The sequence below is a fragment of the Erinaceus europaeus genome, chromosome 2 (assembly GCF_950295315.1).
Source record: "Erinaceus europaeus chromosome 2, mEriEur2.1, whole genome shotgun sequence".
NCBI lineage: Eukaryota > Metazoa > Chordata > Mammalia > Eulipotyphla > Erinaceidae > Erinaceus > Erinaceus europaeus.
The window spans coordinates 159,177,666-159,249,536 of NC_080163.1; the positions used below are offsets into that span (position 1 = coordinate 159,177,666).

A 71,871-nucleotide genomic window follows, 5' to 3' on the forward strand; every position below is an offset into this window, starting at 1 on the left:
AATATAGCCGTATTGTCACTTCAGTGAGAGCATGCATGCTGCTTTTTTTTTCCCTTCTGGGATCTTCTAAGCTATTTGCTGCTGACATACACTATTAAAAATAAGCCTACCCTGAGGAACTAGTCATTTCACACAGTATTAGGACTAATGTTATCATGTAAGTAGCTGTGGAGATTTGCCAACTTTAGAGGCCCCACATAATGATGGCAATGCGATCCTGGGAGATAATCTTTTGTTTCAGAGATGAATTTCATCAACTGTAATATGCCATTTAGATGCTTATTTAAAACTTATGCTATTGAACAAATATCAATGCCTTCAAGTGAACTGGGGGAAAAAAAAGATATTAAATGCCACAATTAGAGAGAGGATCAGATTTACTTCTGGGGCTGAGTATGGGCTGGGCATGAGTGGCATCTATGTAGTGAGCTGGAAAAGAAGGGGAGAGAAAGAGAGAGAGAAAGAGAGGAAGAAGGGGGGAGTCACTTTAATTCCCCCGCTTTCCATTTGGCAATATCCAGGCAGCAGCAGCACATATGTGTCTCAGCAATGAGTAGCACGACCTTGGAAAGAAGGAAACCCAAATGTTGCCTCATTTTAGTTTAGACAGGCTAAAACTCAGTTAAGATGGGTGAAACAGCTCACCTGGATAGTGCAACTATCTGACCATACATGATCCAGGTTTAAGCCCAGCCTTCATTGCACTAGAGGAAGCTTTGATGCTGTAGTGTCTCTCTGAAAAAGTCAGCCTGGAGCTGTGAAACCCCAACAACAACAGAACTGAAAAGATGGCATAATGGTTATGCAAAAGATTTTCTTGCCTGAGGCTCCAAGGTCTCAGTATTACCATAAACCAGAGCTGAGCAGTGCCTCCCCCCACTATATGTGTGTGTTTCTATATTTCTCTTCCATTAAAATAACATTTTTAAAAAGTTCAGCAAGATGCTTTGAGGTGAAGTTCAGACAAGGAGCCTGCTAGGATCTGGCAGAGCTTAAAGGTAAAAATAGTTCTGCTCCCCATTCCACCTCCATTCTACAAACTTTGCCCTTGACATTTGTTGAGGCACCAGGACTCAGCTTTCTCTACTACTCCTAGGGCAGAGAAGTAAGTTTATGGTGCAGTTCAGTATCTAAACCAGTAATTGTCCATTGATTCTGTCAACCAAGAATTTTTTTTAAAGCTATAATGTTGTTTGTTTTACTTTATGAGATAGGTAGGGAGAGGGAGATGGAGAGAGAAGAGAGAAAGGGGTCAAAGCAGCATTCTGGCATCCTCAGTGCTAGGGATTGAACCCAGGACCTCATTCTTGTAAATCCAGAGCTCTATCATTGCAACATTTCCTGGAGGCCAAATAAATATTTGGATTAATAATTACCTGGTAAAGCACAGAGCATAGTGGCATGAAAAGGACATAGGACCCAACCCAAATATCAAAGTCAGATATTGTTCTGTAAACATGGAGTTGGAGTTGGGTGAATTGGGATGCCCACATTGAATTCCTGCCCAGTTTAGCAAATGTCCATTGTTTGCCTCTACAGTCTTGTATCCCTTTATACACACTGACTAGGAGCAATGGCCTCTCTGTCCCCTGCCTGACCCAGAGCTTCACAAATGAGACTCTCCCCACCTCCTCTGGCTTTCCAAAGATATTCCTTCCCTCCATATATATAGCTCGCTTCTGTGGTTCCCTGTTACACAATGCCAGTACCTACCTCCACCGTCCACTATCCATGTGACCTTTCAGGAAAGGTCCAGAAAAGTAGGTTATATTAGTGCATATTACAGATAAGAAAACTGAGACTCAGAGAGGTGAGTTAGCCAGGAATGTATAGATGAAAGATAATTGAAGGAAGAAACTGAGCCTAGTTCTTGACTCTCTTCACCCTCCCATGAGCCCTTTACAAAGGGCATCATTACTGCCAGAGGAGATAGCATAGTTGTTATCCACAGGACTTTCATGCCTGAAGTTCCAAGGTCGCAGGTTCCATCCCTGGTACCATCATAAACCAGAGCTAAGCAGTGCCTGGTAGCAGCAGCATCAACAGTAGCAGTAGTAGTAGTATCATTATTATAACAATAACAGATAAATAAATTGTGTAGAACAAAGAACTCCAGTTCCTCTGTGGTTGAGGCTATTCTTTTTTTTGTTTGTTTCCAGGGTTATCACTGGAACTCAGTGCCTGCACTATGAATCCACTGCTCCTGAAAGCTGTTTTCCCTTTTGTTGCCCTTGTTGTTTATCGTTGTTGTTGTTATTATTGTTGTTGTTGTCATTGCTGTCATTGTTGTTGGATAGGACAGAGATAAATTGAGAGGAGGGAAAGACAAAGAGGGAGAGAGAAGGATAGACACCTGCAGACCTGCTTTATCACCTGTGAAGTGACCCCTCATGCAGGTGGGGAGCTGGGGACTCAAACTGGTATCCTTACACTGGACCTTGGGCTGGCCCTTGGGCTTCACACTATGTGTGCTTAACTCACTGCACCACCACCCAACCCCCCAGTTGAGGTTATTTTTATGTCCATCTTACGATGAGAAACTCAAGGCAGAGAAAGATTAGTTACTTGCCCAAGCTCACACCACCAGAAAAAGCAGAAATGCAACTTAAACCCCAAACTTTTTAACTCCTGACACCAAACTTCCAAGCCTTCCTTATGAAAGGGATCTCTCCACAGAAAGCAGCTGGGTTCTCTTCATTTTCTGGGTCCTCTTCAGTCATAACCCCATCACTCTGAAGACTGGACCTTGTTGAAGAAAAAATAATGAAGACGGACTGCCCTCTCTCCTTGTCTCTCTCTCTTGTCTCTAAGATGCTAAGATCCCAGCAGTCTCATAAGATTTGGGACTATTGAAAGAGCCACTGCAGGAAATGACAGGGAATCTATTTTCATATTAAAATAATAATCCAGGGGAGGGGGTCTAGCACAGACGAGAAGAGGAGGTAGGGGAGAGAGAGAGGGAGAGAGGGAGCTTCCAGGCTGGTTCTGAGGAAGACGTGGTAGGGCTGGTGTGGGTGACTGGCAGAGCTGCACAGCTGGGATGAGATCTGGCAAACCCCTATCCTGTCTCCTTGCTAGTCATTTTTACCTGCTGCATTTGCATATCCATATGATATCTGTTATCCTAATTATATCTATTTTCCCAGGTACAGACAGACATACCCCAGAGTTGGGGGTGCCCATTAGCAGATCACACGGGCCTCTGCAGCTGTGTTTTGATTAACAGAAAAGGTTCTTTGGCATCGGAGAACTGAAATCACCTTTTAGGGTATGACAAGCGCAGCCAAGCGTCTCAAAAGTGAAAAATCAGAGGTTTCTCGAAGGAAGGAGTGAGAACGACCACAAAGAATTAAAAGGAGAATAACCTTTAATGGTTTCAACTGTGAAAGCTCAGTCACGCTTAAGGCTTGCCATCCATCAGGCTGCCTGGCATGGAAGGAGGGCTCCCAGGGCTGGAAGCAGGGGACCCCAAGGGGAACCCCAGAGGCAGCCCAACCCACCATTTTTTCAGGCTGGGCTCCAGCAGAGAGAACTAAGAGGTGAAGAGGCCAAGCCTAGTTGGAGCAGAGAGGGCAACTGTATTCTGGGCCCTGGTGAGTTTCCATCTTGCTTCCAATGGCTTGAAAACAATATGCAAATCACCAGAAGCCCTCTTTTAGATCCAATGGCTCTGGAACTCAAGTTAGAAGGCATTTGGGAGGGCAGGAGTAGATAACATAATGGTTATGCAAAGAGACTCTCATGCCTGAGACTCCAAAGTCCCAGGTTCAATCTCCTGCATCACCATAAACCAGAGCTGAGCAGTGCCCTGGTAAGAGAAAAGAAAAAAGAAAAAAAAAAAAAAAAAGACATGAGGATTCTTTTATTTTATTATCCTTTTTTTTTTTATTTGCCACCAAGATTATCATTGGTGCTCAATATTTACATGACTCTGCTGCTTCTAGAGGCCATTTTTTCTTCCTTTTTCTTCTCGATAGAAGGTAAGTGAGAGGAGAAGAGGAGAGATACCAACACACCACTCCACTACTCCTCAATTTGCCTCCTGCAGGCTTTCCTAGGTCCTTGTGCAGGGTAATGCTTGTGTTCTTCAGGGTAATTCACCTGCCAGCCCTGGTTTTCATTTTCAGCACAGCAGTCCACAAATAACATGACAAAGTCAACACTTTGCCATCCAGCAATTTCTATGCCCGACCGTGCCTTAACGTCAAGTTCTCTGAGCACACGTTAGGTATACGTTAGGCTAGACTGTGATGTAGGTTGGGTATACTAAACACATTTTCAGCCTCAGACATTTTTGACTGAAGACAGATTTATGAGGGTGATCGAGGGAGATCTGCAGTGTGGCAGGTATTTTTCTAAGAAAGAAAAAGGTCTTGTTTGGACAGGAGCAGCCCTGTATGAATTGGAAATTGCTCAAGTGACTCTGTAGTCCCAGGTGAGTCAGGTAAAATTGTAAAGAGTCTGTAACCATGGAGACAGCACCTAAGAAGTGGGGCCTATAACTCAGCAATGAAGAGGCAAACTGAAATGAAGCCTCCTGGTTCACAGTAAGAACACCTGCCAATAAGACCCATGATGAGACACCTGAAAACTGTGTCCCACCACAAGGAGAAGTGCCTGCCTACCTTTACCTGAGCTGGCTCAGCAAATCACAAAGGACTAAAACAGACTGCACAGGTATGAACTGGCCAATCACAATGGAAAAAAAAAAAAAAAAGCATAGAGAGGTAGACAGGAAGCCCCTGACCTCAAAGTAAGAGATCCACTTTCTGCCTGCCTTCCCTTTCTCAAGGATGTACTGTACTTCTCTAATAAACGTCCTCCTTTTATATAACCTATGTTTGGTCATTCTTCCTGAGGTGTGGGTAAGAACCAAAGCAGTCCAGAGGGGTCTGACAACATCATGTTACTATTTCAAACTTTTCTTCACCTAATGTCTGTTTGTTTTGTTTGTCACCAGTGCTACTTCTGGGCCTTAGTATGTGTAGGACTCCACCAATCTAAGAGACCAATCTTTTTCTTTGGGGGTGGGGGTGGGGAGGCAGGAGATGGCGCACATGTGTTTTTTACAATGCATAAAGATCCAGTCCCTCACCCCACTGCAGGGGGAAAGCTTTGGGAGTGGTAAAACAGTATTGCAGGTGTCTCTGTCTCTCTTCCTCTCTATCTCCTTGTTCCCTCTCAATTTCTGTCTGCCTCTATTCAATAAGTATAATTTTCTAAAAAAGTAAGAGAGAGTGGTCTGGGACATGGCACTGTGACCTCAAGCATTAGGTCCTGAGTTCAATCCCTGGCAGCACATGTACCGGAGTGATATCTGGTTCTTTCTCTCCTCCTATCTTTCTCATTAATAAATAAATAAAATATTTTTTAAAAAACAATAAGAAAGAGAAAGAAAAATATTACAGCACTTTACTGCTTGTGAAGCTGCTACCCCACCCCCACCCCCAAGTTTCTCCTACATGGAAGTGTCTTCACACATCTAAGTCGTGCTTTCTATTGGCTGAGGCTACTGCCTGCCCTAAATGTTTATTTGGCTTTTTAAAGACTTTTTTTTTTCTTTTTTGATAGAGGCAGAGAGAGAGAGGGAGAGAGAGAGAGAGAGAGACCATAGCATTGAAGTTTTCTTCAATGCCATGGGTGTTGGACTTGAACCTGGGTTATACACATGGCAAAGCAGCACACTATCTTACTGAGCTATTTTGTTGGCCTTCTGATTTATTTATTTTTTTTATGAGAGAGCAGGTGAGAGAGATGCATGGGAACTGCTCAGTTCAGACTTATGGTGGTGCCAGGAATTGAACCAGGGACCTCTGGGACCCCAGGCATAGCTCTAACACACTGAGCTATTTCCCAGCCCCACATGTTCATTGAGGTCTTAGTATTTGCTAGGGATTATTCTCCACAGTTAACACTGAACTGGAGACAAGTATCACTTGTGTGGAGGGTTGTGACAAACAAAAACAGCCTGTCTGGGACAGGACAGCCTCTCTGAGGAAGGAGATCAGAGCCAAGACTACAGGGGAGCAGGAGCCAGCCCTGCAGGCTCTGGGGGAGAGTCTGCCAGCAGGGGAACAACACAGCAAAGCTGCAGGAAGTTTCAGTCTCACAGCCAGGAAGGAGGTGGATCTGTCTGAGGTAGGCTGGAGTGGACAAGCGCAAACTAACCTAAGTGGATGGACTCATTTGAAGAAGGCAGCAGGCAAGAGTCCAGGCAGGGGCTGGGGGAGGGGGGGGCAGTAGCGCACCTGATAGGGCACACAAGCTACCACACACAAGGATCCAGATTGAGTGATGAAGCAGTTCTGCAGGAGTCTCTCTTTCTCCCTCTCTATTCCCCACTTCTCTCTCAATTTCTATCTTCAATAAATACAGTATAAAAAAATAGAGTCCAAGCAAGTCCATAGAGGTTTTTCTAGAGGCAATCTTTAAGCTACCCCTATACTCCTAGCAAAAAAAAAAAAAATGTTAACCTAAATCGATTTGAGTATGCAGTCATTCTCACATGGGAGCATGCAACAAACTCGCTGGAAAATCCTGCTAGAACTCCTAGAATTTCTGGGAGCTCACATCTCAGGTAGGGCCTGATAATTTGCTTCTCTGGTAAGTTCTAGCAACTGATGTTGGTTCTGGTTCACATTCTGAGAATGACTGTATTAAGAATGACTGTACTGCTGCAGAGGGTTCAGCAGTGGTGTACCCAGTAGAGGTACTGTACTCATCACAATGCACAAAGACCTAGGTTTAAGCCTTGGCCCCCACTGCATGGGGAATGCTAGACTCAGGAGTGATGAAACAGTGTTGCAGGTGTTTTTCTCCCTCCCTATCATCCCCTTTCCTCTTTATTTCTGTGTCTACCCAATAAATAAATAAATGTTTAAAAAATGTACTGCAGGAGGAGTCGGGCTGTAGCGCAGCGGGCTAAGCGCAGGTGGCGCAAAGCACGAGGACCGGCATAAGGATCCCGGTTCGAACCCCGGCTCCCCACCTGCAGGGGAGTCCCTTCACAGGCGGTGAAGCAGGTCTGCAGGTGTCTATCTTTCTCTCCTCCTCTCTGTATCCCCCTCCCTCTCTCCATTTCTCTCTGTCCTATCCAACAACGACAACAACAATAATAACTACAACAATAAAACAACAAGGGCAACGAAAGGGAATAAATAAATAAAATAAAATAAAATAAATTTTAAAAAAATGTACTGCAGGGGGGCAGGCAGAGGCACACTCAGTTAAACACATACATTACCATGCTCAAAGACTCAGGTTCAACACCCCCCTTCGCCACCTGCAGAGAAGACACTTCATGAGTGGTGAAGCAGATCTGCAAGCCTCTATCTCCTTCTCCCCCTGTCTATCTCCTCCTCCCCTCTCAACTTCTCTCTATCCTATCAAGTTTAAAAAAAAGAAAAAAAAGAAAAAGAAAAAAGGCTGCTGGGGGTGGGGGAGGCAGGGTAGCAACCTGGTTAAGCACACATGTTACCATGCACAAGGACCTGGGTTCACGCCTCTGGTCCCCACCTGCACATGGAAAGCTTTGTGAGTGGCGAAGCAGTGCTGCAGATGTCTCTCTGTCTCTCTCCTTCTCTACTCCCCCTCGCTCCTCAATTTCTGACTGTCTGTATCCAATAAATAAATTAATATAATTTAAAATTTTTAAAGAGGCTGCGAGGGGACGTTCCAGAACAGAGCCCCAGCCACAACCCTGGGGGCAATAAAAAATAATTTTACAGAAGAATGTATTGCATCTAGAACTGAAAATTTTTGCCTTTTGAAACTTGTAACATAAGTTCATGTGTGCCAGGTCCTGATGTCTTGTTAAAGAATGGGTCATGAAGAGGCAGGTGATAGCATCACATTACCATGCATGAAGACTCAGGTTCAACTCCCTGGCTCCCACCTACAAGAGCAAAATATCAGGAGTTGTAGAGCAGTAATGTAGGTGTCATTCTTCTCTCCTCTCTCTTTCTCTGTCTCACTTGCCATCAAAACAAAACAAAACAAAAATATGACCTCTGGGAGTAGTGGAGTTATCATGTGGATGCTGAGCCCCAGTGATAACCTTGGTGGCAGAAAAAAAAAAAAAAGTGAAGGGAATGGACTGTAGTGTGAAGTGCAAGCACTGGTGCAAGGATCCCAGTTCGAGCCCCTGCTCCCCACCTGCTAAGGCGGGATCACTTCACAAGCAGTGAAGCAGGTCTTCAGGTGTCTATCTTCCTCTCCCCCTCTTCTCCTTCTCTCTGCCTATTCAACAACAACAACAACAATAACAGCAACAAGTAACAATAATGGGGGGAAAATGGCCTCCAGGAGCAGTGGATTCGTAGTGCAGGCACTAAACCCCAGTAATAACCCTGGAGGCAAAAAAAAAAAAAAAAAAAGAAAGAAAGAAAAAAAGAAGAAAAAAGTCATCACCCATTAATGCCCTCTTGGCTTCTGCCAAAAATCATTAGACTACCCTTACCCACCAAAACAAACAAACAAATCCATGAATGAAAAATAAAAATGAGAGAGTTGGGTGGTAACCCAGATGGCAGAGCCAGGTTCAAGTCCCTGGTCCCCACCTGCAGGGGGATGTTTCAGGATCAGGGCAGCAGGGCTACAGGTATCTCTCTTTCTCCCTATCCCCCCTTCCCTCTCAATTTCTCTGACTCAATCCAATAAATAAAATATTTTTTCAAAGAAAGAAATCAGATGATTTAGTTAGTTTAAGAGGACAGTGTCTCTTGTCTCATAGTTTGATTTTGGCATTGATTTATCCTACTGAACCTTCTGAGAATCGTGTTGTATTTAAATCTAAAATCTAAAGTCAAGTTCCCTGCCTCCAAAGTTTATGCTCTGAAGCCTCTGGCTATGGCCCTGCTTTCCTGCCCTGGTGCCATCTCCATGGACATGTCATAGCCCAGAAGGTCCAGCACCCTTCACTCCTAAAGGTGCAAACCCACACACTCGCCTGCATGGTGCCATGACTAGATGATTTCATACACTCCTGTTGACTGACTTCCTCTGTAGTTTAACCCCAGTTCTGGCAGCTACACTGCTTGCAGGTCCTTAGGGAAAACTGGGGCTAAGTCTGTCTTTCTCCTTGCGCAGTTCTAAGGCTGGAAGTCTGAGATCAGGGTATCAGTATTGTCCATTACGGTGAATTTTATCTTTCTGATTATGGACTGTAGACTTCTCTATAGTAGACATGATGGAAAGAGGCCAGAGAGCTCTCTAGGGTTATGTTTGCTCGGTTGTCTAATTAGGGCACTAATCCCATTCCTGAGGACACCATCTGCATGATCTAATTACTTCCCAATACCCATCTCCTAATACAATCACTTTGGGAGTTAGAATTTCAATATATGAATTGGGATGGAGGGCTCACAAACATTCGATCCAGCACTAATTCAGGAGTCAGGCAACCTTCCTTAATTCACTCAACAAGGTGTTTGTTTGTTTGTTTGTATTTGTTTTTCACCAGAGCACTGCTCTAGTTTATGGTGGTGCAGGGACTAGAACCTGGGACCTCTGTGTTACCTCAGGTATGGAAGTCAATTGTGTAAACTGCTACAGCTAGTTTCCCCAGCCATCAGCAAGTCTTTTTTGTTTTAATTTTTTTCATATTTATTTATTTATTTTTCTTTTGTTGCCCTTGTTGGTTTTTATTGTGGTTGTAGTCATTATTGTTGTTGTTATTGATGTCGTCGTTGTTCGATAGGACAGAGAGAAATGGAGAGAGGAGGGGAAGACAGGGAGGGGAAGAGAAAGATAGACACCTGCAGACCTGCTTCACCGCCTGTGAAGCAACTCCCCTGCAGGTGGGGAGCCAGGGGCTCGAACCGGGATTCTTATGCCGGTCCTTGCGCTTTGCACCACCTGCGCTTAACCCGCTGTGCTACCACCTGACTCCCTGTTTTAATTTTTTAAATTTATTATCTTTATTTATTTATTGGATAGAAACAGCCAGAAATCAAGAGGGAAGGGGGAAATAGGGAGAAAGAGCAACAGAGAGACACCTGTAGCACTGCTTCACCACTTGCAAAGCTTTCCCCCTGCAGGTAGGGACCAGAGACTGGAACCTGGGTCCTTCTGTATTGTAAGATGTGTGCTCAACCAGGTGTACCACCACCCAGCCCCAAAAAGTCATATTGCAATTTTATTTATCACTCTTTTTAAAAAAAAAAAAAAAAAAAAAAACCAGAGCATTAATCAGCTCTTGCCTAAGATGGGGTGAGGGATTGAGCCCAGGACTTCAGAGCCTCAGGCATGAAAAACTCTTTGCATAACCATTATACTATCTATCCAGCCCCTGCCATCAGCAAGTCTTTACCAAACAACTACTATAGCCATTACAGTGGTGAGCATCAGAATGGGCTCACAGTGAGTTCTTTTTGCAGCAGTTTCCCCAACCCCTTAGTGATCCCTGGGCTTTCTTAGAACTAGGCACATCCTGCTAACCATAGGCGGAAACAGGAAGTGCTTGCTTTGGGAGGAACCACAGGAAACCTAGAGAACCTCATCTCCTCTTTTCACATATGGGGAAAAGGTTCCCAGTGAAGGTGATGGCCATGACTAGGGTCACTTGGTATGTCCCTGGCAGAATAGGCTGGGAAAAGGAACCAAACTTCAGAGGCCCTGCCTCCCACCTGCTTTCCTTACACTCCTGAACATGACCCCTTCCAATGCTGTCCTGCTGTCCTGCTTCCCCTTGGTAATAACAAAATGGGTTTACTTGGACGTTACACCTCCAGCGTACGGTGGACATAACTTCTTGGGATGAGCCCCTTTTAATTACTGCTAGGCAATGCACTACTCTGAAGATTACATTGGTTCTATGAGGGACAAACACCAGAGGCAGATGCACCAAGGAGCTTCCAAAGCCCCCCATCTCTTCCCCTCCCATCTGTCAACCTCTAAATGGTGGGTACCACATCCAAGATGCTTTCCTCACTCTGATAGTCTGAAGGAAACATCTGGATTGTATTTCTCTCTTTTTAAAAATATTTTTATTTATTTGTTTACTATTGGATAGAGGTGGAGAGAACTTGAGAGAGGAGAAGAAGACAGAGAGACACCTGCAGCCCTGCTTCACCACTAGTGAAACGTTCCCACTGCAGGTGGGAACCAGGGGCTTGAACCTGGGTCCTTGTGCACTGAAATGTGTGTGCTTAACCAGGTGTGCCACCACCTGGACCCTGGCTTGTATTTCTCTTTAGCACCTCTCTCATTTTGCCTTGAACTGGCAGGAGAGTGGGAAGGTGCCACATTTATACAGCATGGGAGGCGGGGGGGAGAAGTAGTGGGGCCTTGGGCCTGGCAAAGACACTGGCAAAGCCTAGCGAAGCCCAAGCCCAGATGACTGTTATGATGATGCTCTGTGTCATCACAGTTGCGGTCCTTACGTACCCTGGTGATGGCTCCCAGTGTGTGCCCGTCTGCTCTCCCAACCATGCTGTGATCTTCTTGTGTCCTGGGACCATGCTGTATCCATTCATCTATCTCCTGAAAGGTCAAGCAGCTTTGTTAGAGAATCTTCTAGAGGAAAAAGCTGATTTCACTGAGACCACAGTCTCCCCAGCAAACTTCAGGCAGAGTCAAGTTCACAGGGTCACAAGGGAAACCCCTTTCTCTCTCCACCAAGAAAGTCCCCCCTCGAAGATGATTTTGATGAGGTGTATGGGACTGTCCTCCCCAAAATCCCTCCTAGGAACTGCCCTCTTCCTCGTCTCCCATCCTTTTATTTATTTATTTATTTATTTATTTTCCTCTTCTTCCCTGTCTCTATCTTTCAAACTCTTTATCTTTCAAAAGCTCATCAGGGCAGGGGCCGAGTGTTTGCACATTTGGTTGAGCACACATTAACAATATGCAAGGACCTGGGTTCGAGGCCCCAACCCCTATCTTCAGGGAGAAAGCTTGGCAAGTGGTGAAGCAGTGCTGCAGGAGTCTTGCTGTCTCTCTCCCTCTCTATCACCCCCTTCCCTCTCAGTTTCTGGCTGTCTCTATCCAGTAAATAAAATTTTTTTTAAGTTAAAAATAAATAAATAAAAAGTTCATCAGGGTTAGGGGACAGGTGGTGGCACACCTGGCTGAGCACACATGTTACAATACACAAGATCCTGGGTTCAAGCCCCCCACCCTCCGTCCCCATCTGCAGGGGGAAAGCTTCTCAAGTGGTGAAGAAGGGCTGCAGGTGTCTCTCTGCCTCTCTCTTTCTCTGTCTCCCCTTTCCCTTTTGATTCCTGGCTGTCTCTAACGAACAAATAAAGATAATAATAAAAAAATTAGCCAAAGCAATTCAAAAATAGTTCATCAGGGCTACTGGGATAGCTGGCTTGGATAGTCCACTGCTTTGCCATGTGTATCCCCCAGGGGAAGTGGTATCTCTATCTGTCTGAACCTTAAAGAGAAAAAATTTTACTGGGACCAGTGAAATTATACATTTACAAGGTCCTAATTCTGGGGGAAAAAAAAGTATATATATATATATATATATATATATATATATATATATATATATATATATATATACTGACCACACTGAGAAATCTCTCTACTTGAAAAATGTCATGTTTGTTGTGAAGTTTCTTCTCTGCTCTACCCTCACCAAACCAAGAGTCACCAACACATGGAGTCAGTAATTATATTATCAATAGAAGACCAAAGCGTGTGCTATGTTGAAAGATAATATTGAGGGGGAGTCGGGTGGTAGCACAACGGGTTAAGCGCATGTGGCGCAAAGCAAGGACCGACGGAAGGATCCTGGTTCAAGCCCGTGGCTCCCCACCTGCAAGGTAGTCGCTTCACAAGTGGTGAAGCAGGTCTGCAGGTGTCTATCTTTCTCTCCCCCTCTCTGTCTTCCCCTCCTCTCTCCATTTCTCTCTGTCCTATCCAACAACAATGACATCAATAATAACTACAAAAAAGGGCAACAAAAGGGAATAACTATATAATAATAATAATAATAATATTGAGGGAGACAGGCAGTAGAGCCCTTAGTTCTGCAGGGGAAGGAACACTTCATGAGTGGAGTAGCAGTGCTATCTCTCTCTCTCCTCTATCTCTTTTCTCTTATCCTCTATCAAAGGGAGACAGAGAGAAACGAAAAAAAAATGGCTATCAAAAAATGGTAAAGATTTATAGGCATTGAGCCCCAAGGATAACCCTGATTATATAAAGTAAAATGGAAATAAATGGAAAAAATATTTAAAGACAAAAGGAAAAGGGAAACTTTAATAGTAAAAACAGGTGGTTAGCAATATTCCAGAGAAGTATCTATAATAGATCTGTTTTAGTCATAGACTTGACTTGTTCAGATTCTGAATTCTAAGATGGAAAGAATGAACCAATAAACATTCTACATTTTTCTGATACCACTGCTATACAGGAAACATAACTGGTATCTAGAAAGAGATGACAAGGGGCCAGTATAGCATGGACATGGCCTGGTCTGGTTCCTTGTTATTAGTAAAAGCTGGGGCAAACGCTAGAAGAAGAAGTAAAAGGTGGGATAATTTGGACATATTTATGAATGTTGCAGTGCATTGTTATTCCCAGTACTGGACCAGATTCTTTCCCCAATATTTCTGTCACCCCTATGTCATCTTGGAAAAGGCATACAGTTGGAGGTTTGTCTCCAGCTCCAAGTCTGGGCCTGGGTTCAGTCATGTTCAACACATGTTTCACCCGAATCTGGTAAATGATACTCAAGGAAAGCTGTAACCAGAGGCTCCTGAGACTGTTCTTTCACACATTTTAGAGAAAGAGAGGGCAGAGATAGATAGCATAATGGTTATGCAAAGAGATTCTCAGACCTGAGGCTCCAAAGTCTCAGGTTCTATTCTCTGTACCACCATAAACTAGAGCTGAGCAGTGCTCTGGTTAAAAAGAGAGAGAGAATAGTCTGGGAGGTGGCACAGTGGTAAAACTTTGGACTCTCAAGCATGAGGTCCCAAGTTCAATCCCAGGCAGCACATGTGCCAGAGTGATGTCTGGTTCTTTCTCTCTCCTCCTATCTTTCTCATAAATAAATAAAATATTAAAGAGACAGAGAGAGAGAGACAATGTATTGCACCAACGTAAAAGACTCTGCGGTGGGTTGGGGGGAGAGTACAGGTCCTGGAAAAGGATGACAGAAGACCTATTGGGGGTTGTATTGTTATGTGGAAAACTGAGAAATGTTATGCATGTACTATTGTATTTACTGTCAACTGTAAAACATTAATTCCCCAATAAAGGAAAATAAATAAATAATATAAAAAATAAACTATATCCCCACTATAAAAAAGAGACAGAGAGTAGGAATGTCTACTCTCACTTTCTCTAATAGGACATAAATGTGATTAATGTGCAAGAAAGGAACCCTGATTCCAGTAGTGGTCACCCTGAATTCACAAAGAGACTCAGTCCTAGAATGAAGTTCAGGCCGCAGGTCAACCAACACTGGGCCTTGGTGTTAGCACAAGTCCTTACTGTCAATCAGTCTGAGTATCATGACCTCTTTGGCCAAGCTTATCCAGCTGGAGCTGTTGTAATTGAAGGAATACCTCCTCATGGTGAGGAGCTCAGGGTTGGGAAACTGTGAGTGCAAATCTCAGCTCTGCCACCTGATGCCTACAGAAAAGTTGGCAATTTATTCAGCCTTCCTGAGCATCAGTTTATTAGTCTGAAACATTGGGGCCATGGTAGGTAATTGACAATAAGGGTAATCTTGACTCCAGTAGATCCCCCAAATTCAGAAAGTCTTTTGAGGACCCCCCATAGCAGTGTGGTCTTAATAGTAGAGTCTGCCTTGCATTATATATTTTAAGATGTATTTATATATATGAGAGGGAGAAAGAACAACACTCTGGGACATGCAACACCTGGGATGGAACTCAAGACCTCATGCCTGACAGCCCAATACTATCCACTGTGTTGAGGAATGAACCCAGGACCTCATGTCTACAAGATGTTCTGAGCTGCCTACCCAACCCAATTTTTGTTCTCCTTCTCCTTCTCCTCCTCCTTCTTCCTTCTCCTCCTTCTGAGAGAGAGAGAGAGAGAGAGAGAGAGATCAAAGTGCAGCTCCAGCATGCATGGAGTTCTTCCAGTTTGGGTCCATGGTGCTCCCCTGTGGTGCCAGGGACTAAATCCGGTGCCCCACACATGTATGTAATTTACCTGCTGAGTGACCATCCAATGTGACACCATTGCTACTTCATAGACAAGATCCTTTGTTTTTCTTCCTTCATGCCATGGTTTAGTCAAATGGTGATATGAATGTCAGGTTGACAAATCCATATTGCTCAATAATTACAAGTTATATTGATGGGAGCAGTGGAGAGGGCACACAGAACAGCTCCCCCACCACCACCACCACCACCACAGCTCTCTAGGATTCTCTGGGTCCCTGCCCTGGTTCACAGCTGACAATTTGGGCAGCTCCCACTATCCTCCCAATAAAACTCTCTCCTCTTGGTTTAGTGTCGGTTTTGGTTGCTAGCAGCCAAGAACACTGCTGGATAAAAGGACCTTCTTTGTAAGGCTGTTCTGAAGCTGTACTGAAATCACACTTGTAAAGCATCTCATTGAATGCTTGGTCCACTACATGTCTGCTATTGAGATTATTACAGACTCAGATGGCCCCCACGAAAGGATGGTCTGAGGGAAATACAAAGTTTCACTTGACAGAAAAGGATACACAGAATCTTGGTTGTTGAATTGGCAAGTTGCCCCTCCCCACTCAGACTCTGGCTGCTGAGGTTCCCAATGTTCATATTCCCTGCAAACTGGCACCACTTGAACTCAAAATAAGGATGTCAGGTAACGATTTGGACACAACTCTTTTTTGAGGGAGGGAGAGAAGGAGGATGGTGAAATATCAGAAATAAATAGAAGGTCGTGATGCTTACATATGAAAATGCATTCTATCATAGAGCCACATCTTCAACCTGAAGCTCTTCTTAGTCATGCAATGTTAACATAATATTAAAACCACTTTACCCTTGGAGCCAACACGTGACTCACCTGGTAGGGCACATACATTACCACTCGCCCATGTACAAGGACCCAGGTTCAAGGCCAGGTTATAACATAGGAGCACCTGCAGAGGGGCTGGGGGGGTTAGAAGTGGTTGTATTGTGTGGTGATGTCTCTGCTCTCTCTTACTCTCCTTTTCTGTGTCTCTTTGACTCTCATCCTCTGTCTAGAGGGAAAAAGAAAGTGGATACTGGGAGTGGTGAAACTATGCATTAACTGAGTTCTAGTGATAACCTTAGTAGCAAAATAATGGTGATGGTGATAGTGATAGTGATGATAAATAGTTTAAATCACTTTATCATGTCAGGATACATAGCCTATGGTTAGCACCGGAAGTCAGGGGCAAGGGCTGAAGGGTAGAGGTCAAGTTCAATAAGTCCAAAGTTCAAACAAGTATCCCAGAGACACTCTACACCAAAGCAGACTTACAAATAGCTGGACCTGCATTCTTACCCCAGAGGCTACAAGCCAGAGGAATAAAGTCACAAGGCTGTACTTTGTAACTGGGTATACTTCACCCAACTAAACAATCATCTTTTCTTCCCCCTTCCTTGTAACATTTATTGAGCTACCATCAAGCTCCAGAGGCCAGCAGCATAAGCAAACCTTGGTCCATTTAATCCTTCCATCAACCTTACTTAATAATTCTCATGACTACACAGAAGCTTGGAGAACTTGGGTGACTTGCCCAAGGTCATAGAGGGAAGAAGCCACAATCCCACTCCCACCCCCAGCTCTGGCTACTCCCTTAACAGCCCTACTGCACCCCAGCAAGATGGCCCCAGAAAGCTCCTCTTCCTACACATACTCACATTCTTTTTTTTCCCTTTTGTTGCCCTTGTTGTTTTACTGTTGTAGTTATTATTGCTGTTATTACTGATGTCGCTGTTGTTGGATAGGACAGAGAGAAATGGAGAGAGGAGGGGAAGACAGAGGGGGAGAGAAAGATAGACACCTGTAGCCTGCTTCACCGTCTGTGAAGCGACTCCCCTGCAGGTGGGGAGCTGGGGGTTCGAACCGGGATCCTTATGCCTATCCTTGTGCTTGTGCCACGTGTGCTTAACCCGCTGCACTACTGCCCGACTCCCATACACTCATATTCTATCTTAACAAACCTTCCTTTAAGACCTTATCAATCACAGAATAAAACTTCTGTGACAGCACCTTTGGGTTTTTTATTGAGAAGACAAGTTTGATGCCCTGGTGGGGGCTGGTGTACCGGATTCCCTCACTGTTGCATCCCAAACTCTTATGTCCCCTCAGTGCTTATGACAATGTATTGATCATTGAATCTCGCATGCTGAGCTGGAGCAGGTCAGGCACACGCTCTTATTTGCAGGGTTGGGGCTTATAAATCTCCCCTCACACACTGAGGAGGAGGAGAAATAGGATTATTTATGAATGGGGTTTTTCTGCCTCCAGATTAATTGCTTTCAGTCCTCTTTAGCAAAAGTCATATGAGTCAATGATGCCTCCTTTTAGAGGAGGCAGGAATGGTCATTGAGCAACAGGCCTGGGCTGTGTCTGCAGAGGCAGAGCCTGGCAGTGTGGACTGGGGGCAGCTGGGAGGACTGTCGTGTCCAGTTCCAGAGAGGCGGGAGCATAGTAGATCAATACAGTGCCTATAGTCTGCGCATCTCTCAGGTCACACTTGGATGACACAGTCACTAGCCTAGAAAGACAATCAGAGCCAAGCTAGGGACTCTGCCCACTGCAGGTCTCCCTTGTCCTCTCTGGCAGGCTGGCAGCAAGGAAACCATTTCTAGATGACCAATGACTACCACTTGCATGATCACCTCCCAATCCATGTGTCCTTGTGGTTGGTTCTCTGTCTTTTTGTCACCAGAGTTATCACTGGGGCCAGCATGATGAGTCCACCACTCCAGGTGGCCATTTTTTCCCCTTTTTATTTTCTGTATTTGTTTTTGATAGAGACAGAGAAATGAGAAGGGAGGGAGAGATAGAGAGGAAGAGACACACCAGCAGCACTGCCTCACAACTCATGTAGCTTCCACCCTACAGACGGGGACCAAGGGCTTTGCACATGGTAATAGGTGTACTCTATCAGGTACATTGCTGCCTACTCCCTCCTTGTGTTATTCAGCGTGTTCCCTCCTCCTGCTCAGCAACTGGTCTGGCCATGGAAAACCCTGAGTGTTATGTTAAAAGAGAAAAGCTCAAGATAATTTTTGGAGGGGGGTGATTTCCAGGAGGGCTCCTAGTGATGGGAGAGGTCTTGCAAAGTCCTACTTATTGTGAAGAGACAGTCCAGCTAAATGATTCCAGGGAGGCTAAACGTCATTATGTCTGTGCTTCCTCCTCCTCCTGGGAGATGCAAAGACATCTTCCTGGTAAACTAATTGCTTAATATGATTGTTTTGTTCCTTCTGTCTTGGGGAAAAAAAAAAAAACTAGTTGAGATATTGCAGCCAAAATAGATCCAGGAGTTCTGCCTCCTCACCCCAGACACACAGCCCTTGTTAGGTATGGGCATAAGCAAGGCAGGCAGATGCCAAAGAGCCTGAGGGACTAGTTGTGAACTAGAGAACATGGGTGCATACATGGGGCTCTCCTCCCTTCTCTCTGCATAGTGGAAAGGAAAACCAAGGAACTAACTCAGTTACAACATCAATACTGGAAAAGGCAGAGGGAGGGGCCTGGTGGTAGTGCTCCAGGTTAAGCGCACATAATATGAAGTGCAAGGATCCATGCAAGGACTCTGGTTCTAGCCCCCCACCTACAAGAAGATCACTTCACAAGCAAGTGGTGAAACAGGTCTGCAAGTGTCTAAACTTTCTCTCCCTTTCTCTATTTTCCCCTCCTCCCTCAGTTTCTCTCTGTCCTATCCAATAAAAAAAAAAAAAAAAGGAAAAAAAAATGGCCCCCAGGAGCAATGGATTCTTAGTGCAGGCACTGAGCCTCAGTGATAACCCTGGAGGCAAAAAAAAAAAAAAAAAAAAAGGAAGAAAGAAAGAGAGAGAAGGCAGAGAACTGAGGTTTGGAGGAGATAGGGAAGTTCTCCCTACCCTAAGGGTTGATATTTTATTTATGTATTATTGGATATAGACAAAGATACTGAGAGGGAAAGAGAGAGACACCTGCAGCACTATTTTGCCACTTGTGAAGCTTCTGCCTTGCAAGTGGAAACCAGGGGTTTGAACCAGGTCCTTGCACATGTGCACTCAACAAAGTGTACCACCACCACCTGGCCCATGGCCTAACATTTGAATCTAAAGCAATGATATCCCAAGATGCTTCTTCTCCAGAGTTAGCTTAGATACCTGTCAAAAAATCATGAGTGAAATTGGGGAAAGCATTTTCTAGGGGAGGAACCATCAAAGCCAGGTCTTCCCCACTTCAACACTATGACATTTGGGGTTCCTGTAGCTAACTGTCCTGTGAGATTGTACCAGGCATTGCAGGAGAGTTAGCATTTAGGAACTGACAATAGAAAACCCTCTCCCCCCCATAACGACAGTGAAATACATCCCTGAGGACTAGAAACACAGCTCACTTGGATAGTGTACCTACTTTGCCATGTGCATAAAGAGGTTCAACTCCAGCTCCCACCTCACCTCAGTGACGTGGTACATTGCCCTACATGCCTCTGGCTATCTGTCTGAAAAATTCAGCCTAGAATGGTGAAACCCTGATGACAACAACCATTTTTCTTTTCTTTCTTTTTTTTTTTAAATGTTTTTTTTAATATTTTATTTTATTTATTTATTCCCTTGTTGCCCTTGTTGTTTTATTGTTGTAGTTATTATTGTTGTTGTCGTCGTTGTTGGATAGGACAGAGAGAAATGGAGAGAGGAGGGGAAGACAGAGAGGAGGAGAGAAAGATAGACACCTGCAGACCTGCTTCACCGCCTGTGAAGCGACTCCCCTGCAGGTGGGGAGCCGGGGTTCGAACCGGGATCCTTATGCCAGTCCTTGTGCTTTGCGCCACCTGCGCTTAACCCGCTGCGCTACAGCCCGACTCCCCATTTTTCTTTTCTTTCTTCTTTTTTTTTAATTTTTTAAAATTTATTTTATTTATTTATTCCCTTTGTTGCCCTTGTTGTTTTATTGTTGTAGTTATTATTGTTGTTGTCATTGTTGGATAGGACAGAGAGAAATGGAGAGAGGAGGGGAAGACAGAGAGGAGGAGAGAAAGATAGACACCTGCAGACCTGCATCACCACCTGTGAAGCAACTCCCCTGCAGGTGGGGAGCCGGGGCTCGAACCAGGATCCTTATGCCGGTCCTTGTGCTTTGCGCCACCTGCGCTTAACCCGCTGTGCTACAGCCCGACTCCCTTCTTTTTTTTTTTAATGTTGCAACCTGAGAAGATAAAGCTTTGGACTCACCAGCATGGAGTCCCAAGTTCAATCCCCATCGCTGCATGTGCTGAAGTGCTCGGTTCACTCTCCTTCATTAATAAATTATTAATAATTAATATCCTCAGAGGCTGCTAAATATCCCTGGGAATGGTGATGGTCTCCAGGGAGAAGCTTGGCAAAAAGTGCAGAGTTGAGAATGAGTTTGGTATAGACAAACAGCCCAGAGCCTGAACAATCAATACTCATGTAGTCAATCAGTCCTCAGGAGAACTGAAAGACTGTGAAGGAATTTCATAAAACTGTCTCCATCCTCATCACCAGCTCCCTTTTCTAGAGTGCCCATCATATGCCAAGCTGTGCCAGCTGCTCACCAGAGACTATGTCTGACAGGCACTGGGGGTGATTAGCACTCATGCCATGCACTGGTGACTCACAGCAATGGGCAGCCGGAGCCCATCATTGTCACCAAATATGGCAAATTATAGTTGATACACAGCTAAGCAGTGTCTGCTGCTGCCTGAGGGAAAAACCACAAGTGCTTTTTGTCCCTTCACAAGCCTGATGTCAGTCTGGGGACACTTCTGGACACAGGGAAGGCTGGGGAACTCAGCCATGCTCCTGCTGGAAGGCTGCCTGCTGGGTTGACCTCCCACCCCACACCAACTTACGTGACTGGTAGTTTTGCTGGTGAGTTATTTATCCCCTGCTCCAGAAAGAGTGGTTCATAAACGGTAGCAGTAGGAGGCCATTGGGAATTCAGGATCCTGGGTCCATCTCCTGACCTGCCAAGGCTGAGTCTTCATTCCAGCAAGGCCTGCCAGGTCATTCTTGAGTGTGTGGACATTTGAGAAGCCACTCTCTGACAACAGTTATAAGCTGCCAACATCTGGAATCATTTCAGAGGGTGCACACAATGATCCACAACACATTCTCTTCCCTTGCTGGGTTCATTCATGAATTGAGTGGAATGCCTGCTACGTAGCCTGTCCTCTTGGGGCTGACAGTCTGGTGACCTCTTATCACCCTCCAGACAGGTGACCAGTACACAGGAAACACAGGTGAAATCACTGGGTTTCCATAGGAGGAAACTGAAGCTCTACCAACTTAAGAAACTTCCAGGTGGGGGTAGGGAGAATTCTGTTCCAGTAACCACTGCAAGAGTTTGGTTTTTGTTTTGCCGCCAGGGTTATCACTGGGGCTCAGTGCCTATACTATGAATCCACTACTCCAAGTGACTGCTTTTTCCTTTTTTTTTTTCCTTCTTCTTTTCTTTCTTTACTAGATAGGATAGAGGGAGACAGAGAGGGGAAGAGAAAAATAGACACCTGCAGACTTGCTTTACTACATGTGAAGTGTTCCACCTGCAGGTGGGGACTGAGAGCTTGAACCCAAGTTCTTGTGCATGGTAGTTGTATACTCACTATTGTCTGACACTGCAAAGGTTTTAATTCAGACATCTTTGGTCCAGATCCCAGCTCTTTCAACCACACCCAGACTTCTCCTCAATCCCAATCACAAAGGCAGAAAGACATTTCACTACCTATATTACTAACGAATCAGATGGCTTGTGCCATTTTAGACATAAGCTCATCTAGAATCTGAAGTAGTTTAACTTGTGAATAAACTTGTGACCAACTTAAGAACTTTTAGGGTTCAAGTACTTAAATACCACAGATGTGGGCCAGCTAAAGTGACACTGAGAGTGTGCTATTTGTAATGTCAGGTTCAAGTCTGCCATGCTCCACACTGTGTGAAGTTTGGGTGCTGTGCTTTCATTTCCCTCTCTTACTATCTCCATCTTTCTATCTGATAAATAAATAAATAATAAATCAGGTAAAATTCTACTTTCCCTTTCAATTCATTACATATGACATTCACTTCATATATATATATATGTCAGACTGCACCACAGAAGAGAGATAGAGTAGATCCGGAGCAAAGAGGGAACACAAATCTTTATTCACAAGGGCACCTCAGAGTTGGGTGAGAACGCAGTGGTTCGGGCCACGTGGAGCTAGCAAAAATGGCCGCCTCATGCAGCACCCTTCCCTGCATCTAATCACTGAGGTGAAAAGTGGGCAAGAGAGAGAGAGGCGGAATTAGGAGGGCTTTATAGGGCAAAAACCAGGAGTGACAAGTTGGGACAGGATTGGTTGGGAAAGGTACTCCGAGAATATTGTATTAACTCTTGCGGGAACTGGCAATACCGAAGGGACAACATGGTGGAACAGGCATTCCAAGAATATCGTATTAACTCTCGTGGGAACTGGCAATAACCTGAGTGGACAACACGGCGACTGACTGCATCTGCACAATTTCCCAGCATCAAACTAGGAGTGATGAGTCGGGACAGGATTGGTTGGGAAAGGCGCTCCAAGAATATTGTATTAACTCTCGTGGGAAATGGCAATAACCTGAGGGGACAACATGGTGGAACAGGCACTCCGAGAATATTGTATTAACTCTCATGGGAACTGGCAATAACCTGAGGGGACAATATGGCAACTGTGACTGCATCTGCACAATTTCCCAGCATCTCCCATTTCCTTTTATCTAATGGCCACAGTATAGGAAATTTTGAGTGGAGCAGGCTTATATGTTTTTAAGGAATGCCATGCTCAGGTGGGAAGATGTAGGATGTTTTTGTGGGGGCGGGAAGACTTACATGGCCGCCAACCTTGTGAGATTTATGTGTCCCCCCTGTGCTCAACCCCTCTGTAGAGAAAGAGACTTACCTGGAGGGACTCATCTTACAGGTTAAGCTCTGCCAGGATCCACCATCTCCTTACAATTTTTCTACATCTTTCCCTATCTTTCTATCTAGTCATCACATTAAGATGGGTCAATGTCTGTAAAAGACTCCATATGTGACAGAGGAATAGTGTAGGGGTGAGCAGAAACCTTTTGGGCATAAACCTAAATGCTATAATAAAACAGGAAGGGACAAGTAGGGGAGCAGTAAGAGCCAGTGTGATGCCAAGGGAAGGCTGTTGGGCAAGGGGGTGTTTCCTGTCTCTGGGGGCATCTCCTGCATCTGGGGGCATCTCCTGCCTCTGGGGGCAGGGCCTAGTAATGGGTGGGGGTGTTTCTTGCCTCAAAGGACAGGACCTGCAGGCAGGATGGTGTGGCCTGCCAAGCGGAGGGGCTATCTGGCTTGTATGGTCCTCAAGGCAACAGGCTGCAAAGTCCATGAACTACTGCGGGTCAGTCTTTGAAAAACCAGCAGTGTGAAGGGAAGCTGCTGTAAAATTGTGTAAAGTGTCCAAAGGGTATACCAGCAAGTCCGATAGCAGTCTCAGTCCAAAGTAGGCGACTAGGGGAAGAAATGCCAGGGGATGAAATGCTGCACGTCTATCTCCATGTCTCCATGGGGAAGGTCAGCCACTGGAATTCCACTTTTCTGTAGAAGGTGAGCTGGAACTGCCAAAACATGACAGGCAAAGCAGAAGCAGGAAGGGCAGACAGGCAGTAAGAAAGTTCTGTCCTTGGAGTCTGTGAATCAGGTTCTTCAGATCGTGTCAGGTCATATCTTGGGTTTTGGGGGGTGTGCCACTGTAGTCGTGCCGTCTAGTGGGCGATGTCAAGAGTGTGCAGGGGTCCAGATGGTTTTTCTGGGGATTCCTGTGAAAGAAACACAAACTATCTCCTTCCTGAGGTTAGCAGGGCATCTGATTCAAATTTTTTCTAGAAAAAGAGGTTTGGTGCCTTAGCCAACTGAATACTGGGGGGATATACCTCCCCTTATTTCTTTCTTTACTTAATTGGGCCTAGGCATTTGATGGGCCTTCTCAACAACCATTTGTCTTTGGGGGTAGTAAGGGATGTCTGTGGCATTGGTGATGTTATAAAGGGAAAAATCTTTAAATTGTTGTGCTATGCTTTTATTTCCCTCTCTTACTATCTCCATCTTTCTATCTGATAAATAAATCAGGTGAAATTCTACTTTCCCTTTCAATTCACCACATATGACATTCACTTCATATGTGTGTGTGTGTATATATATATATATATATATATTAATGAGAAGCCCAATTTTTTCACTGTATTGAGCTTTAATTGAAGTAGACTGAGCTTTACATTTGTAAAGTATACAAGTCGCTCCATTTTCAAATATATATATTTAACTGTGGACCTACCACTACAATCAAGATAGCAAACATTTCAATTATCCTCTAATAACAATCTCTCCTTCCTTCCCCTTCCATCCCCACATAACCACTAAGCCACTAATTTACTTTCTATTACTATACACTGGTTTGTATTTTCTAGAATTCCATATAAAATGCAGTGACACTTATTCGCTGTTTTTGTTCAAACTTGTTTCACTGAGCATAATTCTTTTGATGTCCATGTACATCATTGTAAGTATCAGTATATATATTGGGCAAACTTTATTCCATTGCATGGATACACCACAATCTATCTAAAAAGACCATTGGGGGTGTGTGTTTATTTCCCTAATCCTCCAGAAAATAAAACAAGGAGCAAATTCATTATATATATTTTCCCTTTTGTTGCCCTTGTTGCTTTATTGTTGTTATTGATGTTGTTGTTCTTGGATAGGACAGAGAGAAATGGAGAGATGAGGGGAAGACAGAGAGGGGTAGAGAAAGATAGACACCTGCAGACCTGCTTCATCACTTGTGAAGCGACTCACCTGCAGGTGGGGAACTGGGGGCTCCAACCGGGATCCTTCCACTGGTCCTTGCACTTTGTGCTACATGTGCTTAACCCACTGACTCCCACAAGAAGCAAATTCTTCCAGGACCATTCCCACTTCAGATTCTTTGTTATTTGCTCTTTCCTTGGCCTGAAAACCTTGTGCCCCCAAATTTTGGCATAGATGACACCCTCTCATCATTCAAATCTCAGTGACATTGTCATTTCCTCAGATTCCTTCCCTGGATGCCTTAATGATCCCCCTGTACCTCCACCCTAGTTACACCCCCTTACTTCATATTTCTTAATATTCTTGGAAGTACTGGGGCTGGGTGGTACCACACCTGCTTAAGCACACATTACAATGCACAAGTACCTGGGTTCAACCAACCTCCCCAGTCTCCATCTACAGAGGAAAGCTTCATGGGGAGTGAAGCAGTGCTATAGATGTCTCTCTGTCTCTATCTCCCAATTATCTCTCAATCTCTCTCTGTCTCTATCTAAAAAAATCATTTAAAAAATAAAAATGTACTTAGCATTCTTAGAATTTTTTGTGTGTATGGTTCCTTTGTGGATTGATGAAGGCCAGGGGTCTTGTCTGTCTTGTTCATCATTGTTTGCTTCATGTCACAGGACATACAGGCATACAGTAAGTGTTCAGTTAATGTTGGTTTAAAGGATGTATATGTGAATGCAAGGAGAGGAGGTGAAGGGTCACTGTAGATTGAATTGTATTTTTACATGTCAGTTTTCTCACACAGGCTCTTAAAAATGTTCAGCACCACTGAGATGCTTCCCTGGACCAGATTTTTTTTCTATATTTAGAATGAGGAAAGGAAGGAGAGATATAAAGCAAGCACCAGGGCCGAATTTGGGGAGTTCTGAGATTCCCAAACAGACATAATGTGCCTAGACCTCGAATAAATCTCTCTCTCCATTGTTACAGGTCATCTCTATCAGGAAAAACACAACAGACCCCTTTGTGGGGCCCCATAAGACCTTGCCCTCAATGTGGACCAACAATGGTAGAGAATGTTCCATCCTCCAAAGGGAAGCTGGATAACATACTCTGTCTTCCACTTGAGAAGATGGATCTTGATATTGGGGAGACCATAGAATGTGAGCTCAGATCTACAGGGATGCAGAGGTCACATAGGCCCCTAAGCTGAATATGGGTACCAGAACAGATCAAATTGATGGGCTTTACAGTCAATAATATTTATACACCTTTCCCATATTTGGGAGCTACTCTCTTTCCTGATCCAGCTTTTTGGTCCTTTTCCAGCCATGACATCATCTCCCCAGACAATAAATTGGATCCACCTGCATATCAGGTGTCAGGCTCAGAAAAAGAAAAAAAAACTAGTATAGCCACAGACCCTTTGGAATATAACTAAAATAGGCCTACTAACTATCTACAAAACAGAGGACCCCCACCCCAAATCTTCATCTGCACTATTCCAGCCTTTAGGTTCATGATTAGTCAACAATTTGTTTGGATATGTTAACTCTTCTTTCAGCCACCAGGTTCCAGATGCTACCATGATGCCAACTGGAGTTCCCTGGGCAGACAACCCCACCAATGTGTCCTGGAGCTCTGCTTCCCCAGAGCCCCATCCCACTAGGGAAAGAGAGAGACAGGCTGGGAGTATGGATTGACTTGTCAATGCCCATGTTCAGCGGGGAAGCAATTACAGAAGCCAGACCTTCTACCTTCTGCGCCCCATAATGTCCCTCGGTTCATACTCCCAGAGGATTAAAGGATAGGAGGGCTATGAGGGGAGGGGATGAGATAAGCAGTTCTGGTGGTGGTGTGGAGTTGTACCCCTCTTATCCTATGGTTTTTGTCAGTCCTTCCTTTTTATAAATAAAAATTTTAAAAAAGAAATCAAAACACCATTGTGCTACCCATGGGATTCTTCATGCTGCTCTCGTGTAGTGCCAGTGCTTGAACTCACAGCCTCCCCACCCCTGCACCCCACCCCCACATACAAGGAGGGGAGGTGTACTATTCCTAAGCTAACTCCCTGTCCCTGAATTGCATTTTTTTTTAATGTTCTAAAACACTCAGTTAAAAGACAAAGAAACAAACAAAAAAACTCTCAGGGCAGTGAATACAGTTATACAATGGTTATACAAAGGACTTTCATGCCTGAGGCTCTGAGGTCCCAGGTTCAATCTCCAGCACCACCATAAGCCAGAGCCATGGTGTCTGTATCTCTCTCATTAAAATAAAATAAAACATTAGAAAAAACTCACAGAACTTGACAATATGGTCAAAGTAGTAAAGACATTGAGAAGACCACCTATCAATACTAGAACTACTCACAGGTTAACTCTGAGGCCAGGAGGAGACCTGTCAAAGCAGCAGAGGCCTGGAGACCTAGTTAATGCAGTGGTGAGCAGCCCAGCCTGGCCTCTCCCCACTACCACTCTGACAGGTTCCAACACTCCCACAAATCATGGGAAATGCTACATCATGTTTAAATCCCTCTGACTGTGAGCAAGGGAAACTACTAAGGACACTCAGGCATAATTTACATACTGCCAAGCTCCTAAGAGGCTCTACATGAAGCCCCCAATCTTGAGGGCCCCTGGGCACTATTTTTAAGGAGGACATTAAGTGACAGATTAAATTGAGTCTGCCCCTTCAACAACAGGAGGAAAAGACCCCTCACCCTCCAGCAGCTGACATCTGCGGATGTCTATAACTGCACATGCTGTCAAAGGCTTCCCAAGGAAGCCGTTATTTCACTGAGCACAGTGCACATGTGCAGTTCTCTCCCATTCCACACAACAGTCCCACAGCTAACAGGTATTTTCTCCTCTTTTATTCTTTTCTCAGGCTTTCATTCTTTTTCCAGATTCTAACCATAAAAAGGGGTTCTAATCTCAAACTACAGGAGAGAGGGAGGTGGTCCCAAGAGAACTGGCCTATTGCCACTATGTGTCCAGCTGCATTTGGTTACAAGGTGGTTACGACACTATTTTTTTTATTTTTGATAGAGACAGAAACTGAGAGGGAAATGGGGGAATAGACAAAGATCAAAAGAAAGATACTAGCAGCACTATTTCACCACTTGTGAAGCTTTCCCCCTGAAGTGGGGACCAGGGGCTGGAACCCAGGTTCCTATGCATAGTAACATATGTGCTCTACTGGGTGTGCTACCACCTGACCCTGTGGTTATGATGCTACTGTAAACTTAGTCCATATAGTGACAATAAGGAAGGTCTGAATCTAGATGTAGGCGACACATACCAGAAAGGAGGCAGGCTGACTAGAGGATTTTTCTTTGTTCTCTTTCTTTTTTTTTATTTTAATTTAAAGTCATATACAGCATTTATTACCTTGGTATATCAGCCTGGTTTTATTGTTGTTCTTCACATTTAAGTGGTTTTTCAACTTCCCTCTCCTCCCAGAGTCTGGCTACACGTGCATCCTTGAATAGTCAGGTCACGGCAGCAATATGCTTATCACATCTCCAATGCCACTGGTCCACAGGGCCAAAATTCTGGTCCATGAACCCTTCCCTATAGGAAGTTCAATGCTTGTGAAAAAATTTGTAATAAACCAGGCCTCCCAGGATGGCAATTTCCAGTAAGATGACAATGGAAAGTAGCAGCTTGTTGGTTGTCACTTTTCTGGACATTGAGTGGAGTATCTTTCAACTTCTGCTCAAGTTTTCATTTGTATTTACCAGCCTATTCTTGATACGTTCCAACTGCTCATGTTGCTCCCCCAGCTCTTCTATAATTTCTGACCCAATCCAGTCAGTCTTTGTGGCAATCTGATGAGAGCTCTCAATACTCAGGTGGACTGGTTCAGACTGTCAGTGCCTTGCAGAAGCAACACCCTTTGAGACTGTAGTCGATTCATGTGATCATTTTCTATAGTCTATGTGCCATATTTCATATCTCCTCGGCCTCCAGATGGGGCTGTCAAAGGTGTGCTTCTTACTTCCCGATAGAATTTGGCAAGGTCCTTCCTGTAGGCTTAAAGCTTAGACATCATAGGGTTACAGAATGATAGGGGTGCATAACGGAGTTCCTCCTCCATCTCTGGCAGCGTTTCATTTGCTTCCTGTTGCTTTTCATCAAAACCTTTGATTAGCTTTTTCTTCTCTTCAGTTCTTGCCATGCCCAGGAGCCGCACCCCTCATCGGTCTTCATGGAGACCGCGGAAGATCTTATGCAGCTTCTCAAAATGCTCCGAGGAGGCCACAGAGGTGGCCATGGTTCAGGCTGTGCTTGAGCAGCAGCGGCCTCTGAGATTCTGGGCACTGGGCCTGCTCCTTGCCCGGATGTCAGCCGCCCAGCTCCGCAGGCATCATGGAGACCACAGCCTGCACTGCCCTGCACCAGCCGCTTCTGGACTTTTCCATTGAAACCAGCAGATTTGGCTACAGGATATTCTACTGTGATGAGTTGGGATGACTTTTATAATTTTATAATCTTGCCAAAGTAAAAAAGGGCTGACTAGATAGCTCACCTGGGCAGTGTGCCTCCTTTAACTTGTATACAATTACCACAGAATCAGATTTGAGTCCAATCCCACTGCAATAGAGGAAGCCTTAGTGTTGCAGTGTTTTTCCCTTCTTCCTCACTCAATGTCTCCCCCCACCAAAAAAAAAAAAAAAGTTGACCTGGATTGATAAAACACCCATAAGTGATAAAAAAAAAGAAAGATAAAAGCCAAAAAATGAGGCCTAAATCACAATGTTATGTAGTTTGTTTCATTAAAGTGATGCAAAGAAAAATAGCACTTATTTTACTGTTTTCTGCTCAGCCCAGAGTAGTCTATATAAACAAAGACATAAATATGTGGATCTAATAAAACAGCCAGGTGAATCCAGCAACCCAGGCAACAGGTCATATGTACAGCTACCAGTGTTCAGGAGCTTCCAGAAGCATAAATATAGTCTGCCCTGGGTCCAGCTTACACACCTACACAACCAGGCTTTCGCTCATGCATAGCCTGTTGTGCTGTTTTCTTTTTACTAGAAGTAACTACTTGTTGAAATGTTAGAAATTCCCTGAGAGCAAACTGCTTTTGCCCCTGTTCTGATACCATTCCCCTCACCCTCAACACTGAGCCAAGCAATGACACACTCTCAAGAAATACTAGAATCTGCTTGGTCAATCACCTATAAGCCAGTAAAGGAATGACAGTATTTATGTCAAAGTTGTCCCCTCATGCCTAGTAACTACCCATAGAGTGAATGAATAAATGGGCAGTGCATGGATGGATGGATGGATGGATGGATAGAAAATGATCTTTTAAACAGATTATATCATTTGATCCTTGTAAGTGGAGTAAAAGTAACACAAGTGAAGTCATAACAATTACAGTTACATTGACCTTATATAAACTACAAGCCAGTCACTTTTCTAAATGCTTCATAGATGTTAACTTTCTTTTACTTCCATTTAATAGCTAAATAAACTGTTGGAGGCACTTGGATCACAGAAGCAATAAGTGTTATCTATCCTTTCAAGCATAGGGCTTCCTCTCCATTGGATACATTTAAAAACTTTATACTTGTTTATTTATTTTAATGAGAGAGATGCAGAGAGAATGACTATAGCACTGCTCAGCTCTGTAGCGCCATGAATTGAACCTGGGACCTCAGAACCTCAGGCACAAGAGTCTTTTGCATCATGCTCTCTCACCAGCCTCTCCATTAGCTACATTTTATATAGCAGGAAACAGAGGCTGGTGACAGTAATCTGACCAGGACTACCTCCTGCATGGGCTGTACACCTAGTAGTTTGTTCCTGGCACTGTCCAGCGACAACATGAGGATGGGAACCCAAATAGGCTGACTGCAAGGACAGCAGGATATGGCAAAGCTACTCCATGGCAAATATTTGGAACCAGAGCTTTGGGGGCTGAAAAACACTCCAGTTGTCTCAGCAGTAATTCTCTCAAACTGAAGGTGCTGTGGGATGCAGGAAGGAAGAGAAAGAAAGAGGAGGGGGAGAGAGAGAATGTGACAATAGAGCTGAAAAATTCAGGCTCCACCCCAACTCTCCTGAAATCATTGTATAGGGGTTGGGGAAAGCATCTATCTTCTCCTATCAGTCCCCAGGCAAAAGGCGACAGCAAGAGCCCAATCACACTCAGGACCAATTTACAGCGTGAACAAAGTCTTGAGCCAGACATTCAAAGATAGATCTTATTATAAAACTTATCTGGGAGATTCTGGGATGGAGTGACAGTACCCAGAATGACAGAGCAGAATTGTAAAAGGGAAGAGGAGAAACAGCTGGAACTGACACCTGACAATGGAGTGTAGGTGTTGACAGTTTCAGGATTATGACTCAAGTGATCATGCTTTGCTTCTGTGATGAGAAGGCACCAAGGAAGGAGGGAGACAGTGATCTGGATGTGGGGAGTATTGGTCTCTGTGGCTGAGAACTCCACAGTCAGCTGGATGATAAGTTGGAGAGTACCAGTACTTGCTGTTGTACTGGCTGGAGAGAGGAAGGTGGAAATCCAAAGAAAGAAATCAAGGATGCAGTAATTAAGAAAATGTCACAGAGCTGGAAAAGGTAAAAGAAAGAGGGAAGGGAGAAGGACAGTTCATCTCCTCCCTCTTACTTATTGAGTCATAAAGGATACAGCTTTCAAGTGTACTGAGTCTGTGGACTCAAATTACAACTCCAAAAAGAAAAACCTCCCCTTCTCCATAGAGGGAAACAGTCCCAAGTTTTATCTCATATCTTAGCTGGGATTTGTAGTTTCCTCAGCCATTTGAATGACACTGGTGTAAGTGAGGGAACTATTTTCCTCAGAAGCTACCTGGCAGACTAGAATTAGGATACCCCCAGAGCATTCTGAAACCAGAGCTGGTCATTGTGATTTCTACCAAAGAGAAACCAAAAGGTGCTTTTACTTGCTGGTGACTGATCTTGAGAGAAGCCATCCCCAAACACAGACACGAACTTTAAAAATAAAGGAATAGGGAATCAGGTAGTAGTGCAGCCAGTTAAGCACAGGTGGCACAAAGCACAAGGACCAGTGTAAGGATCCCAGTTGGAGCCCCTGGCTCCCCACCTTCAGAGGAGTCACTTCACAAGCGGTGAAGCAGGTCTGCAGATGTCTATCTTTCTTCCTGTCTTCCCTTCCTCTCGCCATTGCTCTCTGTCCTATCCAAAACCGACGACAGTAACTACAACAATAAAAAGAAACAACAAGGGCAACAGAAGGGAATAAATAAGTAAATAAAAAATTAAAAATAAAGAAATAATGCAAAGATGCATGTTTCTTTGAGAATACACACACACACACACACACACACACACACACACACAGAACCTGTTCCTTCTAACGAGATGTTTTCCTGGAGAAGCTAGCAGAGTATTATGTTGAAAGTTCTTGTAAAAGATTAGGTAGAGATCTAGGAGATCCATGGGGGGAAGTAATTTACAAAGATCTCCTTCATAAGACAAGATGAGATTCCTGGCGAGGGTCCCCCAGCCACAGCCCCCAAGTGCCTACAGAGCCCAGGACTTCACAGATCCCACACCGATTCCCAACAGATGGCACGCGAGGACTAATCGCGACCCATTGGATCCAACGCCGCATGAGCTCCCCGTTGGGGATCTGGGAGTGCTGGGCTCTAATATCCTCAGCACTAGGTTCCAGCAATTAACTACTCTAATGGCACGGTGATGATTTTTCCCCCTACATTCCAAATATCGCTAAGTGCTTTGCACCCAAAGGAAGGCAAAGGTCGTCTTTTGCTAAACTCCATTCGTCTCTCTCACTTTCTCTACTTGGAAGCATGTCTTTGGGGAGGCATTTTTTACTCAGGGAACCCTGCCCCCCCCCCGCCCCCCACTCTTGGCAGCCAGGCACTGTTGCGTGCGGGGTGCTGTAAATTCAAATGCTAGAAGCTCCGTGTGGGCGGAAAGTTAAAACAAAAAGAGGGGGGGGGGCGGCAAACACTCTGGGTCTCCGGCCCAGTCAGTTCCCAAAAGCCGCTTGGGGACTGCCCCCAGCAAGAGAAGCGAAGACCGGGTTTGCAGGCGGCGTGAGCCTGCGGGCTGGGGTGCGTGCTGGTGCTTACCAAGCCCGCCATCCGCTAGCTGGAGCTGACTTTACCGCCGGAGCCGGCGCCTGTGACCCGCGCTGCACCCGGCGCGGGTCTGGGGCCGGCCCTTGGCTGTGGGAGGCGGGAGTCCCGCAGAAAGTGCGCCTCCTCGCCACTACCAGGACTTAGCCGTCTGCGTGAGAACGCGTAGAGTACGCACAGCTTAGGCTCCACCAGAGCGGCGAGTCTACCCCAGCCCCCCACCCCCCACCCAGGCCACGGGTTCGAAGCCTCCTCTCCAGGGGCCGAGGCGAGTGGAGGATTCGCACCGCGGCAGTTCTGAGAGGAGTTGCCGAATCTCTCGGGGGGCTTTGGAAAAGTCACCGGGCCCGTATTTTTCTTTTTTCTTTCTTTTATTTTTCCAAACTTGTGCTTGGGGCTGTTATTTGATCTGCCCCCCACTCCCACCACTCGGACCCCGACCATAACGCTTTAAGAACTAAGGGTACTCGCCGTCTCTCTCGATCTTTCCTCCTCACAAATTTCCATGCCAGAAGAACACAAAGCACACACACACACACACACACACACACACACACACACACACACACACACACACACACACAGTTGCTAGCGTGTGTGCATTCGGTAGCCCCCCCCCCACTTAACACCTACCACTGCCACCAACACCTTCACCCCCAACCCCCCACTCCCCAGGCACACACACACACACACACACACACACACACACCTGGGGTGGGAAGGGACTGACAACCTGAGCTTTGGGCACCAGTCCCGAAAGTTTCCTCATCAATAGCATCGATACCATCAACTTGCCTCCACCCCAGCTCCCACCCCGCCACCCCAGGCGTTTTTTTCCGCAGGCTGGTGCTAAGCAGGAGAAAACGAAACCTCCCCTACTGCCCCTCTCTCCTCGTCCAGGAGTGGAGAGAGTGCGGGTCCGCAGGCCCAGGGCCCTGGGACTGAGGAAGTGGTGAGGGCATAGACTGGGCTTTCTTGCACTCCGGAGTAAAGTGCCCCACCTGCCCACGCGGAAAGCCAACAGCCCCAGGCCCAGGCCAGGCCTCAATCCAGGCTCCATCCACCCCTCCAGAACCCCGGTCAGGGCCAAACTGGGACTTAAGATTTTTTTAGGCAGGGTGAGAAAAGTTAAGAACCAGGCTTCGTAATGGTGAGGGTCAGTGCCTTTTTCCCTTGAAAGAAGTGAGAAGGTGAGGTGGGGGGAGCACGAATCCGAGGGGGCCCAACCCCCATTCGCTGGAAAATTAGCTATGACCCATGGCCTTAATCCACCAAGGACACTTTTAAGTTTTAAGAAAACTGGCAGAAACAGCAGCATCAACTTGCCCCCTCACTCCCTACCCCCACCCCCAGCAGCCATGAGATTCCTTGAGCACCTCCCCACCCCCACCTCACCCCACCCCCTGCAAGGTTCCGCGCGCCCAAGAGGTCACGACCTGATGGCAGCAACTGCCTCACTTCGGGCCACCCTTGCCCGAAGAGCACTTAGTGTGCCTTCGGAACACTCTCTAAGTGCCAGGTCCTGTCGTGACACCCCAACACTCCATGATCCCTCCCCAGCATCTTCCGTGCCCAAGCGCCCAAGACTGGGACCGCGCAGCCACCTGGAGCGGCTGCTGCACAAGCGAGCAAGGCGCTTAGCTGGCTTGGAAGGGCGACAGCCTTGCTCACACCGACTGCCTCCCTACCACTCGCTCCATAGCGCAAAACCAATTCCCATCCTGACCCTGTGGGATTTCATTTAACTATTTGTCTCGCAGAAGCATCAGGAAACCTCACTCGCACCCCAATAGTGCGGCGCCCGTGTCCGCAAAGCCCAGAACTAGGGCCCAGGACAATGGCCTGTAATTAATGTATTGCCACCAACAATGAAGCCCAGTTCTCTCTCTCTCTGCCATCCCTCCCCCCCACCCACCCCCTTTCCGTCTCCCCCCACACACATACACACACTTCATCTCGGCCACTAAGGGAAAGAAAACAAACAAGAAATTAGCAGGGGACGCCGCACCCGAAGCGAGAGTCCCTCATCTGAGCCGAAGAGTGCACCAAACAACGAAAAGAAGTTATGAAAGTTTAGATTCGCCCACCCCCTCAGTTAATTCATCTCTGCTTGTGCATTTTAAATTAAATATTGTGAAGCTGCCCGTGCTTGAGCGCTCCGTTTGGTGGTTTGTCTTGGGGTGGGGACGAAAAAGTCTTTTCTTCTTTCTTTTCCTCTTCTTGCTTAATCACACATAGAGCAAGTAACACGCACGTGTGAAGCTATTCCCGGGCGCTTCCCGCGACACACGCCGCGCTACTGGGAAGAAGAGTTTGTGGGGACCACCGACCGCCCAGAGGCCTTGACTTTCAAGTAACCAAGATCATTACAGATGCGCGCAGGGAAAGTCCAAAGGCTAGCACGTCCAGGGATGTCGTGTTGCCAGTGCGCACCGGCGTGCCCGCGCACCTGGGAGTACGCGGGTTGGGGCATCCGTGAGGGCAACAGTTTGCCGGGTGGAGGATGGGTGGGTGTGAGATGTACACAGGCTAGCATACACTGTCCTGGGGGTTGGGGCGGGGGTGGGGGAAGAGAAGGAATCGCACCCCAGCAGCACGCAGATCCATCTCTGCCCAGGGAGCTCTTTAAATATTCAGGGAGAAATAATGGCATTTGAAGCACCACCTATGGAAACATTATTATCTTCATTCTTCAACATCAGCCGCTCTGATAGCTTCGTTTGTCTTTTTATCAAAATCTACTGTACCCAACAGGACCTGGGGAGAGAGGAAGATCGAAGCGGAAAGTGTTGAGTGTATGCGTGCGTGTATGTGGGTGTGCGCCTGTGTGTGCCTTTGTTGGGGTCACAGCAAGGGCGGAAAAGATTTTAAAAGAAAAAAAAAAGGTGAAGAAAGGGAGAACCCGAAGAAGTTGAATTAAGGAAAAAAGGCGTCAGCAGGAAGAAAACAAACATTAAATTGCACACAAAAGATTCACCTTAAAAGACAGAAACCAGAGAAGTAACAAGAAAGCGAGAGAAGTCATTTGAGGGGTTGGGGGAGCGCGCACCATAAGTGCCCAAAGTCCCCAAAGCCCCTCCACGCAGAAGGCTGGTGCCCACTTCGCACGAACAGACTTCTGTGTTCTCCAGCCTCAGAGGCGCTCCCGAATTGGGACGCCCTTATGAGTCCTCTCCTTTCCTGATGGCGAGATAGGGCAGGGATTGTGTATCTGTACCCCCACCCCCACCCCTACCCCGATCACTCAGCCCAAGTTGAGTTTGTCCTTCGGGCGCAGGACTTCGGAAAACCTCGCAGAGAGGAGACCCCGAGGGACCAGGGGCAAGAGCTAGGCTGAGCTGAGGACTGAGTTTCAGGTTCGCGGGCCCTAGAGCCCAGAGAAGGGAATGAGCGGCCGGGGCTCCCGGGTCCGGGTTGTGGGGCGTGGGGGGAGGCAGGCTGCACCCCAGTCCGGGGAGACAGAGAAAAGTTTGGGTGTCGCGCTCGGCGAGTGCGCGAGAGGTAGAGGCCAGCTTCGCGGGGCCAGACAACTGTGGACAGGGGACACCCCAACCCTACCCCCGCTCCTTCCCAGCTCCACGACACCACCTCGTCGCCCAGAACGACCCCCCTCTCCCAGAGGAGAAGTCCACGGGTCCTGAGGGCTAGTACTACAGTGCCCCACGGGGTTGAGCCGAGCCTGGGGGGAGGGTTGCAGCCACTGGGTAAGCAGCGCCCCCTCCTCTTCTCCCCCCTCCCTTCCCCCAGGCTGGAGCTCGGAGCCCTGGCGGGTCCCCGCTCTCCGCCCGCCCGGGGCTCCGCGGCGCCACCGCCGCCTCCCCGCGGAGTGACGCGCCCAGCAGCCAACCGGGGCAGCCGGTGGGGAGGTCCGGGAGGGGTCCTGGGCGGAGCCGGGCCGCCCCTTATCCCACGGGCTCCGGGCTGCGTCTCCAGAAAAACTTCAGCCCTAATTGTCCTGGGAATGTCGGAGGTAGAGAAAGGGGAGCAAGGTTACCAAGCGAGAAGCTTGGAGTAGGATCGTGGTGGCGGGAGAGCTGTCCCTCCCTCCCACCAGCTCCTCCCCCCTCCAAACCCATCACGTCCCCAAACCTTTCCTCGGTCCTCTTCTCCGCGCCCCCGCGAGCCCGGGATCCAGGGGTTGGAGAACTCGGGGCGAAGGAGCGCCGAGCCGAGTGCCGAGCGGGAGGAGGGAGGCCGGGCGGGCGGGCGGGCAGGCGGGAGGGACGCAGACCGGTGTGGGGCTGGCTCTAAGCCACTTGCTTATTATTATTTTTTTTTTATGGGAGTGGGGGTGGGCTGCTTTCTGGTAGCTCGGAAAGCGACGAAGAAACACTCCCGAAACGGGACTTCCTTCCCCCGCCTCGGCACACCCCTTTCCACCCAAGATACCGCCACGGGGCTCCCTTCCCCCACACCCCCATCTCGCGGGCCGGCGCGCCTAGCGCCCGACTTAGGAAGTTCGCCGCCCGCCCGCCGGGTCTCCAGCCCGGGCCCCGCCTCCGCCCCGGAGGCCTCAGGCCGCGCGGGACATGCTAATTTGGGTCGGCCCAGCCCGCGATGGGGGCGGGGGATGCGCGGAGGGCGGGGGCGCAGGCCCGGCCGGCGGAGGCGGGGAGGCGGGGAGGCAGCCCCCGGCGGCCCGGCTGCGGAGTCCGGGCGGTTGCCCAGAGGGTTAACCCAGTCCCGGGCGGCGCGGCGCGCAGAGCCAGCCCCACGGCCGGCTTATTGGGCCAGCGCGCGGAGAGACAGGGGTCTGCAGCAAATCACGAAGTAATTGATTAAGGCGAGCGGGTTTGAATCGCGCTGGCCCGGTGCCAATCGCCTTTTCCAAGAGCCCCCCTCTCTGATTAATCGCAATGCATTATTGATAATCATAATTACAGCAGGACACATGCGCGCTGCGCCCGGGGCCGCCGAGCCGGGGAGGGGGCGGGCGGGCCGGCGGGCGGGGGGAGCCGCCGCCGCCGCCGCCGCCGCTCGCTCGCCGTAATTTGGAGAAGATTTTTTTTTAGTAATTTTTTATTCTGCCCCAGCTGATGTTTGAGCCAGCATGTCGCGGAGGAAGCAAGCGAAGCCTCAACATTTCCAATCCGACCCCGAAGTGGCCTCGCTCCCCCGGCGAGATGGTGAGTGCTCCGGCCCGCGCTGCGGCCACACACACACACGCGCGCGCGCACACACACACAGACACAGACACACACAGACACACACACACACGCACACACACGCACTCACACTCACGCACACTCGGACCCACGCACACGCGGCCGACCCCCCGCGCCCGCCACCCCGCTCGCCTAGCCCACTCGGCCGGGGTTGGCTTGGGTGTATTCTTTCTTTCTTTTTAATTTTAATTTTTCCTTTTTTAATTCGCAATCTGCCTTCGCCAGACTGCGAAGCAGGGCCCCGGGGAGCAAACACTTCTCCAGGCGGGATCTTTCCGGAGTTGTTGGGCTCCCCTAGGGAGAGGAGAAAGGGCGCTCCGGCGCGGCTCCGGTAGCGCGGCTTTTCCGGGGACTGCAGCCCTGGACCCGCTGAGCCGCTTCGGAGGCGCAGCTGCGGACCCAGAGGGTCAGCGCCTTCTACTCGCGCGGAGCCCCGGCCTGGCCTCGGCCTCTCCGGCCCTGCCGCCTAAGGGAAGGAAGTTTCCTTTGAGCTCCGGGCTGAACTCTCCAGCCTTGAGAAGCTCCCTGCACTTCCCCAGACCACCCCAGTCTTGCTTCACAGGCTACCTTAGTCCGCGCCATATAATGGGGTGACACTGGGTGGGGAGAGGGGTGCAGAGCTGCTAGCAGATGGGGACTGTGTTGGGGTGCGGGCGCTTGTGTCTCTGGGCTCGAGGTCCGAATGGAGAAGCGCTTTTTGTTTCTTGGACTCAAGTGCTAGCGAACGGGGGAGGGAAAATATTGGGGTCCCGCTCCCCCCATCTCTGCTCCCAACACATGCACACACGCGCGCGTCCCCCGAACTCAAGAGATCTTTAGATTCAGCGTGAGCCCGCTGAAGATTTTGATGCTCCCGTTTTTCCGGAAGTCCTCAGACTCATTTCCCCAGAGTTTGGGGGTGATGGGTGCTATCAAACCAAACAAGAATCCCCCCTGAAACAAACACTCGTTCCCTGTGCTGAAAGCTCCTACTGCGCAGTCCCAGAGGGAAGGAACAAGTTGCGAACAAAGTTTGTACGAGGAGCCCAGGCCCAGAGTGGCGGAGATCCAGGCAGGGGTGTTGGGGTACAGAGGGTGCACACCTGAAATCCCTCTTCCTACCCCCACCCCCACCGGAGGTGTTTCACTTTCGGGGGCCCCAGGGCTCCCAGGCCCGGCTCCGTTCCCTGCACCGTGCTTGCTGAGCGGCTTGGCCAAGGGAGGACCGGGGCTACCTTGCCGGGGCTTGGTGGCTCTGGATGCCACTCCAGACACTGGGGTGTACTTAGGGGTTAGAAGGAGGGAGCAGGATTCCGGCGGGGCTCAGGAGCCAGGCTTCGGGTCAACACCTCTGTCCACTAAAAGCTGTGGCCGCTGGGGCCCCTCAGGCCCCAGGCAGCTTCCCCCCTGAGGCCTGCTTCTCAGCTGAGCTGGGCGGCGGGGGACCTGGCCAGAGCAGCCCCGGGGACCTACAGCAAGGTTGTCGGAAGGAAAGAGGATCTCTTGGCTTGGTGGGTTCCCTGGGAAAAACTGGGGAGAACTGAGAGCAATCGAATAATATGTTTACAGTATCCGTCCCACCTTCAAACCCTCTGGTTTCTTAAGCTGCAAACCTCACCGGGTCTCTGCTGTGAAATTTTCAGCCTGCAAAAAAGAGTTCCCGAACCCACACTCAGATCCCTGGGTGAAACTGGGTACTGGAGGTGATGGAGGTGAAATTATCCAAGGCCGCTGTATTTTATTTTATCTTTCTGAGTTTTTACAACTTGGTTTCTCCTAAACTGCCCATACTCATCTTAAGTTTCTTCTAGCCAGCCCCTTCCCCATAGAAATTGTGTTAAGTTAACAATTCACATAGTACAAACCGAAAGGAAGAAGTGTCTTGGGTCCCTTTGGGGTGGGGGGAGGGGGTTAAATGTGTACTAATTTTGCACATTAAAAAAAAAGACTCCAGCTTCACAGAGAAATGATGCTTGAGAGATCTTTGCGTTTCAATCCTGTTGCCTTATAAATCCAAAAGATTTAATAGTTCAGGCTTCTCATAAAGACATAACATAAAAGGAGTTCACTACCTCTTACCATTACTATTTATTAGAACTCCTTTTCTTAAATTTATTTGATCTTTGACGTAAGTTAATTAAGTGAACTGTTTCGTTTCTTTTCGCTCTCTCTTTTTATCTTCCCTTCCATTTTTTTTTTTATCTTTTGGTTATTATTATTATCATTATTATTATTTTGTCCCCCAAAGCTGACTGGTTCATTGTTCCAAGAAACAGTAAACTGTTTGGGGGACTTCATAGAAAACAGTCATGAACACTCCTCCCACCCCCAGACCCTTTCTCACCTCTCCAGTCCTCACCCCTCCTCTCGCTCTACTTGGTAGTAATAGTTTTTACATTATGACTGTTTTTTACATGCTTGAACAGTAAGTTTGGGAGAAACTGCCTAGAGGGTAGATTTTGTAACAGGGTTACAGGATTTAGTGTGTTGTAATAATATTAGTACACAACTAATCCTCCTCACCGGCTGGCTTACAGGATGGCCTTCCACATGCCACTTCTTTTTATTTGGGGATACTTAGGAGATAAATGGCACAGAGCTCCTGGCACATTTCAGAGTTCCCTTTAAAAGTCATCTCCTTTCCTAAAGGGAACTCAGCAATCTCCCATCTCCCACAAAAACACACACACTTAAAGAAGTTGTGATTTTTGTTAAGGCAGGCATTTTTATTTTTATTTTTATTTTTGACATATGTAAAGGTTGTTCAGTTTTTAGAAGATCAACCTTCACTCCAGCAGTGTGATTACTTTTTTCTAATATCTTGAGAGGGGCTTCAGATCTGGCTAGTGAAATCTGTGGCAGACCAAATGGAATCTAGCCTAGGCACTTAACATCTGCTAGCACCTCAAATCTTAGGACTCCAACCCAAAGTGGGGCCTTAAAAAGTGGGTAGATCTTAGTAACAGTAGCCCTAAGAGCAACCCCCCAAAGCTAATGGCAGCCACCCGGGTGTGTGACGTGTGTGTGTGTGTGTGTGTGTGTGTGTGTGCATACTAATCGCCACAACCCCCACTAACTTCATCTGGACAAGCTCAGGAGAACAAGATGATTTGGCAACTCATAGGATCTTCATGATTTAATCCCATTTTGGTGCAGCTGGACTATCAGAAAGAAACACTCTGAAAAAAAATGAGAATGTATCTATTTCTTAAGAAACAAGATCGTAGCAAATGTCACTTGGTCTCTTAAGTGATGTTCAACAAGTTCTGAGTTACTTGTAGAAAGATGACTGCATTGGGGAAAAAAAAAACCCTGAGAAATATTAATAATAGGAATAAATGGTATTACATGTGAGTTCTTTTACTAGAGATTTGGATTTCAGAGGTATGTGTGTGTGTTTCTTCTTTTTTGGATGATGTTTTTAAGAATTCTTGTATCTACCTGGATGACCCATTCACATTCCATTTATTTATTAAGATTTTGGCTGTCAGCTTTTACAAGGAACAGTATTAAAACAAAAACTAAAAATAAAAAAAAAACCCTTCACAAACTGCATATAAAAGCATTGACTCAAATAATGTATCATACAAATTCCTCTTATTTGCCAAAGTAATATATGTATTGTGAGAAGCTGAACAGCAATGTATTGATTTCAGGGTCCAAAAGGTTAGAAAGAGCTATAATTAATTGCTTTAAAAAATGTAAATAAATAAATAAAACCTGACACCTGCAAGATAAGGCAGTTGGAAAGAATTCATATTTGATCAGGCCTATTTTAAGTGTGTGGCATAATGGAAGATTCTGGATAAGAAAATGCAAACTGTTTTGGGGAACTTGCTCTGGATTGCACATACTTGCTAAGATTTAACAACACAAACAAGCAAAGTGTAGCCTGGCAAAAGAGAGTATTGTGGAAGTGAATTTGTGATAACTGAGCATTTTGTGGTTTATTTTACATCGGGTTTCACCAATGGTTTATAGGCATAAGTGCCAATTTATAGGTTATTCTTTGGGGATTTTATTCTGTTTCTTTTATGCTTTTGTAGGTAGCAAGTCATCTTTACCAGCAGTTCTTTAGGAAGCAGAAACCTGCATTTTTAATGTGGAAATAAGACTAGAAACCTGGGGAAGAAATAGACCAAGGCTTTTTTGGGTGGTTGTTTTTCTTTGCTTTTCTTTTTGAGATATGAAAAGCCAAGCTCTAAACAGTAAGCGAATAAATTCCTCTTGCAGTCCTAATTCAGTTTTTGTAAGCCATATCCTGGTGCAGTTAGCCATAGCTTCCAAAATATCCTTAGATTACCCAAACTGAGGCAATTTAGCAATTAAGCAAAGGAGATGGTAAATTATCCTGAGAACCAACACCCCTCCCCCACGACACTGGGAGAGGAAAAAAAAAGTTTGCATGCCAGGCCTTAGAAAACCTAGATGTCTGAGCTGTTTTAACCTTTGCCAACCTCCTCCCATGCAAAGGTGACAAGGTCCAGATCATAATATGTCCTTCAGTATCTTCCCGGTGACCCCCAAATTACATCTTGCTAGTCACTTAGCAGGAAGTTAGTAGTTTATTTTAGTTTCACCTTATCAGCTTGGCTTCTTTTCCTAACCTTATTCCCCTGTCACCCTCAGATGCCAGACCCCCAAAGGGGAAGATTGACAGGTAGTCCCCATCGCTCCATCTTACCCTCAAACAACAGGGATTTAGTTTCTTGTGCCTTTGCCAATGTTTATGTAGTCAAAGTTTAGATCTCGCCTTAAGGAGTCCCTCTTTTACGCGTCACTGGAAAAGGAAAGCCACAAAGAAGTTTTTGAACAAACCCTTGCAACTGGAACCCCATCTAGCGTTCAGTTTGATTCATCCAAGGGGAAGACATCTTCCCCCTTTCATTTATTGTGTACACGACTTGGGCTTGCCTCATGATTTTAAAAGGAGTGTCCTGTCAGTGTTGTTATTTTTCCAGAGATTTCCCTGGTATTCTTCCACTGGAGAACCCACTAATCCTGCTTAGAAAACTTAAAGGAACCCAGCAAATTTGTCATTTGGGCAGCATATCACAGAGGGGAGAAACTTAAGACATAATAGAAAACACAGCATTTGTTGTAGTGTTTAAAATTCCCTTGGAATCATAAGCTGAACATTCAAACTCAAGCTTTTCCCAGGTCTGTACCAAAAGAGAGAGAGAAGGAGAGCAAGAGAGAATGAGAGAGGAGACCAATCAATCAAAAATGTTTGCCATCGCCTGAATTGGCTTATGAAAAAGGGGCATGCAGCCTGTTAGAATTATGGGTACTGAAATCCCAGCTATGAGAAGTCCTATTAAAAATGCTAATGTGATCTTAAGGGAATGGAAAGCAAAGTAAAGGGTCTTTCTGAGGAACAGAAAGAAAGAAACCCAAATGTGGTAGAGTGAGGCTGTTGCTGTTTTGTTTTGTTTTTTCCTGCCCAGCTAAACCTTTTTGTGTAGGGGCAAAGTTTTGTTCTTATTTTCTTAGTACACAGATACACTGGAATACTTCTGTTGTCAGCCTTCTATTTTGCAGAGGATGAAAAACTGACAAACTTGAATCAGTCATCAAGTTCCTAAGTAACCTAAGTAGCACCACAAGAGCTAAAATATCTGGGGTTTCATGATCAATTGATGGAGCTGTAAGACCACCACCACCACCCTGAAGGGAAAAAGAAAAAAAGTCCAAATATCTTTTTTTATTTGTACATACTTATAAAACCACTGCTTCTTCAATTTTCCAGTTGTCCAAGATTATGAAATGACTTTAATTTGTATGCAAACCCCATAGAAAAGGAAGTGGAATGTTATTTTCACCATAGAGCAGGCTGAAATAAGGCAATTGCATTTAGACAAGGGGCTCACCGGTTACAATCCTGTGTAGCAGAGTATTGAAAGAGATAGATACAAGATAGATACTAGACGGTTAGAAAAATGAATTAGAACTCTGTGTGTGTGTGTGTGTGTGTGTGTATCTTATTACAACTGAAAATATTCCCTTTGGTAGTTAAAAATTCAGACTAGTTCTCATGTTTTGTGGATGTTTTTTAAGTTATTTCACTGGAATTCTGTTCAGAATGCCGATAGGTTTAAAGTTAAGAACTATTACAGTGTAGCGACACCTGCTTTTGAAATAAATCAAAATAGATACCAGGAAAGAGTGAGTGAGTGTGTGTGTGTGTGTGTGTGTGTGTGTGTGTGTGTGTGTGTGTTCATAAACATCAGGAAATTGAATTAGTTGACTCTACAGTAAGATCAAATGTTAGCTTATTAAAATGTTGTGAAAAACTAAGCAGAAATACCAGCAGTTTCTTAACAGTCTCTTTCTTAAGAACAAGCCGACATTTGTTCTTAAGTGTCTATATTTTCCATCCAGTTAGCACAATCCTAAATATAAAAATGTTCAGGTTGAAAACCCTCAAGTGAGTCTTGAAGCAGCCCAAATGCAGAATCTGAGCACAGGAAAGTAATAATCAGTTAAGTCCCATAAAGTCACCTCTTTTTTTACTTTATATATTATGAGAATATCAGATGTCTGCAAGTTATAAAGAATTAAAATACTCTTTAATCGTAAGCACAGATGTGCTAAATATTTGAAGCAACTACATTGTAATGTGTACAATTGATGAAGTCAGTTTTCTGATTTCCCTTGCTAGTTATTTAGTTCTGAATCTGTCATTATTTGTCTAAGCCCAGCTGACCAAGCAAAACTGTGTTTTAAAGTGGCTTTATGTTTTGATAAATGTGAGCTGGTTGAAAAGTATTTTCCACTGAATGCAGAGCTTAATAGAACATGCTGACATAATAGTTTTAATGCATTTTGTTGAAAATGTGTGAACAAACAGAATAGCTTTTGTTCCTTCATAATTGGCTGTAAAAGTAGATGGAAACATAACCATTACATATGGAAATGTGCAAAGAGAAAGAAATAACATTTCTGTTGAATATATTAGGAATTGCATTTCCTAGTTTAAAATAAGCATCTGAAATGGATGCATCATTTAAAATTGGTTGTCAAAATAAGAAGCCTTAAACAGAATTTTTGTCACATTATTTTTATACCAAGTTAAGCAACATAACTTTAATGAATTTCATTTAATATTTTGCTTATGTTATTTTAAGGCAGTGAGAGAGATGGAAAGTGTTTAAAACATCACCTTGATTGTGCATAGGAATCCAGTGCCAATTAGAATGATTAAACATTAAATTAAAACTGAATCATTACTGTTGTTTCTTGCTACAACCAAGATTTATCTGGTATTGTTAATGCATTTTGCACTATACCCTTGTGGAGATTAAAAGATGGGTATTAAAAGAGCTAGTTTGTTATGTATAACTTAGCTGCTCAAGTAGCACCTCCAGTGAAGAAAGTGGGCATACATTTTAGCATATTTTATGAAGGTTTCTAAAGATCACTCAGGACAAACAGAGGTAAAAAAATTTCAGAAGTTAGCATTTAACTCTTCTGCTCGTTGGAATATAAAACTACTCCAGCTCTTTTTTTTTTAATGTTTACTACAAAAAGATATATAGCTGACTCCTTTGAGTTGAGTTGAAGTTTACTAAAAAGACAGCATTTTTACGTGTACATTTATTCATATCTGCAATTAGTTGTGTGTGTGTGTGTGTGTGTGTGTGTGTGAGTGTGTGTTTTCTTCCCTTCCTGCAACTTTTCTGGGAGATTCAATTTGGAAGTCATGGAAACTAACTATTATCTGATTCAGTTCTGCAGAAAAGCATGCAGGGAGGTAATCCTTGAATTAAACAGTTTTTTTTTTTTCCACAGCCTTCAGAGATGACCACACACCATTTGTACAACAGAAGTTGGTGTTCCCCATGCTGGGCAAACAATGGGAAGCCATCCTGTCTTTGAATAGGATGTTAGCTTGGAGTTGGAGATTTTTATGTTTAATTTACAAATGGATCTTAGTGAGAAGAAATCTGAGCAACCAGTGGAAACAAACATGAAATAAAGGGATTTTTTTTTCTAATGAAAGGTTCAGGACAATCTGTTAAACAATTGATAACAGTGAAGCACAAAACTGTTTTTAGAGGCATTCAGACAGGAGAATTGCAAAGCATTTTTAGACTCTATACCAAGAATGATATTGCCTCTTCCTCTTAACTGCACATCTTTCTTTAAGTTGATGTTTAATCAGAAATGTAAATCTTGTGCTGGTTTTTATAGATATAAAGAGTACTTTTGATGAAATATTCAGAGGCATAATGTTGCCATTTAGAGCTTAGTGGCATATATTCCTTGATTAGTGGAATGGTAGCCAGAGTTACATTCTTTAATTTTAAAAATAAACATGCCACGGGGTGATGTATAGGTGCCAGGCAGACCTTGTAAAGGATTATGATCATTGAGTTTCTCGCTCCTCTCTCCTATCTGGTGTGTGTGTGTGTGTGTGTGTGTGTGTGTGTGTGTGTGTGTGTGTGTGTGTCTGCCTTCTTTCTCTTTTGTATTCAACTGAGCCTGGAGGCTCTGGAGGATTTCTTAACTGATGTGACTAAAGTATGTGTGTCATGGATCAGCCTGAGCTCGGGTTCTAGGTACAGACTAGAGGTGATTTTCAAGTTGTCAGTCTTGTGCGTGGGGATACACATTCCCCGCCCCCCACCCCACTCTTGTCAACAACTGATTGTAACCTGAATGACTACAAATTAGTTTAGTGACAGAACAAACTGTCACAAGATATCTCTGAATCGGTTGAAAATGAGTAAGGTTGACAGAAACTCAAGAGCCTAATAAGTCCTCAGAATGGGTGCTGGACCCTCTCTGGATGAGCAGACAATAAGGCATAGAAAATATTGGGAATCAATATTTTGCTATGGAATTTCATTATGCACCAATGACTTCAGTTCCTAGCATTTTACATTTTGATGGATTATGTTAAGGCCATGGCTATTCATGATACCCAAGATACTAGAATGAAAGGATCCCCTCCGATGTTTTTTTAAATTGAATTATGAATGTTCAGAGGTGACTGGGGTTTGTTTTCGGGGCTTACTGGTGTGAGGTTTGTGAGTAGATACCAAATGGTGGATCTCACTTCTTGTTTTTGAAGTCAGAGGGTGACTGTGTCCTGGCCTGCTTTCTAACCCTGCACCTCTTGACGTTTGCAGGAGACACAGAGAAGGGCCAGCCGAATCGCCCCACTAAGAGCAAGGATGCCCACGTCTGTGGCCGGTGCTGCGCTGAGTTCTTTGAGCTGTCGGATCTTCTGCTCCACAAGAAGAACTGCACTAAAAACCAACTGGTTTTAATCATAAATGAAAGTCCAGCCTCCCCACCACCGGAGACCTTCTCCCCCAGCCCTCCTCCCGGGAATCCCCCGGATGAACAAATGAATGACCCCGTGAACAAAACCCAACAGGCTGACTGCAGCGACCTTTCCCAACACAACGGGCTTGACCGGGAAGAGTCCATGGAGGTGGAGGCCCCGGGGGCCGGCAAAGGTGGGGGCACTCTGAGCAGCAGCGTTGAGGGGGGCGTTGCCCCCAGCTGCAGCAGTAGCTCCTCCACAGGTACCTCAGCGATCACAACCTCTCTACCTCAACTCGGGGACCTGACGACGCTGGGAAGCTTCTCCGTGATCAACAGTAACGTCATCATCGAGAACCTCCAGAGCACCAAGGTGGCAGTGGCCCAGTTCTCCCAGGAAGCGAGGTGCAATGGAGCGTCGGGGGGCAAGCTGGCTGTCCCGGCACTCATGGAGCAGCTCCTAGCACTGCAGCAGCAACAGATTCACCAGCTGCAGCTCATCGAACAGATTCGGCACCAAATACTGCTGTTGGCTTCTCAGAGCGCAGACTTGCCAACGTCTCCTAGCCCTTCTCAAGGTACTTTACGAACATCTGCCAACCCCTTGTCCACACTGAGTTCCCATTTATCTCAGCAGCTGGCAGCGGCAGCTGGATTAGCTCAGAGCCTCGCCAGCCAGTCTGCCAGCATCAGCGGTGTGAAACAGCTCCCCCCCATCCAGCTACCTCAGAGCAGTTCTGGCAACACCATCCTCCCCCCCAACAGTGGCCCTAACCCCAGTGTGAACATCCTGGCAGCGGCAGTGACCACCCCGTCCTCGGAAAAAGTGGCTTCTAGCGCCGGCACCTCCCTCGCCGGCAACCCAGCAGCCTCGGCAGCCTCCTCACCAGCTTTTGCAATAAGCAGTTTGTTAAGCCCTGCTTCGAATCCACTTCTACCTCAGCCAGCCCCTGCTAACTCGGTGTTCCCCAGCCCCTTGCCCAACATCGCGACAACGGCGGAGGATCTTAACTCCCTGTCTGCCTTGGCCCAGCAAAGAAAAAGCAAGCCACCAAATGTCACTGCCTTCGAGGCGAAAAGTGCTTCTGATGAGGCATTCTTCAAACACAAGTGCAGGTTCTGTGCGAAGGTCTTTGGGAGTGACAGTGCCTTGCAGATCCACCTGCGCTCCCATACTGGTGAGAGGCCCTTCAAGTGCAACATCTGCGGGAACCGCTTCTCCACCAAGGGGAACCTCAAGGTCCACTTCCAGCGCCACAAAGAGAAGTACCCACACATCCAGATGAACCCCTACCCTGTGCCCGAACATCTGGACAATATCCCCACCAGTACCGGCATCCCTTATGGCATGTCCATCCCTCCAGAAAAGCCTGTCACCAGCTGGCTCGACACCAAGCCCGTCCTGCCCACTCTGACCACATCAGTCGGCCTGCCGCTGCCCCCGACCCTCCCCAGCCTCACCCCCTTCATCAAGACAGAGGAGCCGGCCCCCATCCCCATCAGCCACGCTGCCACCAGCCCCCCAGGCTCAGTCAAAAGTGACTCCGGGGCCCCCGAGCCCACCCCTAGAAACCCAGGTGGACTTCCAGAGGAAGGTGAAGGGTCCACCGCACCATCTTCAGGTGGTAAAAGCGAAGAGGGTGGCCTGGGCAGCAGCTCAGCCCCAGCAGTGAGTATCAGTGCTCTAAGCTCCCCAGTGGCGGAGGGGGGTAGCCTGGCCAACACTTCCACCTTTACCAACCCCTTGTTGCCGCTCATGTCCGAGCAGTTCAAGGCAAAGTTTCCTTTCGGGGGACTTCTGGACTCGGCCCAAGCATCAGAGACGTCTAAGCTTCAGCAACTGGTAGAAAACATTGACAAGAAGGCCACTGACCCTAATGAGTGTATCATCTGCCATAGGGTCCTCAGCTGTCAGAGCGCCTTGAAAATGCACTATCGGACACACACGGGGGAGAGGCCCTTCAAGTGCAAGATCTGTGGCCGGGCCTTCACCACAAAAGGGAACCTGAAGACCCACTACAGTGTCCACCGTGCGATGCCTCCACTAAGAGTCCAGCATTCCTGCCCTATCTGCCAGAAGAAGTTCACCAACGCAGTGGTCCTGCAGCAACACATCCGAATGCACATGGGGGGCCAGATCCCTAACACCCCAGTCCCTGACAGCTACCCTGAGTCCATGGAGTCAGACACGGGCTCCTTCGATGAGAAGAATTTTGATGACCTGGACAACTTCTCCGATGAAAACATGGAAGACTGTCCAGAGGGCAGCATCCCCGACACGCCCAAGTCCGCTGACGCCTCTCAAGACAGCTTATCATCATCGCCTTTACCACTGGAGATGTCCAGCATCGCTGCTTTGGAAAACCAGATGAAGATGATTAATGCTGGCCTGGCAGAGCAGCTGCAGGCCAGCCTGAAGTCGGTAGAGAATGGCTCAGTCGAGGGGGACGTGCTGACCAATGACTCGTCCTCGGTGGGTGGCGATATGGAGAGCCAGAGTGCTGGCAGTCCAGCCATCTCAGAGTCTACCTCCTCCATGCAGGCTCTGTCCCCATCCAACAGCACCCAGGAGTTCCACAAGTCACCCAGCGTCGAGGAGAAGCTGCCACGTGCTGTCCCGAGTGAGTTTGCCAATGGTTTGTCTCCCACCCCAGTGAATGGTGGGGCTTTGGATTTGACCTCTAGCCACACAGAGAAAATCATCAAGGAAGATTCTCTGGGGATCCTCTTCCCGTTCAGAGACCGGGGTAAATTTAAAAACACTGCTTGTGACATTTGTGGCAAAACCTTTGCTTGTCAGAGTGCCTTGGACATTCACTATAGAAGTCATACCAAAGAGAGACCATTTATTTGCACAGTTTGCAATCGTGGCTTTTCCACAAAGGGTAATTTGAAGCAGCACATGTTGACACATCAGATGCGAGATCTACCATCACAGCTCTTTGAGCCCAGTTCCAACCTTGGCCCCAATCAGAACTCGGTGGCGATCCCCACCAACTCGTTGTCCTCTCTGATCAAAACCGAGGTCAACGGCTTTGTGCATTTCACTCCTCAGGACAGTAAGGATGCCCCCACCAGTCAGGTCCCTTCTGGGCCTCTGTCATCCTCTGCCACGTCCCCAGTTCTGCTCCCAGCTCTGCCCAGGAGAACCCCCAAACAGCACTACTGCAACACATGTGGCAAAACCTTCTCCTCCTCGAGTGCCCTGCAGATTCACGAGAGAACTCACACTGGAGAGAAACCCTTTGCTTGCACTATTTGTGGAAGAGCATTCACCACTAAAGGCAATCTGAAGGTACCTCACTCCACCCAGAGCTCACCTGCCCCACCCCACCAGTCCTCTTTCTCGTTGCCCTTGATTGCAATGCATGTTCCTGCAGCCCCCCACCTGGACAACCAGGGAGCTAGTTCTTGGGAGGGAAGCTGCTCCATGGTAGAAGGACATGAGTGCACATGTGGATCAGGCCTGAGGCAGGCACCAGGGCAGGCTGTGGCTCTGGGAACGTCAGAGTGCCGTGAATAATTTGGTACCTAAGTGAAGCTGCAGCCAATCTCTGTTGTCTCGCTAAGTGCACCAAATGAATTGCTTTACCTAGCCAGTAAGACAGGCCAGCATTGCCATGGGGTATTGATTAAAGACCTCCATGTGGCCTGTGTGCTGCCCGGATCACTTAATAATTACAGTTTTCCTCGGCAGATGCATCTATTTTTCATAACCATGCAGTCCAGCACAGTTTGTTTCTCTGAATACAATCACGTCACTGCTCTGCTAATGGGCATTATGATAATTGATTATACCCCATTTCCTACTGATAGGTGTTGGGAAGAGAGCAAATTTGCTTAAGTTCTAGAGCAACAGTTGAGTGTTCGTGCTGTGTGCATTTTTCTGTTGACAGAGGATTTCTCTAGAGGTCGCTGCCAGTAATGGGAGATGAATAATTACGTTCTGGCCTTTCCTCTCCACGCTGCAGGCCTTCCTCTGGGCAGTCAGCGAGGGGGGTACCTTCTCCCCATCTGAAAAGGACAGTCACAGGGTACAGGGTGTCAAATACAATTCTTGCCGTTGCAATGAGAGTGGACATAACAATTCTAACCCTGAAACAAGCTATCTGGGACTGACTGGCTTGCTGGAAGCCATTATCAGCTAAATACATGTAATAAAAAAAGAGTAAGTAAGTATCTTTTACCCAAGGAAAGGAGAGGCGGCCCAGGACTGCAGGGAGTGAGTACCTTATTACTAGCCCTCCTGAGTGGACGTCCTGTTAACCTTTTCCACTGGCTGGCACGTAATAAGAAGAGACATTTAGGCCAGTTGCTTTGTCGAGGGTTGGGATGTGAGTTGAGACAGATTCAACTATTAAGCTTCTCCCTCCTCTCTCTCTCTCTCTTTCTCTCTCTGCCCTCTGCCCCTACCCTCCCCTTGTCTCAGGTACACATGGGCACACACATGTGGAACAGCACCCCTGCCCGCAGGGGACGCCGGCTCTCAGTGGATGGCCCCATGACATTTCTAGGAGGCAACCCCGTCAAGTTCCCAGAAATGTTCCAGAAGGATTTGGCTGCAAGGTCAGGCAGCAGCGGGGATCCTTCCAGTTTCTGGAATCAGTATGCAGCTGCACTCTCCAACGGGCTGGCCATGAAGGCCAATGAGATCTCCGTCATTCAGAATGGTGGCATCCCTCCAATTCCTGGAAGCCTGGGCAGCGGGAGCAGCTCACCTATTAGTGGGCTGACTGGAAATCTGGAAAAGATCCAGAACTCCGAGCCCAGCGCTCCCCTGGCTGGCCTGGAGAAAATGGCAAACAGCGAGAACAGCACCAACTTCCGGTTCACCCGCTTTGTAGAGGACAGCAAAGAGATTGTCACCAGTTAAAGCAGGCAACTCTGCTGGAGAAAGAGCATTCCTACCCAGAAGGAGACTCTTGTAGTGGCCTCCCACATCTTGCCCCCACCACCCCTATCTTCTGGTTCCCCCAGATCTATGAACTACATATTATCAAGACGTTCTTTTGTACCTTATTCAACTTCTAGAGTTCTAAAAAGAAAAAAGGAGAAAAAAAAAAGCTTATTTATTAGTGATAAAACCTTGCTTTGCAAACAGAATGCAAGCATTAACTTTGGTCTTCTGTATTTTGGACTAAATACTAATTGACTAGAGTGCTGTAAACTTGCTGTAACATTTATGGCAATTGCAAGTTGCCCTGCTAGGCGGTCTTAATCTGGCATTAACTTATTTTCTATATCCAGTTTAATATGAACCTGGTGTTGATGCAATGCCACAGTGATGCATTAGGTCTAATAATAAAGTCTGTATATAAATGTTCACTTTGATCCTGCTGGAAAATTTTATCAGCAAACACAGTGTCTAATCTTTTTGAAACAGAATTGAGGAAAGGACTGAGAGTACAGACTGAACAGTGTGATTCTTTGAAAGGTTTGGTTTATTTTGTTCTTTTGTTTTCTAATTTTTATTCTAAAATTCAACCTGCTTTTCTTTTTGTAGATTTAACCATTTCCGTTTTGAACTGCTATTTGTATTGTGCTTTTTACTTGAGTCGTCCTCAGTGTTAATAAGTTTCTGTACAGTAATAAGCACGCAGAATTCTTTAGAGAAAATACAAGTGTTGTTTTGGTAGTTGAAACTGAGACGTAACATTTTGCCTTGTAGGTATATTCACAATAGAAAAATGTGTGCTGGAATCTCACAATGCTGCTAAGTATAGCATCTTGAACAACCTTCCGTGGAGAAAATGTAGATGCTCTTGTATATATAATAAGAAATATCACTTTCATTAAAATGTACATATGTTCCTTACAAGAGCAAATGCTTCTTCTTGATCAAGAGAGCAGGTATAGTGTTTGTTTATTTTGTATTAGGTATGGAAGAAAAAAATTGGACTGTTACATGCACTTTCTTGGAAAGTTGAAAGGAAGGGGGGGGTCCAATTTCTTTAACATTTAATACTTACTAACAACAGAGATACTGTAATTTTACTCAAGTAATCAAATACATTTTTTTTGCAACAGATAAAACAAAAGGCTGTGTCTGTGTTTTCAGAGTGCTTTTCTACTTGGCCAGACCCTAAAATGTTTTTTTTAACATTGCCCAGCCACCAGTGAATCATGTATGTCAATATGTATCTCTGTCAGTCACAGGACTGTAAGAGCCATAACAGAAACAGGTATGCACAGACCTGTGTCTTCTTTTCTTTTCCTTTTTCTACATCCTCAAATTTGGGTACACTTGATATATTTCTTCATTATCTTCTACTTGTTCGGACACTTTTCTCATACCCCTCACACCCCCACAAAGAAAAGGAAAGGAAATAAAAAGTGTGATTGGACCCTTCATGCAGTCAGGTAAGCTCCCACAAACTGGGCATCTCTGTTGGTTTACCTTAGGCTGCATTTCAGCTGTTGTAGTTTCACTTTCCTGGATTCATTTGTGATTTGTTTGTTGGCATGCTTTGCTTGTGTGTTTGTTTTAGATTGGGAGCAGCCTAGCTGGAGAGTTCCTTGTACTGATTCTGAAATTGGGTCTCAACCCTGAGAGGCCCACGTGTTCTTTAATAAGTCTTTTGGGTGTTTAAACTCACATGCATATTTAAAGGGAAAAGTCCATTGCAAAGGATATTCAGAGTCAACTTGGAATCCTACCCCCTCAAATTCAATCTGGTGCTTCCTCTCTCCCTTTTGTTCTAGGGGATTGCTACCTTGGCGCAGGAAACAAGCAGGGTGGGAACTGGTGTCTAGAGGGGCCCAGGGATTTTGTCTTTCAGAGAGGCGGGTGAAGGAACCACTGTCAGTTTGGTGGCCCTGCCCCCAGGTAAAGGAGGGATATGGGGACCTGGTTTCCACCCTGCCATCACTTTATGGCAGTCTCTGGGTGCCATTGGGGCATCAGAAGGTGAGGGCTCACTCTAACCCTGGACATTTCAGAGGTGGGTGCCGCTCCCAAGCCAGAAGATGGCAAGAGCAGAATGTGAGTTATTTAGGGGTGCAGGGGTCCTTCATGGCGGGGGGGGGGTTCCCATCTCCTCACATAGAGGCACGGTGAGAAGGGATGTCCCAGCCTGCTGTCTAGAGGACCTGCTGGAGGGAGGATACAGGGCCAGGAGAGGGCCAGGCTTCCACATAGCAAGCTACCCACACCCCCACCTCCACCCCCGCCTCTGTGAGCACGCAGTGGGTTGGGCCGGCTCTCCTGCACCACCCCACCCCACCCCACCTCCAGTCTCTGGCCTGCAACCCACGCCGCGGGGCTTGGGGGTCACCGCTCTGGGCACCATGAGCCGCGTGTCCATTTCGGCGAGGCCGGTGGACCCGGGTAACTTCTAGTTTCCCCACCAACCTCTTCTGAAAATGAGTTAAGAGCAACACCCCACCACCCCCGACTAACAACAACAAAAAAGCTCCTTTTCGTTTGTAGAGATTTTTCAAAGTAGTTGAAGCCCTTAGGAAAAGGTTGAAGCCTCTGGGTCTGAGTCTCCATCTTCCTCCCTTTCTCCCTCCCTCTCAGCTTTTGTCTCTGCCTTTTCTTCTATTGATCGGCTATCTAATCTATTGATTATTACCTGCGCGTTCCCCTACACATTCATTTCCAAAACAAGGGATCGCCCTCAACTCTGCCTCCCCTCGCAGTGATAGATACACTGAACCTTTCGGCTCAGCCCGGCAGACGAGAAATGCATTTATATTTATAAAGCAACAGGGTTTATTTGAAGGCCTAGTATGTTCCCGCCCCACCCCCAGCCTCTCCCAATGTCCTCCTGCTGAGCCAAGCCTCACTCCACCTCCGCCCCCACTTTCTTTTCTGCTTTAGAAACTCAAGGACCAGAGAGGTAGTTTGGGAATCACCTAGAACCCCAATTTCCTGGGTTATGGCTGCCTGGAAAGCTGATAACTATTTTTTTTAATGAACTAAAAGTATTCATTTTGGGTTACATTTCATTTTCTCCAGTTTCTTTCAAGAAAAAAAAATCAAATTGTTGTAAAAATACAGAAAAGTACAGCAACTAATATCACAGTCCCTTTTGTGCCTATCAGTCAAACTTTAACAACTTGTTACCTTTTTTTTTTTCTCACTCTCTCTCCTTCTTTTGGTTACTTCTCCTTCTTTAATTTTTTTTTCCTTTATTGGGGATTAATGTTTTACAGTCAACAGTACATACAGTAGTTTGTACATGTATAACGTCTCAGTTTTCCACATAACAATACAACCCCCACTAGGTCCTCTGTCATCCTTTTCCAGGACCTGTACTCTCCTCCTCCCCCACTCACCCCAGAGTCCTTTACTTTGGTGCAATACACCAATTGGTTACTCCTCCTTTTTGTTTGTTGCTGTCATTTCTCTCCCTTTTTTCTTTCTGTACTTTGTCCCTTCTCTTTGCATCTTATACCTTCCACTGTATTTTCTGTGGCTTTCTTTCCTCTTCCATCTCCACTGCCTCTCGTAAAACACACCTACACACACACACACATCTCCCTTCTTTCTAGAAAATATAATTGAAAGAGCAGTTTGGTGACTGACAGAGACCTCAGGAGGAAGAAAATATTAAGAGTGACGACCCCTTCAGCCTTGTATGGGGGCTAGATGGATTGAGGTTGGGACAGATTCCTGCAGATGAACTGGGCATCCCTGAAGCTACCTCTGAGACTTCAGTTTTCACATCTCCTCCTCCAGGATCCAAGTCTGTTCCCCTCACTTGTGTGGAGGTAGGTGGGGTGGGGGGGTCAGTCTTTTTGAATTAGGGGAAAAAAAGTCTTCACACAGAAAATCCTAAATGATTTGCAGTTGACATGAATTTTTAGCGGTAGGGGTATTTGCTTATTGGTTTTGGCGTGTTGTGAATGTAAAGGAGAGAGTTTAAAAGAAGAAGGGGAAAAGGTTCCCACTCTGAAAACTTAGCAGTACCCTTAGAAAAATAAAGCATTTGGAATCCTTACCAGGAGTTACACACATTACCCACAAATGAAACAAATGTCAGAGGGGGTAACAAAGTGGGAAAAAATGTAAAGTGACTTTCAAAGGACTCCACAGCAAAGGGCAATCTGAGATTCACAGAAAGTGGAGATGGATAAGACAGGAATTAGGTCATCGCGTCCAGACCCCAGGAAATATGTTTAGATCAAAGCCTGCTCTGTTAGAATAAACAAAACTGCGCCCACTGGGCCCTACCAATATTTTCATCTCTGTGCTAAGAGCTGCTAATCTAGCTGGCTCTATTTGATGAAAGGGGGTAAAAATTACAACTGTAAAAATGACAGTAAAAAATGTCCTCTCAACTCTAATAGGAAGATAAAGATTCTGATTGGAGTTAAAATGTTAACGAGATCCAGGCCCCCTGGACCAACACAAACTTCCTGGAATTTTAGCACTGAGTAAATTATCTTATCCCAGCCCATTGTTCCCTCTTTGTGCCCCCCCCACCCCCCTCCACCCACCCCTCCCCTCCTCTGGTAGAGAATACCAGATGATTTACATAAAATATTGCTAACTTTTAACTGCAGTCTAAGAGCTTTGCAGGAGGTAGACTTTGGGGTTCACTTAACATTCCTTAGAACATTCCATAGAGATCTCACCCCACTGTCCATAGCTCTCCAGGCAGTTGGTGGGGTATCATGTTGGTCTTTATTGTGAATGGCTCTATAAGATTAGATTCTCTTTCTAGCCAGGACAGACAGACGGATGGACAGACACAGCCAAGAGCTTATGTCAGGGAAGCTTGGCTTTGCACCCCACACCATTCGGCAGTCACTGATACTTTAGCAGCTAAGCCAAAGCACAGGGCAGGGCTTTTTCTCTCCACGATGTTGATGGCCTTCAACCAACTGCCAGGGAGCATTTGTCAGATAGAAACCTCCAGAAAAGAGACAGGAAATCCCAGAGAAGGAAAGTTTCACCCAGGCTAAATCCAGGGTTGCAGTTCCTTGCTGAGCCTGGTTTCCTTTTAACTGTTTAAACATATGATTTGGCTCCACGGGTGTTTCTAGGATCATCTGAGCTCAAGTTGAACAAAGACTCAGGGACCGCCTTGTCAGCTTGGCTCTGACCCCCACTAAAACCAGGGTGGGGGGATGTGAAGGGCCTTTATAAACACCACCAGAAACAGGCTAACTTATGGGAAGTGGTAGGGGGGAAGTCCTTGACTGTTCTTTTTGTGCAAAGTTGTTCCAGGATCAGCTCTTTACTTTTTTGTCCTGCAGCAGCCTTGACAGCCAGAGACATTGTGCTGGAAGTTGCAAGGGTCCATCCTTCCTTGTTAGATCCCAGGGTGGGACCCCCATCCCACTGACTTCTGACAACTTCCTGACAAATGCTGGCACATGGATACATGAAGGTCAGGGGTCACAGTGCCTCCTAATTACAGCCACATGCAAGAGGAGGCCCACACAGTCACCTGTAATAAGTGGAGGAGGGAGTAGCTATGAGAAAATCAGCATGGCAGCCCCTCTTCTCCTGGAGTCCGGGGATGCCTAAGCAGTTTCCACATGTCTCATCTCATGAGAGACAGGTGGAGTCACTGCCATTTACAAGATGACAAAACTGAAGCTCTGGAGCAGGGAAAAGACTGTTGGGTACTCGAAGACTTAGCACAGCCATGTGTTTGAGAACTGCCTGTAGGGTGCAATTTTAACACCCCATGATCCAACAGTATGATCTCCCATATGTTCCCTGAGAGGTTCCACTTCCATCTTTAATTTCCAGTAACTTCCTTCAGACTTTTACATGTGTTTCCAAGTTCACTTTGTGATGAGTCTACCATCTCTTAACGACTTCTACATCGATCACTTAAGTTATCCTTCTTCTTTTATTTTTTTAAGCTTAAGTCAATTTTATGAGTGGGAAATATTGGACTTTCTTCTCTCCAAGAGTCTTTTTCAAGCCTTGTGCAAGAGAAAATCCTTACAATGCTGGCAAAATAGCTTATATGAGTAGTGTACTACTTTGCCATGTGCATGGCCTAGGTTCAAGCCTGGCCCCTACCTCACTGAAGGTAGCTTTTCTCTTTCTTTCTCTTTCTTTCTCTCTCTCTCCAATATTTTATTTTATGAAAAAGAGAGATACAGAGAGAAATACTAGAGCGCTACTCAGTTCTGGGTTTTGGTGGTGCTGGGGATTGAATCTGGGACCTAAAAGCCTCAGGCATAAAGACTATATTCTCTCTCTCTCTGTCTCTCTCTCTTTTGTCTCTTTCACTCCCTCTCCTTCTCTTTCTCTTTCTCTCTTTATAAAATCTTGGCAATTCCCTAAACAAAAATGACCCTGCAGCTGGTTTTTGTCTAGCCAACTGCTTCATGCTTTAAAAAAAAAAAAAAAGTCTGGGAGTCGGGTGGTAGCGCAGCGGGTTAAGCACACGCAAGGACCAGTGTAAGGATCCTGGTTCAAGCCCTCGGCTCCCCACCTGCAGGGTAGTCACTTCACAAGCGGTGAAGCAGGTCTGCAGGTGTCTATCTTTCTCTCCCCCTCTCTGTCTTCCCCTCCTCTCTCCATTTCTCTCTGCCCTATCCAACAACGAGGACAACAGTAATAACTACAACAACAATAAAACAAGGGCAACAAAAGGGAATAAATATTTAAAATTTTTTTTAAAAGTCTGTGAATCTTAAGATTTTTATTCCTTGATCCCCATCTTCAGCTCTCTACTTGTCAACACACACTTTGGCACTGGCCTAGAGTTTTTCAAAGGGTAGGTTGGGACCCATTATGAAATCAGCTTTATTTTTAAAATCATAGTAGAAAACATCACACTCTTGATTAAGGGGAAGGAGAGACTAATGAAACTTTTGTTTGTTTCAACTTTATATGTGTGTGCATGCACATGTGTGCATTGATTCACAATGATAAATGGACTTCTTAGCATGAGTTGCCACTCAAAAACAAACAAACAAACAAAGTCATTGACGGAAGCACTGAAAACTGTGGACTGTGGCTCTTCTTTCCAATTCTAAGCTGGAATCATAGATCCAGGGGGGTTTAGAGAGGCAGTCATGGTTGGGGCCCAAGAAAACAAGATGAAGGTACAGGTGGCTTCCTGATCTTCGCGATCTCTAGCCTTCTAAGCAGAGTTCTTTAGATGCCATTTCTCCAAGGCAACAGACCAGAGGCTGCATCCATGGCACTGGCTTGTGTATTGTCCTCTCCGAGGCAGCTTCCACATGGAGGATTTTAATAACATTTTGCCACAAAGGGGGATTTCTCCTTAAACACATACACCTGGAGTAAAGGAAGAAATAAAAACTGAGTGGGATTCACTGGAACAAACTGGAGTATCCCTTTAAGATTCTTCTCCCATGGATAATTGGGCTTCAGCACTTGGGTAACTAAGATAATATGCCTCCCGAATCCTGCCATTTCTAAGCATCCTTAGTCACTGTGCTAACTATGGGGCTTACTATAGACTAATAGTGTGTACTCCTGAGTCATCATTGCTAGAAGTGTTCTTTTAAAAATACTGCTCTAAGATTGTCTAAGGAGGTTGTCTGAAGACATTTACCAAAGATCAGATTCTAACTAGCCTGTTTGCAAACTTGCACAGGCATACACAAACACAGTGGTCTCAATTTCCAAATGTAGAGAAAAACTCTAATATGCACAGAAGCTGAGCTCAAAACCTAGATATTTATATTGCTTGTTTATTATTATTATTATTATTATTATTAAGGAAGAGAGAGAACAAAAGTGAAAGAAGCCATAGCCACAAAGCTCTCTTCAGTGCAGTGGGGGCTGGGATTGAAACTGGATGACACACAAGGCAAGTGAACTATTTCTCTGACCCAAGATGTTTACATTTATCTTTTTCAATCTGGGAGAAAGAATTTTCCCAAGATCATCTTGTTGAAAATCAGGATATACTGGATTGTCAGTAAAGGCAGTATTTTTCTACGTAAAAATGCGTCACGGCTTTTCTGACAACGCAATAGTATCTCGACCTTGACCTTCAGATCCTTATTAAATTATAACAAAAGGATAACTGTGGTCATTGATATGAGATCATGTGCCTTGCAGTGCCATCCCCGAGAGGCAGAGTCTGCTGCCCACCACTTAGGATTTCGCCCCTTGACGTGCGTTAACCTGAAGAATGAGACAAGTATGACGTATAAATCTCAGGATGCCTACAGCTTTTACTTTTGCCTTTGTGTCTTTGTACATCTACCACCACCACATCACAATGAGAAAAACATTCCCACAGATCTTAGGAAAACACTAGAACAACATGGGAGGATGTTGAGGCTCCCTCCCACCTCAGGCTAACCAAGATCAGCCAAGCTCCAGTCAGCCAGCCACAGGCCCCTGTATAATCCAAGTGAACAGGACCTGCATATTTGGGGGATGGCTAAATGGTGTTTTAAGTCATTGATCTTGTAATGCTTACCTAGCATCACTGAGACCACAGTGAGCCTACCTCCACCCCCATAGAGAAAGAGAGGCAGGAGAGTGAAAAAAGAAAAAGGAAAGAAAAGGAAAGGAAACCCACATCAAAGCTTCCTTTAATGTGGTAGGGCCAAGGTTGTGAAGAAGCACACTATTGGAGTCGGGCAGTAGCACAGCAGGTTAAGTGTAGGTGGTGAGAAGCACAAGGACCAGCATAAGGATCCCGGTTTGATCCCCAGGCTCCCCACTTCCAGGGGAGTCGATTCACAGGTGGTGAAGTAGGTTTGCAGGTGTCTATCTTTCTTTCCCTCTATCTTCCCCTTCTCTTTCCATTTCTCTCTGTTCTAACAACGATGATATCAATAACAATGACAATAATAAATACAACAACAATGAAAAACAAGGGTAACAAAAGGAAAAATTAATTAATTAATATAGTGTGCATGTATATATATGCACACTATCCCAGTGAGCTATTTTGCTGACCCTTTCAGTGAGCCATTTCAATAAGACATATTTGATAAAGTATCAGATCTGGTTGCAGATACTCTATTGCAACTCTCCACATAAGCTAAATGCCATCATTGCACCCATTTTATGAATAAGAAAACTAAGGTACAGAGAAGTTAAGTGACATGTAAAAGGACACACAAGTGGTCAGCAACAAGCATGTAACTCTAGACAAGCTGACTCTAAATCATCATGTTGTCCTTTTTTTTTTTTTGCCTCCAGGGTTATTGCCCGGGCTCAGTGCCTGCACCACGAAGCCACTGCTCCTCCTGGAGACCATTTTTTCTCCCTTTTGTTGCCCTTGTTGTTTAATCATTGTTGTGGTTATTATTATTGTTTTTGTTGCTGCTGTTGTTGGATAGGACAGAGAGAAATCCAAATAGGAGGGGAGACAGAGAGAGGGAGAGAAAAATAGACACCTGCAGATCTGCTTCACCACCTGTGAAGCGACTCCCTTGCAGGTGGGGAGCCAGTGACTTGAACCTGGATCCTTGTGCTTCACGCCACGTGCACTTAACCCGCTGTGCTACCCCCCGACTCCCTCATGTTGTCCTTTTATTCCATCACTGGTCTTCACAAGAAAGTCCCTCCCTAACTCAGATCGAGACCTAGAATTATAAAATGAATTAATGGACTCTCTGCCATCTTCCCCCTTCCCTGCTCTAGTTATTGGCCCCCCGCCAAAAGCAAACTCCTCCTAAATTCACAGGCAAATGATCAGTTCTCTAAACACCTCCTTCTGCTAGGGAGATCCTCCTAATCAGAGTCCTTCAGGTTGGTCATGCAGTGTAGACAGAATAGCAGCAGCCCTCACCTATTGTGAATCCACCCATTGATTTCAGTACCTCCCTTCAGTGAGCACAGGCTGTTTTATGCACCATCACTTTCTACTCTTACTAAGACCTTGTTAGTGCTTGGAGATGAAGTTACTTTTGCATCTTTTTCATAAAGGAAAATGGTCAGTTTACCTAGCAGTGTGTGGGGGTGGGGGTGAGGGGGGAGGGCAGGAAGCTATTCCTCTTCCTCTCTTCTTCTCTCCAGGGAAAGCAATTCAGCTACCTTTTCCTTTTCCCAGACTGCAAATCATGCAGTCTTTCTCAGAGAGGGGAGATGTTGTGTCTGAATTATCACAGCCACGAAATAGTTTGTAGGCATGAGAAGCTGGTGTATTTTTGTCTCCCTGTGAAGAGGATCAATGAGATTCACATCTCCTTGCCTGCACACACAAAACGAGCTTTGAAAATTCCTGGAAAGCCAAAGAAATGTTTAGGGAAGTCAGTAAAATGTAGGACATTTGAGAGGAGAGTCAGGTCTTCAGGATCTGAACACAGGGCATGCTATGAGGATGGGGAGATTACTACTGGCAACTATCCTTGCTCTCATAGTGTCTATGAATGGATTTAACTGTTAAATGGATTTGTTTTATAAGGGCTACTCCCGCAAATACAATAAAAACTTATTCCCTCACAGCTGGGAAGACTAGAATTACTTCGAAGTGTCCGTAGAACTGTATTTCCTCTGAAGACTAAAGGAAAGAGTTGGTTCCACACCCTTCACTTAGCTTGTGTTCTTGCCCACAGTCCTTGGCTTGTGGACACATCCCTTCCACTAATTTCCATCTCTGTTGTCACATGGTATTCTCCATGTGTGTTTTTATATCATCTTCCTTCTCTTCATGTCTGTTTCAGTATCTCATCTCCTTTTCTTCTAAGGACACTGACCCTGTTAAACTAGGACTCACCCTAGTGGACTCTGCCTTAACCTGACCCTACTGACAAAGACCCCATTTCCAAATAATTGAGTGTGTAGAGATACTAAGATCTGGAGAAAGCTGTCACAGCATCTCAGGTGAGATATAAAGAGTGAAATGGAAGAGAATAGAAGGGTGGAAGTATTTTTGAACAGATTTCACAACCTAGAAAAGACACTCAGAGCTAAAAAGGGTATCCAGAGGACTCAGGTCACATACTGGAGACCCATAGAATAAGCTCGGCCTACATGTGTGTTTTATTTGACTCCCAGGACCTATTTAACAGATTGGAAAGTGTTGCCAACATTGGAAAGTCAGGAGATCTCCTATAAAAGTTCAAATTTCCAGACTTTTTTTGGAATGTCAGATGATCTAGGGTATCACTTACCCACATTTCAGCAATTTACTGGCACAGAGATACCGCCATCCTCCCTAGGTAGAGCCAAACCATCCTCCAGTTTTCCTCAGTTCCCACCAAACTATCTCATCCACTAGTGACCAGCCTGCTGGCTCCCAGAGCAGCATTTGATTTTTCTTCCCAGATATGGTTCAACCAGCTAGTTTTGCAAATGAGGAAAGGCTAGCAAAGAGATAGAAGTACTCATACTAGTGGAGAGCTACAAACAGAGATTGATGAGGCCAGGGGTGGGGATGCAGAATGCAGATTCCTTCCAGGGAGAGTTACCAGTGAAGGCAATGCAAAATCTGAGGTATCCGGAGAAGAGCTCCTTCAGGAAACAGTGTTCTGAGTTCATATGGAACTCTGGATTTCTTGCAGGCAGACGTGCTGGAGGCGCTACACAGAGAAAGAACAGGATAGCTTTAAGTTGGATAGGACTGGAAGAGGGAGCTTCCCTTTGTAGGTGGAAGGTTTTATACTCCACAAAGAATGTTCACATTCACTGCTTCCTTTTCACCTAGAGGGCAGAACAGATGGCAATACTGTTTCTTCTAAGTAGATAAGAAAATGGAGAAGGGCTAGGGAATCTAATGAACCCTTTCCAGGGCTATACATCAATTGGCAGAGATCTAGTTAAACCCAACCTTTTTCTCTACTGGCTCAGGACTCTGTAAGGAAACATCATTCACCAGTTGTAATTGCTCCCTGGCAAACAAACAAACAAACAAACAAACAAAAAAACCTCTCCATACCCCTTTGAATATAGAAATTTCAATTTATGGGGGTTGGGCGGTCCCGCACCAAGTTGAGCACACATAGTGCAAAGATCAAAGACTGGCTTAAGGATCCCCTTTTGAGCCCTTGGCTCCCCACCTGCAAGGGGACAGGGTGTCCCTTCACAAGTGGTGAAGCAGGTCTGCAGGTGTCTATCGTTCCCCCTCTCTGTCTTCCCCTCCTCTCTGGACTTCTCTCTGTCCTATCCAAGAACAATGACAACAATAATAATAACCCCCCCAGGTTCCCACCTGCAGGGGAGTCATTTCACAAGTGGTGAAACAGGTCTGCAGGTGTCTATCTTTCTCTTCCCCTCTCTGTCTTCTCCTCCTCTCTCCATTTCTCTCTGTCCTATCCAAAAACAATGACATCAATAACAACAATAATAACTACAGCAATAAACAATAAGGGAGACAAAAGGGAATAAATAAATAAATATTTTGAAAATAACAATAACTGTAAACTACAAGGGCAAAAATAGCCTTCAGGAACAGTGGATTCATAGTGCAGGCACCAAGCCTCAGTGATAACCCTGAAGTCAGTTAATTAATTAGTTAAAAAATAAAAAATAATTAAAAAGAAAAAGTTCAATTTAGACCACAGTAATGACTGGAAAGGAAGGTTGAGTCTTCCAGGACCTAGATGAAGTTAACTAAAGAGAACAACCACTAGTTAACCATTTGCCCCAGCCTTCCTTCTTTTATTTTCCCTTTTTGGCCTTAAGTCTTGCCTTACTTTATGAAATGGTTGAGACTTGTCTCAAGTGGCCTCCCCCAGGGCTCTGTTCTGGCTCCTACACTATTTAATATTTAATATTTAATATTTAATATTTACATCAATGACCTCCCAGAAACTTCTTCAAGGAAGTTCATCTACGCCGATGACATCTGCTGTGCAACTCAGGCATCAAAGTTCGACATCCTCGAGGAAACACTCACGAAAGACATGTCTCTGATATCTGATTACTGTAAAAATGGCGACTAATCCCTAGCACTGCAAAAACGGTATCATCTGTTTTCCATCTACACCATGCCTCGGCCTCGAGTGAGCTTAATGTGCAGCTTGGCGATATGAGAATCCGGCATGAAGCCCAGCCAGTCTATCTTGGCGTTACTCTCGATCGCACCCTGTCATTTCACGAACATCTCATAAAAACTGCAGCAAAGGTGGGCGCGAGGAATAACATCATTGCAAGACTGGCCAGCTCCTCATGGGGCGCGAGCGCTTCCACACTATGATCATCATCTCTGGCATTATGCTATTCCACTGCAGAATACTGTGCCCCAGTATGGTTCCGTAGCCCCCATGTCCACTTGGTCGATTCCAAATTATATTCCTCCATGAGGATAATTTCTGGAACCATCTGTTCCACCCCAGTTCCATGGCTGCCAGTTCTTAGCAACATCGCCCTGCCAGATATTCGTCGGGATGCGGCATCATCTAAGTTCATTTCCCAAGTCTACGCTCGACCGGACCTGCCAATCTACGCGGATATCTTCGCCCACCCTGTCCAACGCTTGACGTCTCGTCATCCAATCTGGTCCCCTATGCCTACACTGAACTTCTCTGTTTCAGACTCTTGGAAACAGAGTTGGCAGTCAGCTGAGGTAAAGAACAAACACCTCATCACAGACCCCTGCAAGCGTCAACCCGGCTTTGACCTAGCACGTTATGACTTGGTCCTCCTCAAACGCTATCGAACAGGCTATGGCCGGTGCGCCACTATGTTCCATTGCTGGGGAGCCAGAGACGACCCGAACTGCCCCTGCGGCTACAGACAGACTGTGACCCACATAGTCAACGACTGCCACCTCTCCAGATTCAAAGGAGGTCTCGAAACTTTACATCAGGCTCAACCTGACGCTGTTGACTGGCTACGGAAGAAGGGCAAACGCTAGAAGAAGAAGATCAAATGGTTATTAAAAGGATGTTAAGTGATGACTCCCCCTAAATGTCTGTTTCATAACAACCCTGGTAGCCTGAGGTAGTCTAGGAGATGTGTTTGACCCACTGGATGGAATTTTTTTTGCCCACTCTTTCTTCCTTTCCCTCTCTCTCTTTCTTTCTTTCTTTCTTTCTTTCTTTCTTTCTTTCTTTCTTTCTTTCTTCCTTCCTTCCTTCCTTTCACTTAGCAAACATTTAGTGAGCACTTGCTCTGTCTCAGACTCTGTCCTTGGTTCTAGGACACATCAGTGGCCAAGGTAGAATAAATAACTGTCTTTGGGTTGCCTTTCATTATTAGATGGCAGCAAGAACAGCTCAGGGCTGTGGCTTTAAGTGGGTACTTTTCTAAAAGCTATTGCATCAGTCAATGGAATAAGAATCACTCCTGATAACAGTGCTGCAAATGCAGAAGAGATACTCACATGGGGGTTATTGGGCCACAGATTAAGGCTACAGACAGTGAGCTGAGAAACAAACCAAACCACCACAAGTCACTCACTGAATGAATATCCTAGATTTTCCGATTCCACTACCACTTCCATTAAGTCTGGAAACAAGTCCAGGCCAGTCCTCCCACTATGGGATTTATAGATTCCAAAGCAGTCCTCTTCAGTTTAACCAAGATAATTGCAAACTGCACCCAGAACCACCCTCCCCATTCCCTGTTGCTGTTCCAGGTGGGGACACTTTTCCCCAGGACTGGTATTCTTGGCTCCTTCCAGTTCACACTGCCTCCACCTGGGGCAGGGGTGAAGCTCAGATCTACTCACAAGAACCATCTTCAAAAATAAATAAATAAAATAAAATAAAATAAAATAAGGAGCCGGGCGGTGGCACAGCGGGTTAAGTGCACATGGACCAGCATCAGGATCCTGGTTGGAGCCCTCAGCTCCCCAGCTCTAGGAAGTTCGTTTCACAGGCAGTGAAGCAGGTCTGCAGGTGTCTATCTTTCTCTCCCCCTCTTTGTCTTCCCCTCCTCTGTCCATTTCTCTGTCCTATCCAACAATAACAACAACAATAATAACTACAACAATAAAACAAGGGCAACAAAAGGGAATAAATAAATAAAATATTTTTTAAAATTATTTTTTGGTGTATTGCACCAAAGTAAAAGATCCTGGGGTGTGGGGGAGGGTTCAGGTCCTGGAACATGATGGCAGAGGAAGACCTAGTGGAGGCTGAATTGTTACGTGGAACACTGAAAGATGTTACACATGTACAAACTACTGTATTTTACTATTGACTGCAAACCATCAATCCCCCCAATAATGAAATTTAAAAAATTCTAAATTTTATTTTATGTTACCGACAGATATACACAAAAGAAATTTCAAAGAGAAAGACCAGAGCACTGATCAGCTCTGGCTTATGGGCTTATGGTGTGGTACTGGAAGATTGAACCTGGGACTCAGGCATGAAAGTCTTTTGCATAACCATTATGCTATCTCCTCAGTCCCCTGACCTAACCAACTTTTTTTTTTTTCTCCCTCCAGGGTTATCGCTGGGGCTTGGTACCAGCACTATGAATCAATCCACTGCTCTTGGAAGCTATTTTTCCCATTCTGTTGCCCTTGTTCTAGTTAGTATTGTTGTTATAGCTGTTGTTGTTGTTGGATAGGACAGAGAGAAAATGAAAGAGGAGGGGAAGATAGAGAGGAGGAAAGAAAGACAGACACCTGCAGACCTGCTTCACTGCTTTCGAAGCAACCTCACTGCAGGTGGGGAGCTGGGGGCTCGAACCGGGATCCTTACTCCAGTGCTTGTGCTTCATACTATGTGTGCTTATCCCTCTGCACTACCACCCAGCCCCCACCTGAAACAACTTTATGATAGATGGAGGCAGGAAAAAGGACAGAGGCAGCTGATATCTCCCAAATAAGTACAAGTATAAAAAGAAAATGTCTCTCATCTATGAGTCCTCTCATTGTTTGAGGTAAATCTATGAACACCCATGGATGGGGGAGCTTGACCATCATTACTGAGGAAGGAGTTGACAGGTCAGTTTGTCTCCATCCTAAAGTCTAGTTGCCCCTTAATTGAACATCTTTCCATCACTGAAAGTATGGATCTACTTACTCTTTTGGTTCTGTTCTTTTTATTTTAATTAATTAATTGGATAGAGACAGAAATCAAGAGGGATGGGAGAGAGAGTGAGAGATAAAGGGAGAGGGACACCTGCAGGACTACCTCACTACTCGTGAAGCTTCCTCTCCTGCAGGTGGGGGCTGGGGGACTGAAGTTAGGTCCTTACTCTCTGTAACATATGCACTGGCCTGGGTATGTCACCACCCAGCCCACTTCTACTTCTTTATAGTAGAATGTGGCACTTGGGGAGCAAACAGAGCATGTGTTTGTTCCTGAACTAGTGATGGTTGTTGGAGATAACAGCTTTCACTTCACGAAATGAAGAGATAAAGTGAGAAGCTGTGGTCAAGTGACAGAAACATTTCTTGGTTAGAGAGCGAGCCGCAGAATAAGAACAGAACTCATATAAAGGTGATCTTTTGGGAGTCGGGCGGTAGCGCAGTGGTTTAAGTGCACATGGCGCAAAGTGCAAGGACCGGCATAAGGTTCCCTGTTCAAGCCCCCGGTTCAAGCCCCCGGCTCCCCACCTGTAGGGGAGTCGCTTCACAGGTGGTGAAGCAGGTCTGTAGGTGTCTATCTTCCTCTCCCCCTCTCTGTCTTCCCCTCCTCTCTCCATTTCTCTCTGTCCTATCCAACAATAACATCAATAACAACAACAATAATAACTACAATAATAAAACAACAAAGACAACAAAGGGGAATAAGTAATTACTAAAAAATAACAACAAAAAATAGCTCCAATCTCCTCTCCCAGCAGGTGCCCTTTTACCTCCATGCTTCAGCCACACTGGGGCCTCAGTTTGACTTTTCAGACAAGAAGAGAGCAGAAGACACCACAGCCTCCAAACTTCCACTGGTGCCTTCTGACTCCAGGTGGTGTACTTGCAGCTTGAGTCTGGGTTGAACACAGGTATTTTTGTTTAGTTGTTTTAATGCAGAGTCATCCCTTTTAAAAAATTTGTAGCAAGATAATTAAATAATTCCCAGTACCTATTGCTAAGTTGAGCAAATCTTTATTAACAAGTTCAGATTTCAGGGCTTCAGTGTAGATAGTACAATTCACAACAAGGAGGCTTGACATAGGCATAACCTAAAAGCCAGAGTTTGTTTTGTTTTTGTTTTTGCCTCCAGGGTTATTACTGGGGCTTGGTGTCTGCACTATGAATCCACTGGTCCTGGATGCCATTTTTCCCATTTTGTTACCCTTGTTGTTACTATTGTTGCCATTGCTGTTGGGTAGGACAGAGAGAAGGAGAAGACTGATGGGGGAAAGAAAGATAGACACCTGAAGCCCTCCTTCACCCTTCACTGCAGGTGAAGCAACCCCTCTGCAGGTGGGGAGCCAGGGGGCTTGAACAAGGATCCCTACGCTGGTCCTTGCAGTTCACAGTGTGCACTTAACCCACTGTGGTACTACTCGCTTCCCAAAGCCAGAGTTTCTTAGAGATTTTTTTAAACTGGGTCTCCCTCCTTAATACCAGAGGAAAATGATAGTAATTGGTAATTTATTGTTATCTTATGTCACTGAGAATCATAGTTCTAATATTTTATCCTAGAAAAGATTTATACCATTTGTTTATTTATTTATTTAGTTAGTTAGTTAGTTAGTTAGTTAGTTTTGTCATTACTGGGACTACACTATTCTGAGCCAACTTTTTCAGATAGAATCAGACACAAAGGGAGAAACATCATAGCACCAAAGGTTCCCCCATACTGAGGAGGCCAGGTTGAAAGCTGGCAAAGCGGCTGGCTCCTCTTCCAGGTGATCTGTTTTATCAGGCCCTTAGCAGAATGTATGATGTTGTGGTTGAAGCCAGTACTTCTCAACCTTCCATGAATATTCCAGATACTTAGAATGTTGTGGAAATGCGGATTCTGGTTTAGTAGTTATGGACCTGAAATTCTGCGTGTTTTTCTCTCCATTTCTTTCTCTCGCTCTCTCCCTTTCTTTCTCTTTCATTCATTCTTTTTTTTTTTCTTTCCTCCTTTCATTTTTTCTTTCATCCTTTCATTGCCACCAGAGCTAGGGCTTGGTGCCTATATGAGGATCCACTGCTTTAGGTTGACATTTCTCCTCCTCCTCCTTTTTTTTTCTTCCTCCTCCTCCTTCTGCTCCTCTGCCTTCTCCTTCTTCACCTCTTCTACCTCCTTCTGTCCCTCCTCCTCCTCCTCTTTTTGCTCCTCTTCTTCTTCATCTTCATTGTCTTTCTTGATAAGATAAAGAGAAATTAAGAAGGGAGGAGGACATAAAAAAGGGGAAGAGAGAGACACCTACAGCATTGTTTCACTGCTCATGAAACAGTAGGTAGGGACCTGGACCTTGAACCAGGGTCTTTGTGCATGGTGATGTGTATACTCAACTGGGTGTCTCCCCACCCCCCCTGCATTTCTTTCTTTCTTTTTTTTTTTTTTTAGTATTTATTTATTCCCTTTTGTTGCCCTTGTTGTAGTTATTACTTTTTAAATTCTTAAAAATATTTATTCTCTTTTGTTGCCCTTTTTTTTATTGTTGTAGTTATTGTTGTTGTTTTTGATGTCGTCATTGTTGGATAGGACAGAGAGAAATGGAGAGAGGAGGGGAAGACAGAGAGGGGAAGAGAAAGATAGACACCTGCAGACCTGCTTCACCACTTGTAAAGTGACTCCCCTGCAGGTGGGAAGCTGGGGCCTCGAACCAGGATCTTTATGCCAGTCCTTGCGCTTTGCATCACCTGCACTTAACCTGCTACACTACTGCCCAACTCCCATCTGGTGCGTTTCTAATAAACTTCTAAATGATGCTGGTTCATGGTCCACACTCTTTAGGAAGTCTCTTTATTGCTTCACTTCCATTCCACCACAACCACCATCACCCCACACACATACATAATTTTTTAATAAGGTGAATAATCTAGAATCATGGTTCTCAAAATTTTCAGTGCATCAAAATTGCCTTGGGAGCTTTTTCGAAGGAACAGATTCCAGCATCAAACACTCTGATTGACCACTACCATCTCCAGGGCTGCTTAAGTTAAAGAAGGAATGAAGGAAGGAAAGAGGGAAGGAGAGAAGGACGGTGGAGGGAGGGAGGAAGGAAGGAAGGAAGGAAGGAAGGAAGGAAGGAAGGAAGGAAGGGAGGGAGGAAGGGAGGAAGGAGGGGCGAAAGAAGGAGGATACTTTGGTGGACAAGCAAGGTATAAAACAAAAGAACCAATGTCATGAATTCTTTTTTTTTTTTTTTTGCCTCCAGGTTTATTGCTGGGACTCAGTGCCTGCACTATAAATCCACTGCTCCTGGAGGCTATTTTTTCCCTTTTATTGCCCTTGTTGTTATTATTGTTGTTGTTGTTATTGCTGTCATCATTGTTGGATAGGACAGAGAGAAATCTAGGAAGAGAAAAGAAGACAGAGAGGGGGAGAGAAAGATAAACATCTGCAGACCTGCTTCACCACTTGTGAAGCAATGCCCTACAGCTGGGGGGTTCAAACTGGAATCCTTAAGATGGTCCTTGCACTTTACACCGTGTGCACTTAACCTGCTGCACTACTGCCTGGCCCCCAGTGTTATGAATTCTAACC

At 45.7% G+C, this 71,871-nt stretch overlaps 1 protein-coding gene and 1 pseudogene across 1 annotated transcript; one reads left to right on the forward strand and one right to left on the reverse strand.

Moving 5' to 3' along the window:
- Positions 1-27,242: 27,242 nt before the first annotated feature.
- On the reverse strand, positions 27,243-29,924 carry LOC103127610 (vesicle transport through interaction with t-SNAREs homolog 1B-like; annotated as a pseudogene).
- A 7,744-nt stretch (positions 29,925-37,668) lies between these two features.
- SALL1 (spalt like transcription factor 1) lies at positions 37,669-53,513 on the forward strand. The gene is made up of 4 exons (XM_007538383.3): positions 37,669-37,828; positions 38,092-38,184; positions 47,337-50,770; positions 51,905-53,513. Exons 2-4 carry the CDS (start codon positions 38,109-38,111, stop codon positions 52,346-52,348), a joined length of 3,954 nt encoding a protein of 1,317 aa, XP_007538445.1. The 5' UTR covers positions 37,669-37,828; positions 38,092-38,108; the 3' UTR covers positions 52,349-53,513.
- The last annotated feature ends 18,358 nt before the right edge of the window (positions 53,514-71,871 follow it).

Coding starts and splice junctions, on each gene's coding strand:
- SALL1 (XM_007538383.3), top strand. CDS start 38,109: ATGTCGCGGAGGAAGCAAGCGAAGCCTCAACATTTCCAATCCGACCCC. Junction 38,185..47,336: donor CTCGCTCCCCCGGCGAGATG/GTGAGTGCTCCG, acceptor TGACGTTTGCAG/GAGACACAGAGAAGGGCCAG. Junction 50,771..51,904: donor CCACTAAAGGCAATCTGAAG/GTACCTCACTCC, acceptor CCCTTGTCTCAG/GTACACATGGGCACACACAT.